Source organism: Phalangium opilio, unplaced genomic scaffold (genome assembly GCF_054372755.1).
Source record: "Phalangium opilio isolate 3A_F unplaced genomic scaffold, DU_Popi_V2 ptg001170l_1, whole genome shotgun sequence".
NCBI classification, from domain to species: Eukaryota; Metazoa; Arthropoda; class Arachnida; order Opiliones; family Phalangiidae; genus Phalangium; species Phalangium opilio.
The window spans coordinates 3,999,658-4,069,697 of record NW_028324255.1 but is presented as its reverse complement, the minus strand read 5'-3'; the positions used below and the strand labels follow the sequence as shown (position 1 = coordinate 4,069,697).

Genomic DNA, 70,040 nt, shown 5'->3' with positions numbered 1-70,040 from the left:
GGTATTAAAAATCGAGGTACATTTTTATTTATTGATCATTCGAGATGAAATAACTTTTAATGAGTATTTTATGGGTAATTAAGCCGAATTCGGTCAAAAATTTGTCCAGAAAAAAAATGCATTCAAAAGTGTACCGAAAAAATCGCATGTTTTTTTCCTCAAGATACAAAATCCGTGACAACGATTTCTTATTGAAAATAGAATTTGAACAGTTTTTTGAATGAATATCGTTACATTTGCTTGAATTAGAGCAAAAAATACAAAAATAATGGTTTCAGTGGTTATATTTGAAAATAGTGTAAAAATTCTCAAAATGTGCTTTTCTGGTCGAGAAACGTCGATTTTGAAAAAGGTACTAAAAATCGAGGTACATTTTTATTTATTGATCAATCGAGATGAAATCACTTTTAATGAGTATTTTATAGGAAATTAAGCTTAAGTCGGTCAAAAATTTGTCCAGAAAAAAATGCATTCAAAAGTGTACCGAAAAAATCGCATGTTTTTTTCTTCAAGATTCGAAATCCGTGACAACGATTTCTTATTGAAAATTGAATTTGAACAGTTTTTGGAATGAATATCGTTACATTTGCTTGAATTACAGCAAAAAATACAAAAATAATGGTTTCAGTGGTTATATTTGAAAATAGTGAAAAAATTTTCAAAATATGCTTTTCTGGTCGCGAAACGTCGATTTTGAAAATGGTATTAAAAATCGAGGTACATTTTTATTTATTGATCAATCGAGATGAAATCACTTTTAATGAGTATTTTATAGGTAATTAAGCTTAAGTCGGTCAAAAATTTTTCCAGAAAAAAATGCATTCAAAAGTGTACCGAAAAAAATCGCATGTTTTTTCTTCAAGATACAAAATCCGTGACAACGATTTCTTACTGAAAATTGAATTTGAACAGTTTTTTGAATGAATATCGTTACATTTGCTTGAATTACAACAAAAAATACAAAAATAATGGTTTCAGTGGTTATATTTGAAAATAGTGAAAAAATTTTCAAAATGTGCTTTTCTGGTCGCGAAACGTCGATTTTGAAAATGGTATTAAAAATCGAGGTACATTTTTATTTATTGATCAATCGAGATGAAATCACTTTTAATGAGTATTTTATAGGTAATTAAGCTTAAGTCGGTCAAAAATTTTTCCAGAAAAAAATGCATTCAATAGTGTACCGAAAAAAATCGCATGTTTTTTTCTTCAAGATACAAAATCCGTGACAACGATTTCTTACTGAAAATTGAATTTGAACAGTTTTTTGAATGAATATCGTTACATTTGCTTGAGTTACAGCAAAAAATATAAAAATAATGGTTTCAGTGGTTATATTTGAAAATAGTGAAAAAATTCTCAAAATGTGCTTTTCTGGTCGAGAAACGTCAATTTTGAAAAAGGTATTAAAAATCGAGGTTCATTTTTATTTATTGATCAATCGAGATGAAATCACTTTTAATGAGTATTTTATAGGTAATTAAGCTTAAGTCGGTCAAAAATTTGTCCAGAAAAAAATGCATTCAAAAGTGTACCGAAAAAATCGCATGTTTTTTTTCTTCAAGATACAAAATCCGTGACAACGATTTCTTCTTGAAAATTGAATTTAAACAGTTTTTTGAATGAATATCGTTACATTTGCTTGAATTAAAGCAAAAAGTACAAAAATAATGGATTCATTGGTTATATTTGAAAATATTGAAAAAATACTCAAAATGTGCTTCTCTGGTCGAGAAACGTCGTTTTCGAAAATGTTATTAAGAATCGAGGTACATTTTTATTTATTGATCAATCGAGATGAAATCACTTTTAATGAGTATTTTGTAGGTAAATAAGCTGAATTCGGTCAAAGATTTGTCCAGAAAAAATGCATTCAAAAGTGTACCGAAAAAATCGCATGTTTTTTTTTCTTCAACATACAAAATCCGTGACAACGATTTTTTACTGAAAGTTGAATTTGAACAATTTTTTGAATAAATATCGTTACATTTGCTTGAATTACAGCAAAAAATACAAAAATAATGGTTTCAGTGGTTATATTTGAAAATAGTGAAAAAATTCTCAAAATGTGCTTTTCTGGTCGAGAAACGTCGATTTTGAAAAAGGTATTAAAAATCGAGGTACATTTTTATTTATTGATCAATCGAGATGAAATCACTTTTAACGAGTATTTTATAGGTAATTAAGCTTAAGTCGGTCAAAAATTTGTCCAGAAAAAAATGCATTCAAAAGTGTACCGAAAAAATCGCATGTTTTTTTCTTCAAGATACGAAATCCGTGACAACGATTTCTTATTGAAAATTGAATTTGAACAGTTTTTTGAATGAATATCGTTACATTTGCTTGAATTACAGCAAAAAATACAAAAATAATGGTTTCAGTGCTTATATTTGAAAATGGTGAAAAAATTCTCAAAATGTGCTTTTCTGGTCGAGAAACGTCGATTTTGAAAATGGTATTAAAAATCGAGGTACATTTTTATTTATTGATCATTCGAGATGAAATAACTTTTAATGAGTATTTTATGGGTAATTAAGCCGAATTCGGTCAAAAATTTGTCCAGAAAAAAAATGCATTCAAAAGTGTACCGAAAAAATCGCATGTTTTTTTCCTCAAGATACAAAATCCGTGACAACGATTTCTTATTGAAAATAGAATTTGAACAGTTTTTTGAATGAATATCGTTACATTTGCTTGAATTAGAGCAAAAAATACAAAAATAATGGTTTCAGTGGTTATATTTGAAAATAGTGTAAAAATTCTCAAAATGTGCTTTTCTGGTCGAGAAACGTCGATTTTGAAAAAGGTACTAAAAATCGAGGTACATTTTTATTTATTGATCAATCGAGATGAAATCACTTTTAATGAGTATTTTATAGGAAATTAAGCTTAAGTCGGTCAAAAATTTGTCCAGAAAAAAATGCATTCAAAAGTGTACCGAAAAAATCGCATGTTTTTTTCTTCAAGATTCGAAATCCGTGACAACGATTTCTTATTGAAAATTGAATTTGAACAGTTTTTGGAATGAATATCGTTACATTTGCTTGAATTACAGCAAAAAATACAAAAATAATGGTTTCAGTGGTTATATTTGAAAATAGTGAAAAAATTTTCAAAATATGCTTTTCTGGTCGCGAAACGTCGATTTTGAAAATGGTATTAAAAATCGAGGTACATTTTTATTTATTGATCAATCGAGATGAAATCACTTTTAATGAGTATTTTATAGGTAATTAAGCTTAAGTCGGTCAAAAATTTTTCCAGAAAAAAATGCATTCAAAAGTGTACCGAAAAAAATCGCATGTTTTTTCTTCAAGATACAAAATCCGTGACAACGATTTCTTACTGAAAATTGAATTTGAACAGTTTTTTGAATGAATATCGTTACATTTGCTTGAATTACAACAAAAAATACAAAAATAATGGTTTCAGTGGTTATATTTGAAAATAGTGAAAAAATTTTCAAAATGTGCTTTTCTGGTCGCGAAACGTCGATTTTGAAAATGGTATTAAAAATCGAGGTACATTTTTATTTATTGATCAATCGAGATGAAATCACTTTTAATGAGTATTTTATAGGTAATTAAGCTTAAGTCGGTCAAAAATTTTTCCAGAAAAAAATGCATTCAATAGTGTACCGAAAAAAATCGCATGTTTTTTTCTTCAAGATACAAAATCCGTGACAACGATTTCTTACTGAAAATTGAATTTGAACAGTTTTTTGAATGAATATCGTTACATTTGCTTGAGTTACAGCAAAAAATATAAAAATAATGGTTTCAGTGGTTATATTTGAAAATAGTGAAAAAATTCTCAAAATGTGCTTTTCTGGTCGAGAAACGTCGATTTTGATAATGGTATCAAAAATCGAGGTACATTTTTATTTATTGATCAATCGAGATGAAATCACTTTTATTGAGTATTTTGTAGGTAATTAAGCTGAATACGGTCAAAAATTTGTCCAGAAAAAATGCATTCAAAAGTGTACCGAAAAAATCGCATGTTTTTTTCTTCAAGATACAAAATCCGTGACAACGATTTCTTACTGAAAGTTGAATTTGAACAGTTTTGTGAATGAATATCGTTACATTTGCTTTAATTAGAGCAAAAAATACAAAAATAATGGTTTCAGTGGTTATATTTGAAAATAGTGTAAAAATTCTCAAAATGTGCTTTTCTGGTCGAGAAACGTCAATTTTGAAAAAGGTATTAAAAATCGAGGTTCATTTTTATTTATTGATCAATCGAGATGAAATCACTTTTAATGAGTATTTTATAGGTAATTAAGCTTAAGTCGGTCAAAAATTTGTCCAGAAAAAAATGCATTCAAAAGTGTACCGAAAAAATCGCATGTTTTTTTCTTCAAGATACGAAATCCGTGACAACGATTTCTTATTGAAAATTGAATTTGAACAGTTTTTTGAATGAATATCGTTACATTTGCTTGAATTACAGCAAAACATACAAAAATAATGGTTTCAGTGGTTATATTTGAAAATAGTGAAAAAATTTTCAAAATGTGCTTTTCTGGTCGCGAAACGTCGATTTTGAAAATGGTATTAAAAATCGAGGTACATTTTTATTTATTGATCAATCGAGATGAAATCACTTTTAATGAGTATTTTATAGGTAATTAAGCTTAAGTCGGTCAAAAATTTTTCCAGAAAAAAATGCATTCAAAAGTGTACCGAAAAAAATCGCATGTTTTTTTCTTCAAGATACAAAATCCGTGACAACGATTTCTTACTGAAAATTGAATTTGAACAGTTTTTTGAATGAATATCGTTACATTTGCTTGAATTACAACAAAAAATACAAAAATAATGGTTTCAGTGGTTATATTTGAAAATAGCGAAAAAATTTTCAAAATGTGCTTTTCTGGTCGAGAAACGTCGATTTTGATAATGGTATCAAAAATCGAGGTACATTTTTATTTATTGATCAATCGAGATGAAATCACTTTTATTGAGTATTTTGTAGGTAATTAAGCTGAATACGGTCAAAAATTTGTCCAGAAAAAATGCATTCAAAAGTGTATTGAAAAAATCGCATGTTTTTTTCTTCAAGATACAAAATCCGTGACAACGATTTCTTACTGAAAGTTGAATTTGAACAGTTTTGTGAATGAATATCGTTACATTTGCTTGAATTAGAGCAAAAAATACAAAAATAATGGTTTCAGTGGTTATATTTGAAAATAGTGTAAAAATTCTCAAAATGTGCTTTTCTGGTCGAGAAACGTCAATTTTGAAAAAGGTATTAAAAATCGAGGTTCATTTTTATTTATTGATCAATCGAGATGAAATCACTTTTAATGAGTATTTTATAGGTAATTAAGCTTAAGTCGGTCAAAAATTTGTCCAGAAAAAAATGCATTCAAAAGTGTACCGAAAAAATCGCATGTTTTTTTTCTTCAAGATACAAAATCCGTGACAACGATTTCTTCTTGAAAATTGAATTTAAACAGTTTTTTGAATGAATATCGTTACATTTGCTTGAATTAAAGCAAAAAGTACAAAAATAATGGATTCATTGGTTATATTTGAAAATATTGAAAAAATACTCAAAATGTGCTTCTCTGGTCGAGAAACGTCGTTTTCGAAAATGTTATTAAGAATCGAGGTACATTTTTATTTATTGATCAATCGAGATGAAATCACTTTTAACGAGTATTTTATAGGTAATTAAGCTTAAGTCGGTCAAAAATTTGTCCAGAAAAAAATGCATTCAAAAGTGTACCGAAAAAATCGCATGTTTTTTTCTTCAAGATACGAAATCCGTGACAACGATTTCTTATTGAAAATTGAATTTGAACAGTTTTTTGAATGAATATCGTTACATTTGCTTGAATTACAGCAAAAAATACAAAAATAATGGTTTCAGTGCTTATATTTGAAAATGGTGAAAAAATTCTCAAAATGTGCTTTTCTGGTCGAGAAACGTCGATTTTGAAAATGGTATTAAAAATCGAGGTACATTTTTATTTATTGATCATTCGAGATGAAATAACTTTTAATGAGTATTTTATGGGTAATTAAGCCGAATTCGGTCAAAAATTTGTCCAGAAAAAAAATGCATTCAAAAGTGTACCGAAAAAATCGCATGTTTTTTTTCCTCAAGATACAAAATCCGTGACAACGATTTCTTATTGAAAATAGAATTTGAACAGTTTTTTGAATGAATATCGTTACATTTGCTTGAATTAGAGCAAAAAATACAAAAATAATGGTTTCAGTGGTTATATTTGAAAATAGTGTAAAAATTCTCAAAATGTGCTTTTCTGGTCGAGAAACGTCGATTTTGAAAAAGGTACTAAAAATCGAGGTACATTTTTATTTATTGATCAATCGAGATGAAATCACTTTTAATGAGTATTTTATAGGAAATTAAGCTTAAGTCGGTCAAAAATTTGTCCAGAAATAAATGCATTCAAAAGTGTACCGAAAAAATCGCATGTTTTTTTTCTTCAAGATACAAAATCCGTGACAACGATTTCTTATTGAAAATTGAATTTGAACAGTTTTTTGAATGAATATCGTTACATTTGCTTGAATTAAAGCAAAAAGTACAAAAATAGTGGTTTCAGTGGTTATATTTGAAAATATTGAAAAAAATACTCAAAATGTGCTTTTCTGGTCGAGAAACGTCGATTTTGAAAAAGGTATTAAAAATCGAGGTACATTTTTATTTATTGATCAATCGAGATGAAATCACTTTTAATGAGTATTTTATAGGTAATTAAGCTTAAGTCGGTCAAAAATTTGTCCAGAAAAAAATGCATTCAAAAGTGTACCGAAAAAATCGCATGTTTTTTCTTCAAGATACGAAATCCGTGACAACGATTTCTTATTGAAAATTGAATTTGAACAGTTTTTTGAATGAATATCGTTACATTTGCTTGAATTACAGCAAAAAATACAAAAATAATGGTTTCAGTGCTTATATTTGAAAATGGTGAAAAAATTCTCAAAATGTGCTTTTCTGGTCGAGAAACGTCGATTTTGAAAATGGTATTAAAAATCGAGGTACATTTTTATTTATTGATCAATCGAGATGAAATCACTTTTAATGAGTATTTTATAGGTAATTAAGCTTAAGTCGGTCAAAAATTTTTCCAGAAAAAAATGCATTCAATAGTGTACCGAAAAAAATCGCATGTTTTTTTCTTCAAGATACAAAATCCGTGACAACGATTTCTTACTGAAAATTGAATTTGAACAGTTTTTTGAATGAATATCGTTACATTTGCTTGAGTTACAGCAAAAAATATAAAAATAATGGTTTCAGTGGTTATATTTGAAAATAGTGAAAAAATTCTCAAAATGTGCTTTTCTGGTCGAGAAACGTCGATTTTGATAATGGTATCAAAAATCGAGGTACATTTTTATTTATTGATCAATCGAGATGAAATCACTTTTATTGAGTATTTTGTAGGTAATTAAGCTGAATACGGTCAAAAATTTGTCCAGAAAAAATGCATTCAAAAGTGTACCGAAAAAATCGCATGTTTTTTTCTTCAAGATACAAAATCCGTGACAACGATTTCTTACTGAAAGTTGAATTTGAACAGTTTTGTGAATGAATATCGTTACATTTGCTTTAATTAGAGCAAAAAATACAAAAATAATGGTTTCAGTGGTTATATTTGAAAATAGTGTAAAAATTCTCAAAATGTGCTTTTCTGGTCGAGAAACGTCAATTTTGAAAAAGGTATTAAAAATCGAGGTTCATTTTTATTTATTGATCAATCGAGATGAAATCACTTTTAATGAGTATTTTATAGGTAATTAAGCTTAAGTCGGTCAAAAATTTGTCCAGAAAAAAATGCATTCAAAAGTGTACCGAAAAAATCGCATGTTTTTTTCTTCAAGATACGAAATCCGTGACAACGATTTCTTATTGAAAATTGAATTTGAACAGTTTTTTGAATGAATATCGTTACATTTGCTTGAATTACAGCAAAACATACAAAAATAATGGTTTCAGTGGTTATATTTGAAAATAGTGAAAAAATTTTCAAAATGTGCTTTTCTGGTCGCGAAACGTCGATTTTGAAAATGGTATTAAAAATCGAGGTACATTTTTATTTATTGATCAATCGAGATGAAATCACTTTTAATGAGTATTTTATAGGTAATTAAGCTTAAGTCGGTCAAAAATTTTTCCAGAAAAAAATGCATTCAAAAGTGTACCGAAAAAAATCGCATGTTTTTTTCTTCAAGATACAAAATCCGTGACAACGATTTCTTACTGAAAATTGAATTTGAACAGTTTTTTGAATGAATATCGTTACATTTGCTTGAATTACAACAAAAAATACAAAAATAATGGTTTCAGTGGTTATATTTGAAAATAGCGAAAAAATTTTCAAAATGTGCTTTTCTGGTCGAGAAACGTCGATTTTGATAATGGTATCAAAAATCGAGGTACATTTTTATTTATTGATCAATCGAGATGAAATCACTTTTATTGAGTATTTTGTAGGTAATTAAGCTGAATACGGTCAAAAATTTGTCCAGAAAAAATGCATTCAAAAGTGTATTGAAAAAATCGCATGTTTTTTTCTTCAAGATACAAAATCCGTGACAACGATTTCTTACTGAAAGTTGAATTTGAACAGTTTTGTGAATGAATATCGTTACATTTGCTTGAATTAGAGCAAAAAATACAAAAATAATGGTTTCAGTGGTTATATTTGAAAATAGTGTAAAAATTCTCAAAATGTGCTTTTCTGGTCGAGAAACGTCAATTTTGAAAAAGGTATTAAAAATCGAGGTTCATTTTTATTTATTGATCAATCGAGATGAAATCACTTTTAATGAGTATTTTATAGGTAATTAAGCTTAAGTCGGTCAAAAATTTGTCCAGAAAAAAATGCATTCAAAAGTGTACCGAAAAAATCGCATGTTTTTTTTTCTTCAAGATACAAAATCCGTGACAACGATTTCTTCTTGAAAATTGAATTTAAACAGTTTTTTGAATGAATATCGTTACATTTGCTTGAATTAAAGCAAAAAGTACAAAAATAATGGATTCATTGGTTATATTTGAAAATATTGAAAAAATACTCAAAATGTGCTTCTCTGGTCGAGAAACGTCGTTTTCGAAAATGTTATTAAGAATCGAGGTACATTTTTATTTATTGATCAATCGAGATGAAATCACTTTTAATGAGTATTTTGTAGGTAAATAAGCTGAATTCGGTCAAAGATTTGTCCAGAAAAAATGCATTCAAAAGTGTACCGAAAAAATCGCATGTTTTTTTTTCTTCAACATACAAAATCCGTGACAACGATTTTTTACTGAAAGTTGAATTTGAACAATTTTTTGAATAAATATCGTTACATTTGCTTGAATTACAGCAAAAAATACAAAAATAATGGTTTCAGTGGTTATATTTGAAAATAGTGAAAAAATTCTCAAAATGTGCTTTTCTGGTCGAGAAACGTCGATTTTGAAAAAGGTATTAAAAATCGAGGTACATTTTTATTTATTGATCAATCGAGATGAAATCACTTTTAACGAGTATTTTATAGGTAATTAAGCTTAAGTCGGTCAAAAATTTGTCCAGAAAAAAATGCATTCAAAAGTGTACCGAAAAAATCGCATGTTTTTTTTTCTTCAAGATACAAAATCCGTGACAACGATTTCTTATTGAAAATTTAATTTAAACAGTTTTTTGAATGAATATCATTACATTTGCTTGAATTTTAGCAAAAAGTACAAAAATAATGGTTTCAGTGGTTATATTTGAAAATATTGAAAAAATACTCAAAATGTGCTTCTGTGGTCGAGAAACGTCGTTTTCGAAAATGTTATTAAAAATCGAGGTACATTTTTATTTATTGATCAATCGAGATGAAATCACTTTTAATGAGTATTTTGTAGGTAATTAAGCTGAATTCGGTCAAAAATTTGTCCAGAAAAAAATGCATTGAAAAGTGTACCGAAAAAATCGCGTGTTTTTTTTCTTCAAGATACAAAATCCGTGACAACGATTTCTTATTGAAAATTGAATTTGAAAGTTTTTTGAATGAATATCGTTACAATTGCTTGAATTACAGCAAAAAATACAAAAATAATGGGTTCAGTGGTTATATGTGAAAATAGTGGAAAAATTCTCAAAATGTGCTTTTCTGGTCGAGAAACGTCGATTTTGAAAATGGTATTAAAAATCGAGGTACATTTTAATTTATTGATCAATCGAGATGAAATCACTTTTATTGAGCATTTTGTAGGTAATTAAGCTGAATACGGTCAAAAATTTGTCCTGAAAAAATGCATTCAAAAGTGTACCGAAAAAATCGCATGTTTTTTTTCTTCAAGATACAAAATCCGTGACAATGATTTCTTACTGAATATTGAATTTGAACAGTGTTTTGAATGAATATCGTTACATTTGCTTGAATTAAAGCAAAAAGTACAAAAATAATGGATTCATTGGTTATATTTGAAAATATTGAAAAAATACTCAAAATGTGCTTCTCTGGTCGAGAAACGTCGTTTTCGAAAATGTTATTAAAAATCAAGGTACATTTTTATTTATTGATCAATCGAGATGTAATCACTTTTAATGAGTATTTTGTAGGTACTTAAGCTGAATTAGGTCAAAAATTTGTCCAGAAGAAAATGCATTCAAAAGTGTACCGAAAAAATCGTATGTTTTTTTTCTTCAAGATACAAAATCCGTGACAACGATTTCTTACTGAAAATTCATTTTGAACAGTTTTTTGAATGAATATCGTTACATTTGCTTGAATTACAGCAAAAAATACAAAAATAATGGTTTCAATGGTTATAATTGAAAATATTGAAAAAATACTCAAAATGTGCTTCTGTGGTCGAGAAACGTCGTTTTCGAAAATGTTATTAAAAATCGAGGTACATTTTTATTTATTGATCAATCGAGATGAAATCACTTTTAATGAGTATTTTGTAGGTAATTAAGCTGAATTCGGTCAAAAATTTGTCCAGAAAAAAATGCATTGAAAAGTGTACCGAAAAAATCGCATGTTTTTTTTCTTCAAGATACAAAATCCGTGACAACGATTTCTTATTGAAAATTGAATTTGACAGTTTTTTGAATGAATATCGTTACATTTGCTTGAATTACAGCAAAAAATGCAAAAATAATGGATTCATTGGTTATATTTGAAAATATTGAAAAAATACTCAAAATGTGCTTCTCTGGTCGAGAAACGTCGTTTTCGAAAATGTTATTAAGAATCGAGGTACATTTTTATTTATTGATCAATCGAGATGAAATCACTTTTAATGAGTATTTTGTGGGTAAATAAGCTGAATTCGGTCAAAGATTTGTCCAGAAAAAATGCATTCAAAAGTGTACCGAAAAAATCGCATGTTTTTTTTCTTCAACATACAAAATCCGTGACAACGATTTTTTACTGAAAATTGAATTTGAACAATTTTTTGAATAAATATCGTTACATTTGCTTGAATTACAGCAAAAAATACAAAAATAATGGTTTCAGTGGTTATATTTGAAAATAGTGAAAAAATTCTCAAAATGTGCTTTTCTGGTCGAGAAACGTCGATTTTGAAAAAGGTATTAAAAATCGAGGTACATTTTTATTTATTGATCAATCGAGATGAAATCACTTTTAACGAGTATTTTATAGGTAATTAAGCTTAAGTCGGTCAAAAATTTGTCCAGAAAAAAATGCATTCAAAAGTGTACCGAAAAAATCGCATGTTTTTTTTTCTTCAAGATACAAAATCCGTGACAACGATTTCTTATTGAAAATTTAATTTAAACAGTTTTTTGAATGAATATCGTTACATTTGCTTGAATTATAGCAAAATGTACAAAAATAATGGTTTCAGTGGTTATATTTGAAAATATTGAAAAAATACTCAAAATGTGCTTCCCTGGTCGAGAAACGTCGTTTTCGAAAAGGTTAAAAGCCGAACGCCAATTTCATTGAGCCACGGAAGCTCTGAAATTAAATGGTCGTCAGGTATTGTGGAAAATCTTTGGCTTTTAACGTTAAATTTGAGATGTCACAACAACGCTCCCTGGTGGGCTTGAATCACCAACCTTTCGGTTAACAGATGAACGCGATAACCATTGCGCAACGGAAGCTTAGAATTTAAAATGTTGTCAGGTATTGTGGAAAACCACTGGTTTTTACCTTACATTTGAGGTCTCACAACACCGCTCCCGGGTGGCCTCGAACCACCAACCTTTCGGTTAACAGATGAACGTGATAACCATTGCGCCACGGAAGCTCTGAAATTAACTGGTTGTCAGGTATTGTGGAAAAACTTTGACTTTTTACGCTACATCTGAGACCCCACAACACCTCTAACGGGTGGGCTGGAACCACCAACCTTACGGATAACAGCCGAACGCGCTAACCATTGCACCACGGAAGCCCAAAAATTAAATGGTCGTCAGGTATTGTGGAAAACTTTGATTTTTACGTCACATCTGAGACCTCACAACACCGCTCCCGGATAGGCTCGAACCACCAACCTTTCGGTTAACTGCCGAACGCGCTAACCATTGCGCCACGGAAGCCCAAAAATTAAATGGTCGTCAGTGTATTGTGGAAAAACTTTGGCTTTTTACGTTACATTTGAGATCTCACAACACCGCTCCCGGGTGGGCTCGAACCACCAACAATTCGGTTAACAGCCGAACGCGCTAACTATTGAGCCACAGAAGCCAAATATTAAATGTTCGTCAGGTATTGTGGAAAAACTCTGACTTTTTACATTACATCTGAGACCTCACAATACCGCTCCCGGATGGGCTCGAACCACCAAACTATCGGTTAAAAGCCGAACGCCAATTTCATAGAGCCGCGGAAGCTCTGAAATTAAATGGTCGTCAGGTATTGTGGAAAATCTTTGGCTTTTAACGTTAAATTTGAGATGTCACAACACCGCTCCCGGGTGGGCTTGAATCACCAACCTTTCGGTTAACAGATGAACGCGATAACCATTGCGCAACGGAAGCTTAGAATTTAAAATGTTGTCAGGTATTGTGGAAAACCACGGGTTTTTACCTTACATCTGAGACCTCACAACACCGCTCCTGGATGGGCTCGAACCACCAACCTTTCGGTTAACAGCCGAACGCGCTAACCATTGCGCCACGGAAGCCCAAAAATTAAATGGTCGTCAAGTATTGTTGAAAAACTTTGGCTTTTTACGTTACATTTGATATCTCACAACACCGCTCCCGGGTGGGCTCGAACCACCAACCTTTCGGTTAACAGCCGAACGCGCTAACCATTGCGCCACGGAAGCTCAGAAATTCAATGGTTGTCCGGTATTGTGGAAAACTTATGACTTTTTACGCTACATCTGAGACCCTACAACACCTCTCATGGGTGGGCTCGAACCACCAACCTTTCGGTTAACAGCCGAACGCGTTAACCATTGCGCCACGGAAGCCCAAATATTAAATGGACGTCAGGTATTGTGGAAAAACTTTGACTTTTAACGTCACATCTGAGACCTCACAACACCGCTTCCGGATGGGCTCGAACCACCAACCTTTCGGTTAACAGCCGAACGCGCTAACCATTGCGCCACGGAAGCCCAAATATTAAATGGACGTCAGGTATTGTGGAAAAACTTTGACTTTTTACGTCACATCTGAGACCTCACAACACCGCTCCCGGGTGGGCTCGACCCACCAACCTTTCGGTTAATAGCCGAACGCGCTAACCATTGAGCCACGGAAGCTCAGCAATTTAATGGTTGTCAGGTATTGTGGAAAACTTATGACTTTTTACGCTACATCTGAGACCCCACAACATCTCTCCCGGGTGGGCTCGAACCACCAACCTTTCGGTTAACAGCTGAACGCGCTAACCTTTACGCCACGGAAGCCCAAAAATTAGATTTTCGTCAGGCATTGTGGAAAAACACCGACTTTTTACGTTACATCTGAGACCTCACAACACCGCTCCCGGGTAGGCTCGAACCACCAACCCTTCGGTTAACAGCTGAACGCGATAACCATTGCGCAACGGAAGCCCAAATATTAAATGGACGTCAGGTATTGTGGAAAAACTTTGACTTTTTACGTCACATCTGAGACCTCACAACACCGCTCCCGGATGGGCTCGAACCACCAACCTTTCGGTTAACAGCCGAACGCGCTAACCATTGCGCCACGGAAGCCCAAATATTAAATGGACGTCAGGTATTGTGGAAAAACTTTGACTTTTTACGTCACATCTGAGACCTCACAACACCGCTCCCGGGTGGGCTCGAACCACCAACCTTTCAGTTAACAGCCGAACGCGCTAACCATTGCGCCACGGAAGCCCAAAAATGAAATGGTCGTCAAGTATCTTGGAAAACTTTTGACTTTTTACGCTACATCTGAGACCCCACAACACCTCTCCCGGGTGGAATGGAACCACCAACCTTTCGGTTAACAGCTGAACGCGCAAACAATTGAGCCACGGAAGCTCAGAAATAAACTGGTTGTCAGGCATTGCGGAGAAACTATGACTTTTTACGTTACTTATAAAACTTAACACCAACGTTCCCGGGTGGGCTTGAGCCACCAACCTTTCGGATAACAGCCGAACGCGCTAACCATTGCGCCACGGAAGCCCAAAAATTAAATGTTCGTCTGGTATTGTGCAAAAACACTGACTTTTTACGTTACATCTGAGACCCTACAACACCTCTCATGGGTGGGCTCGAACCACCAACCTTTCGGTTAACTGCTAAACGCGCCAACCATTGCGCCACGGAAGCCCAAAAATAAAACGTTCGTCAGGTATTGTGGAAAAACCCTGACTTTTTACGTTACATCTGAGACCTCACAACAACGCTCTTGGATGGGCTCGAACCACCAACCTTTCGGTTAACAGCCGAACGCGCTAACCATTGAGCCACGGAAGCTCAGAAATTAAATGGTTGTCAGGTATTGTGGAAAACTTATGACTTTTTACGCTACATCTGAGACCCCACAACATCTCTCCCGGGTGGGCTCGAACCACCAACCTTTCAGTTAACAGCCGAACGCGCTAACCATTGCGCCACGGAAGCCCAAAAATGAAATGGTCGTCAAGTATCGTGGAAAACTTTTGACTTTTTACGCTACATCTGAGACCCCACAACACCTCTCCCGGGTGGAATGGAACCACCAACCTTTCGGTTAACAGCTGAACGCGCAAACAATTGAGCCACGGAAGCTCAGAAATAAACTGGTTGTCAGGTATTGCGGAGAAACTATGACTTTTTACGTTACTTATAAAACTTAACACCAACGTTCCCGGGTGGGCTTGAGCCACCAACCTTTCGGATAATAGCCGAACGCGCTAACCATTGAGCCACGGAATCTCAGAAATTAAATGGTTGTCAGGTATTGTGGAAAACTTATGACTTTTTACGCTACATCTGAGACCCCACAACATCTCTCCCGGGTGGGCTCGAAACACCAACCTTTCGGTTATAAGCTGAACGCGCTAACCTTTACGCCACGGATGCCCAAAAATTAGATGTTCGTCAGGCATTGTGGAAAAACACCGACTTTTTACGTTACATCTGATACCTCACAACACCGCTCCCGGATGGGCTCGAACCACCAACCTTTCGGTTAACAGCCGAACGCGCTAACCATTGCGCCACGGAAGCCCAAAAATTAAATGTTCGTCTGGTATTGTGCAAAAACACTGGCTTTTTACGTTACATCTGAGACCTCACAACACCGCTCCCGGGTGGGCTCGAACCATCAACCTTTCGGTTAACAGCTGAACGCGATAACCATTGCGCAACGGAAACCCAAATATTAAATGGACGTCAGGTATTGTGGAAAAACTTTGACTTTTTACGTCACATCTGAGACCTCACAACACCGCTCAAACCACCAACCTTTCGGTTAACAGCTGAACGCGCTAACCTTTACGCCACGGAAGCCAAAAAATTAGATTTTCGTCAGGCATTGTGGAAAAAAAACCGACTTTTTACGTTACATCTGAGACCTCACAACACCGCTCCCGGATGGGCTCGAACCACCAACCCTTCGGTTAACAGCCGAACGCGCTAACCATTGCGCCACGGAAGCCCAAAAATTAAATGTTCGTCTGGTATTGTGCAAAAACACTGACTTTTTACGTTACATCTGAGACCTCACAACACCGCTCCCGGGTGGTCTCGAACCACCAACCTTTCGGTTAACAGCTGAACGCGATAACCATTGAGCCACGGAAGCTCAGAAATTAAATGGTTGTCAGGTATTGTGGAAAACTTATGACTTTTTACGCTACATCTGAGACCCCACAACATCTCTCCCGGGTGGGCTCGAACCACCAACCTTTCGGTTAACAGCTGAACGCGATAACCATTGCGCAACGGAAGCCCAAATATTAAATGGTCGTCAGGTATTGCTGAAAAAAATTGGCTTTTTACGTTACATTTGAATTATCGCAACACCGCTCCCGGGTGGGCTCGACCCACCAACCTTTCGGTTAATAGCCGAACGCGCTAACCATTGAGCCACGGAAGCTCAGAAATAAAATGGTTGTCAGGTATTGTGGAAAACTTATGACTTTTTACGCTACATCTGAGACCCCACAACATCTCTCCCGGGTGGGCTCGACCCACCAACCTTTCGGTTAATAGCCGAACGCGCTAACCATTGAGCCACGGAAGCTCAGAAATTAAATGGTTGTCAGGTATTGTAGAAAACTTATGACTTTTTACGCTACATCTGAGACCCCACAACATCTCTCCCGGGTGGGCTCGAACCACCAACCTTTCGGTTAACAGCTGAACGCGCAAACCATTGAGCCACGGAAGCTCAGAAATAAACTGTCTGTCAGGTATTGCGGAGAAACTATGACTTTTTACGTTACTTATAAAACTTAACACCAACGTTCCCGGGAGGGCTTGAGCCACCAACCTTTCGGATAACAGCCGAACGCGCTAACCATTGAGCCATGGAAACTCAGAAATTAAATGGTTGTCAGGTATTGTGGAAAACTTATGACTTTTTACGCTACATCTGAGACCCCACAACATCTCTCCCGGGTGGGCTCGACCCACCAACCTTTCGGTTAATAGCCGAACGCGCTAACCATTGAGCCACGGAAGCTCAGAAATTAAATGGTTGTCAGGTATTGTGGAAAACTTATGACTTTTTACGCTACATCCGAGACCCCACAACATCTCTCCCGGGTGGGCTCGAACCACCAACCTTTCGGTTAACAGCTGAACGCGCTAACCTTTACGCCACGGAAGCCCAAAAATTAGATTTTCGTCAGGCATTGTGGAAAAAAACCGACTTTTTACGTTACATCTGAGACCTCACAACACCGCTCCCGGATGGGCTCGAACCACCAACATTTCGGCTAAAAGCCGAACGCGCTAACCATTGAGCCACGGAAACTCAGAAATTAAATGGTTGTCAGGTATTGTGGAAAACGTATGACTTTTTACGCTACATCTGAGACCCCACAACATCTCTCCCGGGTGGGCTCGACCCACCAACCTTTCGGTTAATAGCCGAACGCGCTAACCATTGAGCCACGGAAGCTCAGAAATTAAATGGTTGTCAGGTATTGTAGAAAACTTATGACTTTTTACGCTACATCTGAGACCCCACAACATCTCTCCCGGGTGGGCTCGAACCACCAACCTTTCGGTTAACAGCTGAACGCGCAAACCATTGAGCCACGGAAGCTCAGAAATAAACTGTCTGTCAGGTATTGCGGAGAAACTATGACTTTTTACGTTACTTATAAAACTTAACACCAACGTTCCCGGGTGGGCTCGACCCACCAACCTTTCGGTTAATAGCCGAACGCGCTAACCATTGAGCCACGGAAGCTCAGAAATTAAATGGTTGTCAGGTATTGCGGAGAAACTATGACTTTTTACGTTACTTATAAAACTTAACACCAACGTTCCCGGGAGGGCTTGAGCCACCAACCTTTCGGATAACAGCCGAACGCGCTAACCATTGAGCCATGGAAACTCAGAAATTAAATGGTTGTCAGGTATTGTGGAAAACTTATGACTTTTTACGCTACATCTGAGACCCCACAACATCTCTCCCGGGTGGGCTCGACCCACCAACCTTTCGGTTAATAGCCGAACGCGCTAACCATTGAGCCACGGAAGCTCAGAAATTAAATGGTTGTCAGGTATTGTGGAAAACTTATGACTTTTTACGCTACATCCGAGACCCCACAACATCTCTCCCGGGTGGGCTCGAACCACCAACCTTTCGGTTAACAGCTGAACGCGCTAACCTTTACGCCACGGAAGCCCAAAAATTAGATTTTCGTCAGGCATTGTGGAAAAAAACCGACTTTTTACGTTACATCTGAGACCTCACAACACCGCTCCCGGATGGGCTCGAACCACCAACATTTCGGCTAAAAGCCGAACGCGCTAACCATTGCGCCACGGAAGCCCAAAAATTAAATGTTCGTCTGGTATTGTGCAAAAACACTGACTTTTTACGTTACATCTGAGACCTCACAACACCGCTCCCGGGTGGGCTCGAACCACCAACCTTTCGGTTAACAGCTGAACGCGATAACCATTGCGCAACGGAAGCCCAAAAATTAAATGTTCGTCTGGTATTGTGCAAAAACACTGGCTTTTTACGTTACATCTGAGACCTCACACACCGCTCCCGGGTGGGCTCGAACCATCAACCTTTCGGTTAACAGCTGAACGCGATAACCATTGCGCAACGGAAGCCCAAATATTAAATGGACGTCAGGTATTGTGGAAAAACTTTGACTTTTTACGTCACATCTGAGACCTCACAACACCGCTCCCGGATGGGCTCGAACCATCAACCTTTCGGTTAACAGCTGAACGCGATAACCATTGCGCAACGGAAACCCAAATATTAAATGGACGTCAGGTATTGTGGAAAAACTTTGACTTTTTACGTCACATCTGAGACCTCACAACACCGCTCAAACCACCAACCTTTCGGTTAACAGCTGAACGCGCTAACCTTTACGCCACGGAAGCCCAAAAATTAGATTTTCGTCAGGCATTGTGGAAAAAAAACCGACTTTTTACGTTACATCTGAGACCTCACAACACCGCTCCCGGATGGGCTCGAACCATCAACCTTTCGGTGAACAGCCGAACGCGCTAACCATTGCGCCACGGAAGCCCAGAAATAAACTGTCTGTCAGGTATTGCGGAGAAACTATGACTTTTTACGTTACTTATAAAACTTAACACCAACGTTCCCGGGTGGGCTTGAGCCACCAACCTTTCGGATAACAGCCGAACGCGCTAACCATTGAGCCACGGAAGCTCAGAAATTAAATGGTTGTCAGGTATTGTGGAAAACGTATGACTTTTTACGCTACATATGAGACCCCACAACATCTCTCCCGTGTGGGCTCGAACCACCAACCTTTCGGTTATAAGCTGAACGCGCTAACCTTTACGCCACGGAAGCCCAAAAATTAGATGTTCGTCAGGCATTGTGGAAAAACACCGACTTTTTACGTTACATCTGAGACCTCACAACACCGCTCAAGGATGGGCTCGAACCACCAACCTTTCGGTTAACAGCCGAACGCGCTAACCATTGCGCCACGGAAGCCCAAAAATTAAATGTTCGTCTGGTATTGTGCAAAAACACTGGCTTTTTACGTTACATCTGAGACCTCACAACACCGCTCCCGGGTGGGCTCGAACGATCAACCTTTCGGTTAACAGCTGAACGCAATAACCATTGCGCAACGGAAGCCCAAATATTAAATGGACGTCAGGTATTGCTGAAAAACTTCGGCTTTTTACGTTACATTTGAGATCTCGCAACACCGCTCCCGGGTGGGCTTGAGCCACCAACCTTTCGGATAACAGCCGAACGCGCTAACCATTGAGCCACGGAAGCTCAGAAATTAAATGGTTGTCAGGTATTGTGGAAAACTTATGACTTTTTACGCTACATCTGAGACCCCACAACATCTCTCCCGGGTGGGCTCGAACCACCAACCTTTCGGTTAACAGCTGAACGCGCAAACCATTGAGCCACGGAAGCTCAGAAATAAACTGTCTGTCAGGTATTGCGGAGAAACTATGATTTTTACGTTACTTATAAAACTTAACACCAACGTTCCCGGGTGGGCTCGAACCACCAACCTTTCGGTTAACAGCTGAACACGCTAACCTTTACGCCACGGAAGCCCAAAAATTAGATTTTCGTCAGGCATTGTGGAAAAAAACCGACTTTTTACGTTACATCTGAGACCTCACAACACCGCTCCCGGATGGGCTCGAACCACCAACCTTTCGGTTAACAGCCGAACGCGCTAACCATTGCGCCACGGAGACTCAGAAATTAAATGGTTGTCAGGTATTGCGGAGAAACTATGACTTTTTACGCTACATCTGAGACCCCACAACATCTCTCCCGGGTGGGCTCGACCCACCAACCTTTCGGTTAATAGCCGAACGCGCTAACCATTGAGCCACGGAAGCTCAGAAATTAAATGGTTGTCAGGTATTGTAGAAAACTTATGACTTTTTACGCTACATCTGAGACCCCACAACATCTCTCCCGGGTGGGCTCGAACCACCAACCTTTCGGTTAACAGCTGAACGCGCAAACCATTGAGCCACGGAAGCTCAGAAATAAACTGTCTGTCAGGTATTGCGGAGAAACTATGACTTTTTACGTTACTTATAAAACTAAACACCAACGTTCCCGGGTGGGCTAGAGCCACCAACCTTTCGGATAACAGCCGAACGCGCTAACCCTTGAGCCACGGAAACTCAGAAATTAAATGGTTGTCAGGTATTGTGGAAAACTTATGACTTTTTACGCTACATCTGAGACCCCACAACATCTCTCCCGGGTGGGCTCGACCCACCAACCTTTCGGTTAATAGCCGAACGCGCTAACCATTGAGCCACGGAAGCTCAGAAATTAAATGGTTGTCAGGTATTGTGGAAAACTTATGACTTTTTACGCTACATCCGAGACCCCACAACATCTCTCCCGGGTGGGCTCGAACCACCAACCTTTCGGTTAACAGCTGAACGCGCTAACCTTTACGCCACGGAAGCCCAAAAATTAGATTTTCGTCAGGCATTGTGGAAAAAAACCGACTTTTTACGTTACATCTGAGACCTCACAACACCGCTCCCGGATGGGCTCGAACCACCAACCTTTCGGTTAACAGCCGAACGCGCTAACCATTGCGCCACGGAGACTCAGAAATTAAATGGTTGTCAGGTATTGCGGAGAAACTATGACTTTTTACGCTACATCTGAGACCCCACAACATCTCTCCCGGGTGGGCTCGACCCACCAACCTTTCGGTTAATAGCCGAACGCGCTAACCATTGAGCCACGGAAGATCAGAAATTAAATGGTTGTCAGGTATTGTAGAAAACTTATGACTTTTTACGCTACATCTGAGACCCCACAACATCTCTCCCGGGTGGGCTCGAACCACCAACCTTTCGGTTAACAGCTGAACGCGCAAACCATTGAGCCACGGAAGCTCAGAAATAAACTGTCTGTCAGGTATTGCGGAGAAACTATGACTTTTTACGTTACTTATAAAACTTAACACCAACGTTCCCGGGTGGGCTTGAGCCACTAACCTTTTTGGGCTTCCGTGGCGCAATGGTTAGCGCGTTCGGCTGTTAACCGAAAGTTTGGTGGTTCGAGCCCATCCGGGAGCGGTGTTGTGGGGTCTCAGATGTAGCGTAAAAAGTCATAAGTTTTCCACAATACCTGACAACCATTTAATTTCTGAGCTTCCGTGGCTCAATGGTTAGCGCGTTCGGCTGTTATCCGAAAGGTTGGTGGCTCAAGCCCACGCGGGAACGTTGGTGTTAAGTTTTATAAGTAACTTAAAAAGTCATAGTTTCTCCGCAATACCTGACAACCAGTTTATTTCTGAGCTTCCGTGGCTCAATGTTTTGCGCGTTCAGCTGTTAACCGAAAGGTTGGTGGTTCGAGCCCATTCGGGAGCGGTGTTGTGAGGTCTTAGATGTGACGTAAAGAGTCAGTGTTTTTGCACAATACCAGACGAACATTTAGTTTTTGGGCTTCCGTGGCGCAATGGTTAGCGCGTTCGGCTGTTAACCGAAAGGTTGGTGGTTCGAGCCCATCCGGGAGCGGTGTTGTGAGGTCTCAGATGTGACGTAAAAAGTCAAAGTTTTTCCACAATACCTGACGTCCATTTAATATTTGGGCTTCCGTGGCGCAATGGTTAGCGCGTTCGGCTGTTAACCGAAAGTTTGGTGGTTCGAGCCCACCCATGAGAGGTGTTGTAGGGTCTCAGATGTAACGTAAAAAGTCAGTGTTTTTGCACAATACCAGACGAACATTTAATTTTTGGGCTTCCGTGGCGCAATGGTTAGCGCGTTCGGCTGTTAACCGAAAGTTTGGTGGTTCGAGCCCATCCGGGAGCGGTGTTGTGATTTCTCAGATGTAACGTAAAAAGTGGGTGTTTTTCCACAATGCCTGACGAACATCTAATTTTTGGGCTTTCGTGGCGTAAAGGTTAGCGCGTTCAGTTTATAACCGAAAGGTTGGTGGTTCGAGCCCACCCGGGAGAGATGTTGTGGGGTCTCAGATGTAGCGTAAAAAGTCATAAGTTTTCCACAATACCTGACAACCATTTAATTTCTGAGCTTCCGTGGCTCAATGGTTAGCGCGTGCGTCTGTTATCCGAAAGGTTGGTGGCTCAAGCCCACGCGGGAACGTTGGTGTTAAGTTTTATAAGTAACTTAAAAAGTCATAGTTTCTCCGCAATACCTGACAACCAGTTTATTTCTGAGCTTCCGTGGCTCAATGTTTTGCGCGTTCAGCTGTTAACCGAAAGGTTGGTGATTCGAGCCCATCCGGGAGCGGTGTTGTGAGGTCTTAGATGTGACGTAAAGAGTCAGTGTTTTTGCACAATACCAGACGAACATTTAGTTTTTGGGCTTCCGTGGCGCAATGGTTAGCGCGTTCGGCTGTTAACCGAAAGGTTGGTGGTTCGAGCCCATCCGGGAGCGGTGTTGTGAGGTCTCAGATGTGACGTAAAAAGTCAAAGTTTTTCCACAATACCTGACGTCCATTTAATATTTGGGCTTCCGTGGCGCAACGGTTAGCGCCTTCGGCTGTTAACCGAAAGGTTGGTGGTTCGAGCCCATCCGGGAGCGGTGTTGTGAGGTCTCAGATGTGACGTAAAAAGTCAAAGTTTTTCCACAATACCTGACGTCTATTTAATATTTGGGATTCCGTGGCGCAATGGTTAGCGCGTTCGGCTGTTAACCGAAAGTTTGGTGGTTCGAGCCCACCCATGAGAGGTGTTGTAGGGTCTCAGATGTAACGTAAAAAGTCAGTGTTTTTGCACAATACCAGACGAACATTTAATTTTTGGGCTTCCGTGGCGCAATGGTTAGCGCGTTCGGCTGTTAACCGAAAGTTTGGTGGTTCGAGCCCATCCGGGAGCGGTGTTGTGAGGTCTCAGATGTAACGTAAAAAGTGGGTGTTTTTCCACAATGCCTGACGAACATCTAATTTTTGGGCTTTCGTGGCGTAAAGGTTAGCGCGTTCAGTTTATAACCGAAAGGTTGGTGGTTCGAGCCCACCCGGGAGAGATGTTGTGGGGTCTCAGATGTAGCGTAAAAAGTCATAAGTTTTCCACAATACCTGACAACCATTTAATTTCTGAGCTTCCGTGGCTCAATGGTTAGCGCGTGCGGCTGTTATCCGAAAGGTTGGTGGCTCAAGCCCACGCGGGAACGTTGGTGTTAAGTTTTATAAGTAACTTAAAAAGTCATAGTTTCTCCGCAATACCTGACAACCAGTTTATTTCTGAGCTTCCGTGGCTCAATGGTTTGCGCGTTCAGCTGTTAACCGAAAGGTTGGTGGTTCGAGCCCATCCGGGAGCGGTGTTGTGAGGTCTTAGATGTGACGTAAAGAGTCAGTGTTTTTGCACAATACCAGACGAACATTTAGTTTTTGGGCTTCCGTGGCGCAATGGTTAGCGCGTTCGGCTGTTAACCGAAAGGTTGGTGGTTCGAGCCCATCCGGGAGCGGTGTTGTGAGGTCTCAGATGTGACGTAAAAAGTCAAAGTTTTTCCACAATACCTGACGTCCATTTAATATTTGGGCTTCCGTGGCGCAATGGTTAGCGCGTTCGGCTGTTAACCGAAAGGTTGGTGGTTCGAGCCCATCCGGGAGCGGTGTTGTGAGGTCTCAGATGTGACGTAAAAAGTCAAAGTTTTTCCACAATACCTGACGTCCTTTTAATATTTGGGCTTCCGTGGCGCAACGGTTAGCGCCTTCGGCTGTTAACCGAAAGGTTGGTGGTTCGAGCCCATCCGGGAGCGGTGTTGTGAGGTCTCAGATGTGACGTAAAAAGTCAAAGTTTTTCCACAATACCTGACGTCTATTTAATATTTGGGCTTCCGTGGCGCAATGGTTAGCGCGTTCGGCTGTTAACCGAAAGTTTGGTGGTTCGAGCCCACCCATGAGAGGTGTTGTAGGGTCTCAGATGTAACGTAAAAAGTCAGTGTTTTTGCACAATACCAGACGAACATTTAATTTTTGGGCTTCCGTGGCGCAATGGTTAGCGCGTTCGGCTGTTAACCGAAAGTTTGGTGGTTCGAGCCCATCCGGGAGCGGTGTTGTGAGGTCTCAGATGTAACGTAAAAAGTGGGTGTTTTTCCACAATGCCTGACGAACATCTAATTTTTGGGCTTTCGTGGCGTAAAGGTTAGCGCGTTCAGTTTATAACCGAAAGGTTGGTGGTTCGAGCCCACCCGGGAGAGATGTTGTGGGGTCTCAGATGTAGCGTAAAAAGTCATAAGTTTTCCACAATACCTGACAACCATTTAATTTCTGAGCTTCCGTGGCTCAATGGTTAGCGCGTTCGGCTGTTATCCGAAAGGTTGGTGGCTCAAGCCCACGCGGGAACGTTGGTGTTAAGTTTTATAAGTAACTTAAAAAGTCATAGTTTCTCCGCAATACCTGACAACCAGTTTATTTCTGAGCTTCCGTGGCTCAATGTTTTGCGCGTTCAGCTGTTAACCGAAAGGTTGGTGATTCGAGCCCATCCGGGAGCGGTGTTGTGAGGTCTTAGATGTGACGTAAAGAGTCAGTGTTTTTGCACAATACCAGACGAACATTTAGTTTTTGGGCTTCCGTGGCGCAATGGTTAGCGCGTTCGGCTGTTAACCAAAAGGTTGGTGGTTCGAGCCCATCCGGGAGCGGTGTTGTGAGGTCTCAGATGTGACGTAAAAAGTCAAAGTTTTTCCACAATACCTGACGTCCATTTAATATTTGGGCTTCCGTGGCGCAACGGTTAGCGCCTTCGGCTGTTAACCGAAAGGTTGGTGGTTCGAGCCCATCCGGGAGCGGTGTTGTGAGGTCTCAGATGTGACGTAAAAAGTCAAAGTTTTTCCACAATACCTGACGTCTATTTAATATTTGGGCTTCCGTGGCGCAATGGTTAGCGCGTTCGGCTGTTAACCGAAAGTTTGGTGGTTCGAGCCCACCCATGAGAGGTGTTGTAGGGTCTCAGATGTAACGTAAAAAGTCAGTGTTTTTGCACAATACCAGACGAACATTTAATTTTTGGGCTTCCGTGGCGCAATGGTTAGCGCGTTCGGCTGTTAACCGAAAGTTTGGTGGTTCGAGCCCATCCGGGAGCGGTGTTGTGAGGTCTCAGATGTAACGTAAAAAGTGGGTGTTTTTCCACAATGCCTGACGAACATCTAATTTTTGGGCTTTCGTGGCGTAAAGGTTAGCGCGTTCAGTTTATAACCGAAAGGTTGGTGGTTCGAGCCCATCCGGGAGAGATGTTGTGGGGTCTCAGATGTAGCGTAAAAAGTCATAAGTTTTCCACAATACCTGACAACCATTTAATTTCTGAGCTTCCGTGGCTCAATGGTTAGCGCGTTCGGCTGTTATCCGAAAGGTTGGTGGCTCAAGCCCACGCGGGAACGTTGGTGTTAAGTTTTATAAGTAACTTAAAAAGTCATAGTTTCTCCGCAATACCTGACAACCAGTTTATTTCTGAGCTTCCGTGGCTCAATGTTTTGCGCGTTCAGCTGTTAACCGAAAGGTTGGTGGTTCGAGCCCATCCGGGAGCGGTGTTGTGAGGTCTTAGATGTGACGTAAAGAGTCAGTGTTTTTGCACAATACCAGACGAACATTTAGTTTTTGGGCTTCCGTGGCGCAATGGTTAGCGCGTTCGGCTGTTAACCAAAAGGTTGGTGGTTCGAGCCCATCCGGGAGCGGTGTTGTGAGGTCTCAGATGTGACGTAAGAAGTCAAAGTTTTTCCACAATACCTGACGTCCATTTAATATTTGGGCTTCCGTGGCGCAATGGTTAGCGCGTTCGGCTGTTAACCGAAAGTTTGGTGGTTCGAGCCCACCCATGAGAGGTGTTGTAGGGTCTCAGATGTAACGTAAAAAGACAGTGTTTTTGCACAATACCAGACGAACATTTAATTTTTGGGCTTCCGTGGCGCAATGGTTAGCGCGTTCGGCTGTTAACCGAAAGTTTGGTGGTTCGAGCCCATCCGGGAGCGGTGTTGTGAGGTCTCAGATGTAACGTAAAAAGTGGGTGTTTTTCCACAATGCCTGACGAACATCTAATTTTTGGGCTTTCGTGGCGTAAAGGTTAGCGCGTTCAGTTTATAACCGAAAGGTTGGTGGTTCGAGCCCACCCGGGAGAGATGTTGTGGGGTCTCAGATGTAGCGTAAAAAGTCATAAGTTTTCCACAATACCTGACAACCATTTAATTTCTGAGCTTCCGTGGCTCAATGGTTAGCGCGTTCGGCTGTTATCCGAAAGGTTGGTGGCTCAAGCCCACGCGGGAACGTTGGTGTTAAGTTTTATAAGTAACTTAAAAAGTCATAGTTTCTCCGCAATACCTGACAACCAGTTTATTTCTGAGCTTCCGTGGCTCAATGTTTTGCGCGTTCAGCTGTTAACCGAAAGGTTGGTGGTTCGAGCCCATCCGGGAGCGGTGTTGTGAGGTCTTAGATGTGACGTAAAGAGTCAGTGTTTTTGCACAATACCAGACGAACATTTAGTTTTTGGGCTTCCGTGGCGCAATGGTTAGCGCGTTCGGCTGTTAACCAAAAGGTTGGTGGTTCGAGCCCATCCGGGAGCGGTGTTGTGAGGTCTCAGATGTGACGTAAAAAGTCAAAGTTTTTCCACAATACCTGACGTCCATTTAATATTTGGGCTTCCGTGGCGCAATGGTTAGCGCGTTCGGCTGTTAACCGAAAGTTTGGTGGTTCGAGCCCACCCATGAGAGGTGTTGTAGGGTCTCAGATGTAACGTAAAAAGACAGTGTTTTTGCACAATACCAGACGAACATTTAATTTTTGGGCTTCCGTGGCGCAATGGTTAGCGCGTTCGGCTGTTAACCGAAAGTTTGGTGGTTCGAGCCCATCCGGGAGCGGTGTTGTGAGGTCTCAGATGTAACGTAAAAAGTGGGTGTTTTTCCACAATGCCTGACGAACATCTAATTTTTGGGCTTTCGTGGCGTAAAGGTTAGCGCGTTCAGTTTATAACCGAAAGGTTGGTGGTTCGAGCCCACCCGGGAGAGATGTTGTGGGGTCTCAGATGTAGCGTAAAAAGTCATAAGTTTTCCACAATACCTGACAACCATTTAATTTCTGAGCTTCCGTGGCTCAATGGTTAGCGCGTTCGGCTGTTATCCGAAAGGTTGGTGGCTCAAGCCCACGCGGGAACGTTGGTGTTAAGTTTTATAAGTAACTTAAAAAGTCATAGTTTCTCCGCAATACCTGACAACCAGTTTATTTCTGAGCTTCCGTGGCTCAATGTTTTGCGCGTTCAGCTGTTAACCGAAAGGTTGGTGGTTCGAGCCCATCCGGGAGCGGTGTTGTGAGGTCTTAGATGTGACGTAAAGAGTCAGTGTTTTTGCACAATACCAGACGAACATTTAGTTTTTGGGCTTCCGTGGCGCAATGGTTAGCGCGTTCGGCTGTTAACCGAAAGGTTGGTGGTTCGAGCCCATCCGGGAGCGGTGTTGTGAGGTCTCAGATGTGACGTAAAAAGTCAAAGTTTTTCCACAATACCTGACGTCTATTTAATATTTGGGCTTCCGTGGCGCAATGGTTAGCGCGTTCGGCTGTTAACCGAAAGTTTGGTGGTTCGAGCCCACCCATGAGAGGTGTTGTAGGGTCTCAGATGTAACGTAAAAAGTCAGTGTTTTTGCGCAATACCAGACGAACATTTAATTTTTGGGCTTCCGTGGCGCAATGGTTAGCGCGTTCGGCTGTTAACCGAAAGTTTGGTGGTTCGAGCCCATCCGGGAGCGGTGTTGTGAGGTCTCAGATGTAACGTAAAAAGTGGGTGTTTTTCCACAATGCCTGACGAACATCTAATTTTTGGGCTTTCGTGGCGCAACGGTTAGCGCCTTCGGCTGTTAACCGAAAGGTTGGTGGTTCGAGCCCATCCGGGAGCGGTGTTGTGAGGTCTCAGATGTGACGCAAAAAGTCAAAGTTTTTCCACAATACCTGACGTCCATTTAATATTTGGGCTTCCGTGGCGCAATGGTTAGCGCGTTCGGCTGTTAACCGAAAGGTTGGTGGTTCGAGCCCATCCGGGAGCGGTGTTGTGAGGTCTCAGATGTGACGTAAAAAGTCAAAGTTTTTCCACAATACCTGACGTCCATTTAATATTTGGGCTTCCGTGGCGCAACGGTTAGCGCCTTCGGCTGTTAACCGAAAGGTTGGTGGTTCGAGCCCATCCGGGAGCGGTGTTGTGAGGTCTCAGATGTGACGTAAAAAGTCAAAGTTTTTCCACAATACCTGACGTCCATTTAATATTTGGGCTTCCGTGGCGCAACGGTTAGCGCCTTCGGCTGTTAACCGAAAGGTTGGTGGTTCGAGCCCATCCGGGAGCGGTGTTGTGAGGTCTCAGATGTGACGTAAAAAGTCAAAGTTTTTCCACAATACCTGACGTCCATTTAATATTTGGGCTTCCGTGGCGCAATGGTTAGCGCGTTCGGCTGTTAACCGAAAGTTTGGTGGTTCGAGCCCACCCATGAGAGGTGTTGTAGGGTCTCAGATGTAACGTAAAAAGTCAGTGTTTTTGCACAATACCAGACGAACATTTAATTTTTGGGCTTCCGTGGCGCAATGGTTAGCGCGTTCGGCTGTTAACCGAAAGTTTGGTGGTTCGAGCCCATCCGGGAGCGGTGTTGTGAGGTCTCAGATGTAACGTAAAAAGTGGGTGTTTTTCCACAATGCCTGACGAACATCTAATTTTTGGGCTTCCGTGGCGTAAAGGTTAGCGCGTTCAGTTTATAACCGAAAGGTTGGTGGTTCGAGCCCACCCGGGAGAGATGTTGTGGGGTCTCAGATGTAGCGTAAAAAGTCATAAGTTTTCCACAATACCTGACAACCATTTAATTTCTGAGCTTCCGTGGCTCAATGATTAGCGCGTTCGGCTGTTATCCGAAAGGTTGGTGGCTCAAGCCCACGCGGGAACGTTGGTGTTAAGTTTTATAAGTAACTTAAAAAGTCATAGTTTCTCCGCAATACCTGACAACCAGTTTATTTCTGAGCTTCCGTGGCTCAATGGTTTGCGCGTTCAGCTGTTAACCGAAAGGTTGGTGGTTCGAGCCCATCCGGGAGCGGTGTTGTGATTTCTTAGATGTGACGTAAAGAGTCAGTGTTTTTGCACAATACCAGACGAACATTTAATTTTTGGGCTTCCGTGGCGCTATGGTTAGCGCGTTCGGCTGTTAACCGAAAGGTTGGTGGTTCGAGCCCATCCGGGAGCGGTGTTGTGAGGTCTCAGATGTGACGTAAAAAGTCAAAGTTTTTCCACAATACCTGACGTCCATTTAATATTTGGGCTTCCGTGGCGCAACGGTTAGCGCATTCGGCTATTAACCGAAAGGTTGGTAGGTCGAGCCCACCCGGGAGCGGTGTTGCGAGATCTCAAATGTAACGTAAAAAGCCAAAGTTTTTCAGCAATACCTGACGACCATTTAATTTTTGGGCTTCCGTGGCGCAATGGTTAGCGCGTTCGGCTGTTAACCGATAGGTTGGTGGTTTGAGCCCATCCGGGAGCGGTGTTGTGAGGTCTCAGATGTGACGTAAAAAGTCAAAGTTTTTCCACAATACCTGACGTCCATTTAATATTTGGGCTTCCGTTGCGCAATGGTTATCGCGTTCAGCTGTTAACCGAAAGGTTGATGGTTCGAGCTCACCCGGGAGCGGTGTTGTGAGGTCTCAGATGTAACGTAAAAAGCCAGTGTTTTTGCACAATACCAGACGAACATTTAATTTTTGGGCTTCCGTGGCGCAATGGTTAGCGCTTTCGGCTGTTAACCGAAAGGTTGGTGGTTCGAGCCCATCCGGGAGCGGTGTTGTGAGGTCTCAGATGTAACGTAAAAAGTCGGTGTTTTTCCACAATGCCTGACGAACATCTAATTTTTTGGCTTCCGTGGCGTAAAGGTTAGCGCGTTCAGCTTATAACCGAAAGGTTGGTGGTTCGAGCCCACCCGGGAGAGATGTTGTGGGGTCTCAGATGTAGCGTAAAAAGTCATAAGTTTTCCACAATACCTGACAACCATTTAATTTCTGAGCTTCCGTGGCTCAATGGTTAGCGCGTTCGGCTATTAACCGAAAGGTTGGTAGGTCGAGCGCACCCGGGAGCGGTGTTGCGAGATCTCAAATGTAACGTAAAAAGCCAAAGTTTTTCAGCAATACCTGACGACCATTTAATTTTTGGGCTTCCGTGGCGCAATGGTTAGCGCGTTCGGCTGTTAACCGAAAGGTTGGTGGTTCGAGCCCATCCGGGAGCGGTGTTGTGAGGTCTCAGATGTGACGTAAAAAGTCAAAGTTTTTCCACAATACCTGACGTCCATTTAATATTTGGGCTTCCGTTGCGCAATGGTTATCGCGTTCAGCTGTTAACCGAAAGGTTGATGGTTCGAGCTCACCCGGGAGCGGTGTTGTGAGGTCTCAGATGTAACGTAAAAAGCCAGTGTTTTTGCACAATACCAGACGAACATTTAATTTTTGGGCTTTCGTGGCGCAATGGTTAGCGCGTTCGGCTGTTAACCGAAAGGTTGGTGGTTCGAGCCCATCCGGGAGCGGTGTTGTGAGGTCTCAGATGTAATGTAAAAAGTCGGTGTTTTTCCACAATGCCTGACGAACATCTAATATTTGGGCTTCCGTGGCGTAAAGGTTAGCGCGTTCAGCTTATAACCGAAAGGTTGGTGGTTCGAGCCCACCCGGGAGAGATGTTGTGGGGTCTCAGATGTAGCGTAAAAAGTCATAAGTTTTCCACAATACCTGACGTCCATTTAATATTTGGGCTTCCGTGGCGCAACGGTTAGCGCCTTCGGCTGTTAACCGAAAGGTTGGTGGTTCGAGCCCATCCGGGAGCGGTGTTGTGAGGTCTCAGATGTGACGTAAAAAGTCAAAGTTTTTCCACAATACCTGACGTCCATTTAATATTTGGGCTTCCGTTGCGCAATGGTTATGGCGTTCAGCTGTTAACCGAAAGGTTGGTGGTTCGAGCCCACCCGGGAGCGGTGTTGTGAGGTCTCAGAAGTAACGTAAAGAGTCAGTGTTTTTGCACAATACCAGACGAACATTTAGTTTTTGGGCTTCCGTGGCGCAATGGTTAGCGCGTTCGGCTGTTAACCGAAAGGTTGGTGGTTCGAGCCCATCCGGGAGCGGTGTTGTGAGGTCTCAGATGTAGCGTAAAAAGTCATAAGTTTTCCACAATACCTGACAACCATTTAATTTCTGAGCTTCCGTGGCTCAATGGTTAGCGCGTTCGGCTATTAACCGAAAGGTTGGTGGGTCGAGCCCACCCGGGAGCGGTGTTGTGAGGTCTCAGATGTAGCGTAAAAAGTCATAAGTTTTCCACAATACCTGACAACCATTTAATTTCTGAGCTTCCGTGGCTCAATGGTTTGCGCGTTCGGCTGTTATCCGAAAGGTTGGTGGTTCGAGCCCACCCGGGAGCGGTGTTGTGAGGTCTCAGATGTAACGTAAAAAGCCAGTGTTTTTGCACAATACCAGACGAACATTTAATTTTTGGGCTTCCGTGGCGCAATGGTTAGCGCGTTCGGCTGTTAACCGAAAGGTTGGTGGTTCGAGCCCATCCGGGAGCGGTGTTGTGAGGTCTCAGATGTAACGTAAAAAGTCGGTGTTTTTCCACAATGCCTGACGAACATTTAATTTTTGGGCTTCCGTGGCGCAATGGTTAGCGCGTTCGGCTGTTAACCGAAAGGTTGGTGGTTCGAGTCCTACCGGGAGAGATGTTGTGGGTCTCAGATGTAGCGTAAAAAGTCATAAGTTTTCCACAATACCTGACAACCATTTAATTTCTGAGCTTCCGTGGCTCAATGGTTAGCGCGTTCGGCTATTAACCGAAAGGTTGGTGGGTCGAGCCCACCCGGGAGCGGTGTTGCGAGATCTCAAATGTAACGTAAAAAGCCAAAGTTTTTCAGCAATATCTGACGACCATTTAATTTTTGGGCTTCCGTGGCGCAATGGTTAGCGCGTTCGGCTGTTAACCGAAAGGTTGGTGGTTCGAGCCCATCCGGGAGCGGTGTTGTGAGGTCTCAGATGTGACGTAAAAAGTCAAATTTTTCCACAATACCTGACGTCCATTTAATATTTGGGCTTCCGTTGCGCAATGGTTATCGCGTTCAGCTGTTAACCAAAAGGTTGATGGTTCGAGCCCACCCGGGAGCGGTGTTGTGAGGTCTCAGATGTAACGTAAAAGCCAGTGTTTTTGCACAATACCAGACGAACATTTAATTTTTGGGCTTCCGTGGCGCAATGGTTAGCGCGTTCGGCTGTTAACCGAAAGGTTGGTGGTTCGAGCCCATCCGGGAGCGGTGTTGTGAGGTCTCAGATGTAGCGTAAAAAGTCATAAGTTTTCCACAATACCTGACAACCATTCAATTTCTGAGCTTCCGTGGCTCAATGGTTTGCGCGTTCGGCTGTTATCCGAAAGGTTGGTGGTTCGAGCCCACCCGGGAGCGGTGTTGTGAGGTCTCAGATGTAACGTAAAAAGCCAGTGTTTTTGCACAATACCAGACGAACATTTAATTTTTGGGCTTCCGTGGCGCAATGGTTAGCGCGTTCGGCTGTTAACCGAAAGGTTGGTGGTTCGAGCCCATCCGGGAGCGGTGTTGTGAGGTCTCAGATGTAGCGTAAAAAGTCATAAGTTTTCCACAATACCTGACAACCATTTAATTTCTGAGCTTCCGTGGCTCAATGGTTAGCGCGTTCGGCTATTAACCGAAAGGTTGGTGGGTCGAGCCCACCCGGGAGCGGTGTTGCGAGATCTCAAATGTAACGTAAAAAGCCAAGGTTTTTCAGCAATACCTGACGACCATTTAATTTTTGGGCTTCCGTGGCGCAATGGTTAGCGCGTTCGGCTGTTAACCGAAAGGTTGGTGGTTCGCGTCCATCCGGGAGCGGTGTTGTGAGGTCTCAGATGTGACGTAAAAAGTCAAAGTTTTTCCACAATACCTGACGTCCATTTAATATTTGGGCTTCCGTTGCGCAATGGTTATCGCGTTCAGCTGTTAACCAAAAGGTTGATGGTTCGAGCCCACCCGGGAGCGGTGTTGTGAGGTCTCAGATGTAACGTAAAAAGCCAGTGTTTTTGCACAATACCAGACGAACATTTAATTTTTGGGCTTCCGTGGCGCAATGGTTAGCGCGTTCGGCTGTTAACCGAAAGGTTGGTGGTTCGAGCCCATCCGGGAGCGGTGTTGTGAGGTCTCAGATGTGACGTAAAAAGTCAAAGTTTTTCCACAATACCTGACGTCCATTTAATATTTGGGCTTCCGTTGCGCAATGGTTATCGCGTTCAGCTGTTAACCGAAAGGTTGATGGTTCGAGCCCACCCGGGAGCGGTGTTGTGAGGTCTCAGATGTAACGTAAAAAGCCAGTGTTTTTGCACAATACCAGACGAACATTTAATTTTTGGGCTTCCGTGGCGCAATGGTTAGCGCGTTCGGCTGTTAACCGAAAGGTTGGTGGTTCGAGCCCATCCGGGAGCAGTGTTGTGAGGTCTCAGATGTAACGTAAAAAGTCGGTGTTTTTCCACAATGCCTGACGAACATCTAATTTTTGGGCTTCCGTGGCGTAAAGGTTAGCGCGTTCAGCTTATAACCGAAAGGTTGGTGGTTCGAGCCCACCCGGGAGAGATGTTGTGGGGTCTCAGATGTAGCGTAAAAAGTCATAAGTTTTCCACAATACCTGACAACCATTTAATTTCTGAGCTTCCGTGGCTCAATGGTTAGCGCGTTCGGCTATTAACCGAAAAATTGGTGGGTCGAGCCCACCCGGGAGCGGAGTTGCGAGATCTCAAATGTAACGTAAAAAGCCAAAGTTTTTCAGCAATACCTGACGACCATTTAATTTTTGGGCTTCCGTGGCGCAATGGTTAGCGCGTTCGGCTGTTAACCGAAAGGTTGGTGGTTCGAGCCCACCCATGAGAGGTGTTGTAGGGTCTCAGATGTAGCGTAAAAAGTCATAAGATTTCCACAATACCTGACATCCGTTTAATTTTTGGGCTTCCGGTGCGCAATGGTTATCGCGTTCATCTGTTTATCGAAAGGTTGGTGGTTCCAGCCCACCCGGGAACGTTGGTGTTAAGTTTTATAAGTAACGTAATAAGTCAAAGTTTTTCCACAATACCTGAAGACCATTGAATTTTTGGGCTTCCGTGGCGCAATGGTTAGCGCGTTCAGCTGTTAACCGAAAAATTGGTGGTTCAAGCTCACCCAGGAGAGGTGTTGTGGGGTCTCAGATGTAGCGTAAAAAGTCATAAGTTTTCCACAATACCTGACAACATTTTAAATTCTAAGCTTCCATTGCGCAATGCTTAGTGCGTTCGGCTGTTAACCGAAAGGTCGGTGGTTCGAGCCCATCCGGGAGCGGTGTTGTGACGCCTCAGATGTGACGTAAAAGTCAAAGTTCTCCCACAATACCTGACGAACGTTTATTTTTTGGGCTTCCGTGGCGCAATGGTTAGCGCATTCGGCTGTTAACCGAAAGGTTGGTGGTTCGAGCCCATCCGGGAGCGGTGTTGTGAGGTCTCAGATGTGACGTAAAAAGTCAAAGTTTTTCCACAATACCTGACGTCCATTTAATATTTGGGCTTCCGTTGCGCAATGGTTATCGCGTTCAGCTGTTAACCGAAAGGTTGATGGTTCGAGCCCACCCGGGAGCGGTGTTGTGAGGTCTCAGATGTAACGTAAAAAGCCAGTGTTTTTGCACAATACCAGACGAACATTTAATTTTTGGGCTTCCGTGGCGCAATGGTTAGCGCGTTCGGCTGTTAACCGAAAGGTTGGTGGTTCGAGCCCATCCGGGAGCAGTGTTGTGAGGTCTCAGATGTAACGTAAAAAGTCGGTGTTTTTCCACAATGCCTGACGAACATCTAATTTTTGGGCTTCCGTGGCGTAAAGGTTAGCGCGTTCAGCTTATAACCGAAAGGTTGGTGGTTCGAGCCCACCCGGGAGAGATGTTGTGGGGTCTCAGATGTAGCGTAAAAAGTCATAAGTTTTCCACAATACCTGACAACCATTTAATTTCTGAGCTTCCGTGGCTCAATGGTTAGCGCGTTCGGCTATTAACCGAAAAATTGGTGGGTCGAGCCCACCCGGGAGCGGAGTTGCGAGATCTCAAATGTAACGTAAAAAGCCAAAGTTTTTCAGCAATACCTGACGACCATTTAATTTTTGGGCTTCCGTGGCGCAATGGTTAGCGCGTTCGGCTGTTAACCGAAAGGTTGGTGGTTCGAGCCCACCCATGAGAGGTGTTGTAGGGTCTCAGATGTAGCGTAAAAAGTCATAAGATTTCCACAATACCTGACATCCGTTTAATTTTTGGGCTTCCGGTGCGCAATGGTTATCGCGTTCATCTGTTTATCGAAAGGTTGGTGGTTCCAGCCCACCCGGGAACGTTGGTGATAAGTTTTATAAGTAACGTAATAAGTCAAAGTTTTTCCACAATACCTGAAGACCATTGAATTTTTGGGCTTCCGTGGCGCAATGGTTAGCGCGTTCAGCTGTTAACCGAAAAATTGGTGGTTCAAGCTCACCCAGGAGAGGTGTTGTGGGGTCTCAGATGTAGCGTAAAAAGTCATAAGTTTTCCACAATACCTGACAACATTTTAAATTCTAAGCTTCCATTGCGCAATGCTTAGTGCGTTCGGCTGTTAACCGAAAGGTCGGTGGTTCGAGCCCATCCGGGAGCGGTGTTGTGACGCCTCAGATGTGACGTAAAAGTCAAAGTTCTCCCACAATACCTGACGAACGTTTATTTTTTGGGCTTCCGTGGCGCAATGGTTAGCGCATTCGGCTGTTAACCGAAAGGTTGGTGGTTCGAGCCCATCCCGGAGCGGTGTTGTGAGATCTCAGATGTGACGTAAAAAGTCAAAGTTTTTCCAGAATACCTGACGACGATATAATTTTGGGCTTCCGTTGCGCAATGGTTATCGCGTTCATCTGTTAACCGAAAGGTTGGTGGTTCGAGCCCACCCGGGAGCGGTGTTGTGAGATCTCAAAAGTAACGTAAAAAGCCAAACTTTTTCCACAATACCTGACAACATTTTAAATTCTAAGCTTCCATTGCGCAATGCTTAGTGCGTTCGGCTGTTAACCGAAAGGTCGGTGGTTCGAGCCCATCCGGGAGCGGTGTTGTGAGGCCTCAGATGTGACGTAAAAAGTCAAAGTTTTCACACAATACCTGACGAACGTTTATTTTTTGGGCTTCCGTGGCGCAATGGTTAGCGCATTCGGCTGTTAACCGAAAGGTTGGTGGTTCGAGCCCATCCCGGAGCGGTGTTGTGAGATCTCAGATGTGACGTAAAAAGTCAAAGTTTTTCCACAATACCTGACGACGATATAATTTTTGGGCTTCCGTTGCGCAATGGTTATCGCGTTCATCTGTTAACCGAAAGGTTGGTGGTTCGAGCCCTCCCGGGAGCGGTGTTGTGAGATCTCAAATGTAACGTGAAAAGTTAAAGTTTTTCCACAATACCTGACAACATTTTAAATTCTAAGCTTCCGTGGCGCAATGCTTAGTGCGTTCGGCTGTTAACCGAAAGGTTGGTGGTTCGAGCCCATCCGGGAGCGGTGTTGTGAGGTCTCAGATGTGACGTAAAAAGTCGAAGTTTTTCCACAATACCTGACGACGATATAATTTTTGGGCTTCCGTTGCGCAACGGTTATCGCGTTCATCTGTTAACCGAAAGGTTGGTGGTTCGAGCCCACCCGGGAGCGGTGTTGTGAGATCTCAAAAGTAACGTAAAAAGCCAAAGTTTTTCCACAATACCTGACCACATTTTAAATTCTAAGCTTCCATGGCGCATTCTTAGTGCGTTCGGCTGTTAACCGAAATGTCGGTGGTTCGAGCCCACCCGGGAGCGGTGTTGTGAGGCCTCAAATGTAACGTAAAAAGCCAAAGTTTTTCAGCAATACCTGACGACCATGTAATTTTTGGGCTTTCGTGGCGCAATGGTTAGCGCATTCGGCTGTTAACCGAAAGGTTGGTGGTTCGAGCCCATCCTGGGCCGGTGTTGTGGAGTCTCAGATGTGACGTAAAAAGTCAAAGTTTTTCCACAATACCTGACGGCCATTTAATTTTTGGGCTTCCGTGGCGCAATGGTTAACGCGTTCGGCTGTTAATCGAAAGGTTGGTGGTTCCAGCCCACCCGGGAGAGGTGTTGTGGGGTCTCAGATGTAGCGTAAAAAGTCATAAGTTTTCCACAATACCTGAAAACATTTTAAATTTTAATCTTCCGTGGCGCTATGCTTAGTGCGTTCGGCTGTTAACCAAAAGGGTGGTGGTTCGAGCCCATCCGGGAGCGGTGTTGTGAGGCGTCAGCTGTAACCCAGAATATAAAAGTTTTTCCACAATACCTGAAGACCATTTAATTTTTGGGCTTCCTTTGCGCAATGGTTATCGCGTTCATCTGTTAACCGAAAGGTTGGTGGTTCGAGCCCACCCGGGAGCGGTGTTGTGAGATCTCAAAAGTAACGTAAAAAGCCAAAGTTTTTCCACAATACCTGACCACATTTTAAATTCTAAGCTTCCATGGCGCATTCTTAGTGCGTTCGGCTGTTAACCGAAATGTCGGTGGTTCGAGCCCACCCGGGAGCGGTGTTGTGAGGCCTCAGATGTGACGTAAAAAGTCAAAGTTTTCCCACAATACCTGACGAACATTTATTTTTTCGGCTTCCGTGGCGCAATGGTTAGCGCATTCGGCTGTTACCCGAAAGGTTGGTGGTTCGAGCCCATCCCGGGGCGGTGTTGTGGAGTCTCAGATGTGACGTAAAAAGTCAAAGTTTTTCCACAATACCTGACGGCCATTTAATTTTTGGGCTTCCGTGGCGCAATGGTTAGCGCGTTCGGCTGTTAATCGAAAGGTTGGTGGTTCCAGCCCACCCGGGAGAGGTGTTGTGGGGTCTCAGATGTAGCGTAAAAAGTCATAAGTTTTCCACAATACCTGACAACATTTTAAATTTTAAGCTTCCGTGGCGCAATGCTTAGTGCGTTCGGCTGTTAACCAAAAGGGTGGAGGTTCGAGCCCATCCGGGAGCGGTGTTGTGAGGCGTCAGCTGTAACCCAGAATATAAAAGTTTTTCCACAATACCTGAAGACCATTTAATTTTTGGGCTTCCTTTGCGCAATGGTTAGCGCGTTTGGCTGTTAACCGAAAGGTTGGTCGTTCGAGCCCACCCGGGAGCGGTGTTGTGAGATCTCAAATGTAACGTGAAAAGTCAAAGTTTTTCCACAATACCTGACAACATTTTAAATTCTAAGCTTCCGTGGCGCAATGCTTAGTGCGTTCGGCTGTTAACCGAAAGGTTGGTGGTTCGAGCCCATCCGGGAGCGGTGTTGTGAGGTCTCAGATGTGTCGTAAAAAGTCAAAGTTTTTCCACAATACCTGACAACCATTGAATTTCTGAGCTTCCGTGGCTCAATGGTTAGCGCGTTCGGCTGTTTACTGAAAGGTTGGTGGTTCGAGATCATCCGGGAGCGGTGTTGTGAGGTCTCAGATGTGACGTAAAAAGTCAAAGTTTTTCCACAATACCTGACGACGATATAATTTTGGGCTTCCGTTGCGCAATGTCTATCGCGTTCATCTGTTAACCGAAAGGTTGGTGGTTCGAGCCCACCCGGGAGCGGTGTTGTGAGGCCTCAGATGTGACGTAAAAAGTCAAAGTTTTCCCACAATACCTGACGAACATTTATTTTTTCGGCTTCCGTGGCGCAATGGTTAGCGCATTCGGCTGTTAACCGAAAGGTTGGTGGTTCGAGCCCATCCCGGGGCGGTGTTGTGGAGTCTCAGATGTGACGTAAAAAGTCAAAGTTTTTCCACAATACCTGACGGCCATTTAATTTTTGGGCTTCCGTGGCGCAACGGTTAGCGCGTTCGGCTGTTAATCGAAAGGTTGGTGGTTCCAGCCCACCCGGGAGAGGTGTTGTGGGGTCTCAGATGTAGCGTAAAAAGTCATAAGTTTTCCACAATACCTGACAACATTTTAAATTTTAAGCTTCCGTGGCGCAATGCTTAGTGCGTTCGGCTGTTAACCAAAAGGGTGGTGGTTCGAGCCCATCCGGGAGCGGTGTTGTGAGGCGTCAGCTGTAACCCAGAATATAAAAGTTTTTCCACAATACCTGAAGACCATTTAATTTTTGGGCTTCCTTTGCGCAATGGTTATCGCGTTCATCTGTTAACCGAATGGTTGGTGGTTCGAGCCCATCCGGGAGCGGTGTTGTGAGGTCTCAGATGTGACGTAAAAAGTCAAAGTTTTTCCACAATACCTGACAACCATTTAATTTCTGAGCTTCCGTGGCTCAATGGTTTGCGCGTTTGGCTGTTAACCGAAAGGTTGGTCGTTCTAGCCCACCCGGGAGCGGTGTTGTGAGATCTCAAATGTAACGTGAAAAGTCAAAGTTTTTCCATAATACCTGACAACATTTTAAATTCTAAGCTTCCGTGGCGCAATGCTTAGTGCGTTCGGCTGTTAACCGAAAGGTTGGTGGTTCGAGCCCATCCGGGAGCGGTGTTGTGAGGTCTCAGATGTGTCGTAAAAAGTCAAAGTTTTTCCACAATACCTGACAACCATTGAATTTCTGAGCTTCCGTGGCTCAATGGTTAGCGCGTTCGGCTGTTTACTGAAAGGTTGGTGGTTCGAGCCCATCCGGGAGCGGTGTTGTGAGGTCTCAGATGTGACGTAAAAAGTCAAAGTTTTTCCACAATACCTGACAACATTTTAAATTCTAAGCTTCCATTGCGCAATGGTTATCGCGTTCATCTGTTAACCGAAAGGTGTGTGGTTCAAGCTCACCCAGGAGAGGTGTTGTGAGGTCTCAGATGTAGCGTAAAAAGTCATAAGTTTTCCACAATACCGGACAACCATTGAATTTCTGAGCTTCCGTGGCGCAATGGTTAGCGCGTTCGGCTGTTAACCGAAAGGTTGGTGGTTCGAGCCCACCCGGGAGCGGTGTTGTGAGGTCTCAGATGTAACGTAAAAAGTCGGAGTTTTTCCACAATGCCTGACGAAAATCTAATTTTTGGGCTTCCGTGGCGTAAAGTTTAGGGCGTTCAGCTGTTAACCGAAAGGTTGGTGGTTCGAGCCCACCCGGGAGAGATGTTGTGGGGTCTCAGATGTAGCGTAAAAAGTCAAAAGTTTTCCACAATACCTGACAACCATTTAATTTCTGAGCTTCCGTGGCTCAATGGTTAGCGCGTTCGGCTATTAACCGAAAGGTTGGTGGGTCGAGCCCACCTGGGAGCGGTGTTGCGAGATCTCAAATGTAACGTAAAAAGCCAAAGTTTTTCAGCAATACCTGACGACCATGTAATTTTTGGGCTTCCGTGGCGCAATGGTTAGCGTGTTCGGCTGTTAACCGAAAGGTTGGTGGTTCGAGCCCATCCGGGAGCGGTGTTGTGAGGTCTCAGATGTGACGTAAAAAGTCAAAGTTTTTCCACAATACCTGACAACCATTGAATTTCTGAGCTTCCGTGGCTCAATGGTTAGCGCGTTCGGCTGTTAACTGAAAGGTTGGTGGTTCGAGCCCATCCGGGAGCGGTGTTGTGAAGTCTCAGATGTGACGTAAAAAGTCAAAGTTTTTCCAGAATACCTGACGACGATATAATTTTGGGCTTCCGTTGCGCAATGGTTATCGCGTTCATCTGTTAACCGAAAGGTTGGTGGTTCGAGCCCACCCGGGAGCGGTGTTGTGAGATCTCAAAAGTAACGTAAAAAGCCAAACTTTTTCCACAATACCTGACAACATTTTAAATTCTAAGCTTCCATTGCGCAATTCTTAGTGCGTTCGGCTGTTAACCGAAAGGTCGGTGGTTCGAGCCCATCCGGGAGCGGTGTTGTGAGGCCTCAGATGTGACGTAAAAGTCAAAGTTTTCCCACAATACCTGACGAACGTTTATTTTTTGGGCTTCCGTGGCGCAATGGTTAGCGCATTCGGCTGTTAACCGAAAGGTTGGTGGTTCGAGCCCATCCCGGAGCGGTGTTGTGAGATCTCAGATGTGACGTAAAAAGTCAAAGTTTTTCCAGAATACCTGACGACGATATAATTTTGGGCTTCCGTTGCGCAATGGTTATCGCGTTCATCTGTTAACCGAAAGGTTGGTGGTTCGAGCCCACCCGGGAGCGGTGTTGTGAGATCTCAAAAGTAACGTAAAAAGCCAAACTTTTTCCACAATACCTGACAACATTTTAAATTCTAAGCTTCCATTGCGCAATGCTTAGTGCGTTCGGCTGTTAACCGAAAGGTCGGTGGTTCGAGCCCATCCGTGAGCGGTGTTGTGAGGCCTCAGATGTGACGTAAAAAGTCAAAGTTTTCCCACAATACCTGACGAACGTTTATTTTTTGGGCTTCCGTGGCGCAATGGTTAGCGCATTCGGCTGTTAACCGAAAGGTTGGTGGTTCGAGCCCATCCCGGAGCGGTGTTGTGAGATCTCAGATGTGACGTAAAAAGTCAAAGTTTTTCCACAATACCTGACGACGATATAATTTTTGGGCTTCCGTTGCGCAATGGTTATCGCGTTCATCTGTTAACCGAAAGGTTGGTGGTTCGAGCCCTCCCGGGAGCGGTGTTGTGAGATCTCAAAAGTAACGTATAAAGCCAAAGTTTTTCCACAATACCTGACAACATTTTAAATTCTAAGCTTCCGTGGCGCAATGCTTAGTGCGTTCGGATGTTAACCGAAAGGTTGGTGGTTCGAGCCAATCCGGGAGCGGTGTTGTGAGGTCTCAGATGTGACGTAAAAAGTCAAAGTTTTTCCACAATACCTGACAACCATTTAATTTCTGAGCTTCCGTGGCTCAATGGTTAGCGCGTTCGGCTGTTAACTGAAAGGTTGGTGGTTCGAGCCCACCCGGGAGCGGTGTTGTGAGATCTCAAAAGTAACGTAAAAAGCCAAAGTTTTTCCACAATACCTGACCACATTTTAAATTCTAAGCTTCCATGGCGCATTCTTAGTGCGTTCGGCTGTTAACCGAAATGTCGGTGGTTCGAGCCCACCCGGGAGCGGTGTTGTGAGGAATCAGATGTGACGTAAAAAGTCAAAGTTTTCCCACAATACCTGACGAACATTTATTTTTTCGGCTTCCGTGGCGCAATGGTTAGCGCATTCGGCTGTTAACCGAAAGGTTGGTGGTTCGAGCCCATCCTGGGGCGGTGTTGTGGAGTCTCAGATGTGACGTAAAAAGTCATAAGTTTTCCACAATACCTGACAACATTTTAAATTTTAAGCTTCCGTGGCGCAATGCTTAGTGCGTTCGGCTGTTAACCAAAAGGGTGGTGGTTCGAGCCCATCCGGGAGCGGTGTTGTGAGGCGTCAGCTGTAACCCAGAATATAAAAGTTTTTCCACAATACCTGAAGACCATTTAATTTTTGGGCTTCCTTTGCGCAATGGTTATCGCGTTCATCTGTTAACCGAAAGGTTGGTGGTTCGAGCCCACCCGGGAGCGGTGTTGTGAGATCTCAAAAGTAACGTAAAAAGCCAAAGTTTTTCCACAATACCTGACCACATTTTAAATTCTAAGCTTCCATGGCGCATTCTTAGTGCGTTCGGCTGTTAACCGAAAGGTCGGTGGTTCGAGCCCATCCGTGAGCGGTGTTGTGAGGCCTCAGATGTGACGTAAAAAGTCAAAGTTTTCCCACAATACCTGACGAACGTTTATTTTTTGGGCTTCCGTGGCGCAATGGTTAGCGCATTCGGCTGTTAACCGAAAGGTTAGTGGTTCGAGCCCATCCCGGAGCGGTGTTGTGAGATCTCAGATGTGACGTAAAAAGTGAAAGTTTTTCCACAATACCTGACGACTATATAATTTTTGGGCTTCCGTTGCGCAATGGTTATCGCGTTCATCTGTTAACCGAAAGGTTGGTGGTTCGAGCCCTCCTGGGAGCGGTGTTGTGAGATCTCAAAAGTAACGTATAAAGCCAAAGTTTTTCTACAATACCTGACAACATTTTAAATTCTAAGCTTCCGTGGCGCAATGCTTAGTGCGTTCGGATGTTAACCGAAAGGTTGGTGGTTCGAGCCAATCCGGGAGCGGTGTTGTGAGGTCTCAGATGTGAAGTAAAAAGTCAAAGTTTTTCCACAATACCTGACAACCATTTAATTTCTGAGCTTCCGTGGCTCAATGGTTAGCGCGTTCGGCTGTTAACTGAAAGGTTGGTCGTTCGAGCCCACCCGGGAGCGGTGTTTTGAGATCTCAAATGTAACGTGAAAAGTTAAAGTTTTTCCACAATACCTGACAACATTTTAAATTCTAAGCTTCCGTGGCGCAATGCTTAGTGCGTTCGGCTGTTAACCGAAAGGTTGGTGGTTCGAGCCCATCCCGGAGCGGTGTTGTGAGATCTCAGATGTGACGTAAAAAGTGAAAGTTTTTCCAGAATACCTGACGACGATATAATTTTGGGCTTCCGTTGCGCAATGGTTATCGCGTTCATCTGTTAACCGAAAGGTTGGTGGTTCGAGCCCACCCGGGAGCGGTGTTGTGAGATCTCAAAAGTAACGTAAAAAGCCAAACTTTTTAAACAATACCTGACAACATTTTAAATTCTAAGCTTCCATTGCGCAATGCTTAGTGCGTTCGGCTGTTAACCGAAAGGTCGGTGGTTCGAGCCCATCCTGGGGCGGTGTTGTGGAGTCTCAGATGTGACGTAAAAAGTCAAAGTTTTTCCACAATACCTGACGGCCATTTAATTTTTGGGCTTCCGTGGCGCAATGGTTAGCGCGTTCGGCTGTTAATCGAAAGGTTGGTGGTTCCAGCCCACCCGGGAGAGGTGTTGTGGGGTCTCAGATGTAGCGTAAAAAGTCATAAGTTTTCCACAATACCTGACAACATTTTAAATTTTAAGCTTCCGTGGCGCAATGCTTAGTGCGTTCGGCTGTTAACCAAAAGGGTGGTGGTTCGAGCCCATCCGGGAGCGGTGTTGTGAGGCGTCAGCTGTAACCCAGAATATAAAAGTTTTTCCACAATACCTGAAGACCATTTAATTTTTGGGCTTCCTTTGCGCAATGGTTATCGCGTTCATCTGTTAACCGAAAGGTTGGTGGTTCGAGCCCACCCGGGAGCGGTGTTGTGAGATCTCAAAAGTAACGTAAAAAGCCAAAGTTTTTCCACAATACCTGACCACATTTTAAATTCTAAGCTTCCATGGCGCATTCTTAGTGCGTTCGGCTGTTAACCGAAATGTCGGTGGTTCGAGCCCACCCGGGAGCGGTGTTGTGAGGCCTCAGATGTGACGTAAAAAGTCAAAGTTTTCCCACAATACCTGACGAACATTTATTTTTTCGGCTTCCGTGGCGCAATGGTTAGCGCATTCGGCTGTTAACCGAAAGGTTGGTGGTTCGAGCCCATCCCGGGGCGGTGTTGTGAGGTCTCAGATGTGACGTAAAAAGTCAAAGTTTTTCCACAATACCTGACGGCCATTTAATTTTTGGGCTTCCGTGGCACAATGGTTAGCGCGTTCGGCTGTTAATCGAAAGGTTGGTGGTTCCAGCCCACCCGGGAGAGGTGTTGTGGGGTCTCAGATGTAGCGTAAAAAGTCATAAGTTTTCCACAATACCTGACAACATTTTAAATTTTAAGCTTCCGTGGCGCAATGCTTAGTGCGTTCGGCTGTTAACCAAAAGGGTGGAGGTTCGAGCCCATCCGGGAGCGGTGTTGTGAGGCGTCAGCTGTAACCCAGAATATAAAAGTTTTTCCACAATACCTGAAGACCATTTAATTTTTGGGCTTCCTTTGCGCAATGGTTAGCGCGTTTGGCTGTTAACCGAAAGGTTGGTCGTTCGAGCCCACCCGGGAGCGGTGTTGTGAGATCTCAAATGTAACGTGAAAAGTCAAAGTTTTTCCACAATACCTGACAACATTTTAAATTCTAAGCTTCCGTGGCGCAATGCTTAGTGCGTTCGGCTGTTAACCGAAAGGTTGGTGGTTCGAGCCCATCCGGGAGCGGTGTTGTGAGGTCTCAGATGTGTCGTAAAAAGTCAAAGTTTTTCCACAATACCTGACAACCATTGAATTTCTGAGCTTCCGTGGCTCAATGGTTAGCGCGTTCGGCTGTTTACTGAAAGGTTGGTGGTTCGAGCCCATCCGGGAGCGGTGTTGTGAGGTCTCAGATGTGACGTAAAAAGTCAAAGTTTTTCCACAATACCTGACGACGATATAATTTTGGGCTTCCGTTGCGCAATGGTTATCGCGTTCATCTGTTAACCGAAAGGTTGGTGGTTCGAGCCCACCCGGGAGCGGTGTTGTGAGGCCTCAGATGTGACGTAAAAAGTCAAAGTTTTCCCACAATACCTGACGAACATTTATTTTTTCGGCTTCCGTGGCGCAATGGTTAGCGCATTCGGCTGTTAACCGAAAGGTTGGTGGTTCGAGCCCATCCCGGGGCGGTGTTGTGGAGTCTCAGATGTGACGTAAAAAGTCAAAGTTTTTCCACAATACCTGACGGCCATTTAATTTTTGGGCTTCCGTGGCGCAACGGTTAGCGCGTTCGGCTGTTAATCGAAAGGTTGGTGGTTCCAGCCCACCCGGGAGAGGTGTTGTGGGGTCTCAGATGTAGCGTAAAAAGTCATAAGTTTTCCACAATACCTGACAACATTTTAAATTTTAAGCTTCCGTGGCGCAATGCTTAGTGCGTTCGGCTGTTAACCAAAAGCGTGGTGGTTCGAGCCCATCCGGGAGCGGTGTTGTGAGGCGTCAGCTGTAACCCAGAATATAAAAGTTTTTCCACAATACCTGAAGACCATTTAATTTTTGGGCTTCCTTTGCGCAATGGTTATCGCGTTCATCTGTTAACCGAATGGTTGGTGGTTCGAGCCCATCCGGGAGCGGTGTTGTGAGGTCTCAGATGTGACGTAAAAAGTCAAAGTTTTTCCACAATACCTGACAACCATTTAATTTCTGAGCTTCCGTGGCTCAATGGTTAGCGCGTTTGGCTGTTAACCGAAAGGTTGGTCGTTCTAGCCCACCCGGGAGCGGTGTTGTGAGATCTCAAATGTAACGTGAAAAGTCAAAGTTTTTCCACAATACCTGACAACATTTTAAATTCTAAGCTTCCGTGGCGCAATGCTTAGTGCGTTCGGCTGTTAACCGAAAGGTTGGTGGTTCGAGCCCATCCGGGAGTGGTGTTGTGAGGTCTCAGATGTGTCGTAAAAAGTCAAAGTTTTTCCACAATACCTGACAACCATTGAATTTCTGAGCTTCCGTGGCTCAATGGTTAGCGCGTTCGGCTGTTTACTGAAAGGTTGGTGGTTCGAGCCCATCCGGGAGCGGTGTTGTGAGGTCTCAGATGTGACGTAAAAAGTCAAAGTTTTTCCACAATACCTGACGACAATATAATTTTGGGCTTCCGTTGCGCAATGGTTATCGCGTTCATCTGTTAACCGAAAGGTTGGTGGTTCGAGCCTACCCGGCAGCGGTGTTGTGAGATCTCAAAAGTAACGTAAAAAGCCAAACTTTTTCCACAATACCTGACAACATTTTAAATTCTAAGCTTCCATTGCGCAATGCTTAGTGCGTTCGGCTGTTAACCGAAAGGTCGGTGGTTCGAGCCCATCCCGGAGCGGTGTTGTGAGATCTCAGATGTGACGTAAAGTTTTTCCACAATACCTGACGACGATATAATTTTTGGGCTTCCGTTGCGCAATGGTTATCGCGTTCATCTGTTAACCGAAAGGTTGGTGGTTCAAGCTCACCCAGGAGAGGTGTTGTGGGGTCTCAGATGTAGCGTAAAAAGTCATAAGTTTTCCACAATACCGGACAACCATTGAATTTCTGAGCTTCCGTGGCGCAATGGTTAGCGCGTTCGGCTGTTAACCGAAAGGTTGGTGGTTCGAGCCCACCCGGGAGCGGTGTTGTGAGATATCAAATGTAACGTAAAAAGCCAAAGTTTTTCAACAATACTTGACGACCATTTAATTTTTGGGCTTCCGTGGTGCAATGGTTAGCGCGTTCGGCTCTTAACCGAAAGGTTGGTGGTTCGAGCCCACCCGGGAGCGGTGTTGTGAGGTCTCAGATGTAACATAAAAAGTCAGTGTTTTTGCACAATACCAGACGAACATTTAATTTTTGGGCTTCCGTGGCGCAATGGTTAGCGCGTTCGGCTGTTAACCGAAAGGTTGGTGGTTCGAGCCCATCCGGGAGCGGTGTTGTGAGGTCTCAGATGTAACGTAAAAAGTCGGAGCTTTTCCACAATGCCTGACGAAAATCTAATTTTTGGGCTTCCGTGGCGTAAAGTTTAGCGCGTTCAGCTGTTAACCGAAAGGTTGGTGGTTCGAGCCCACCCGGGAGAGATGTTGTGGGGTCTCAGATGTAGCGTAAAAAGTCATAAGTTTTCCACAATACCTGACAACCATTTAATTTCTGAGCTTCCGTGGCTCAATGGTTAGCGCGTTCGGCTATTAACCGAAAGGTTGGTGGGTCGAGCCCACCCGGGAGCGGTGTTGCGAGATCTCAAGTGTAACGTAAAAAGCCAAAGTTTTTCAGCAATACCTGACGACCATTTAATTTTTGGGCTTCCGTGGCGCAATGGTTAGCGCGTTCGGCTGTTAACCGAAAGGTTGGTGGTTCGAGCCCATCCGGAAGCGGTTTTGTGAGGTCTCAGATGTGACGTAAAAATTCAAAGTTTTTCCACAATACCTGACGTCCATTTATTATTTGGGCTTCCGTGGCGCAATGGTTAGCGCGTTCGGCTGTTAACCGAAAGGTTGGTGGTTCGAGCCCACCCGGGAACGTTGGTGTTAAGTTTTATAAGTAACGTAAAAAGTCAAAGTTTTTCCACAATTACGGAAGACCATTTAATTTTTGGGCTTCCGTTGCGCAATGGTTATCGCGTTCAGCTGATAACAGAAAGGTTGGTGGTTCGAGCCCACCCGGGAGTAGTGTTGTGAGGTCTCAGATGTAACGTAAAAAGTCAGTGTTTTTCCACCATACCTGACGAACGTTTAATTTTTGGGCTTCTGTGGCGCAATGGTTAGCGCGTTCGGCTGTTAACCGAAAGGTTGGTGGTTCGAGCCCATCCGGGAGCGGTGTTGTGAGGTCTCAGATTTGACGTAAAAAGTCAGTGTTTTTGCACAATACCTGACGTCCATTTAATTTTTGGGCTTCCGGGGCGCAATGGTTATCGCGTTCACCTGTTTACCGAAAGGTTGGTGGTTCCAGCCCACCCGGGAACGTTGGTGTTAAGTTTTATAAGTAACGTAAAAAGTCAAAGTTTTTCCACAATTACTGAAGACCATTTAATTTTTGGGCTTCCGTTGCGCAATGGTTATCGCGTTCAGCTGTTAACAGAAAGGTTGGTGGTTCGAGCCCACCCGGGAGTGGTGTTGTGAGGTCTCAGATGTAACGTAAAAAGTCAGTGTTTTTCCACCATACCTGACGAACGTTTAATTTTTGGGCTTCCGTGGCGCAATGGTTAGCGCGTTCAGCTGTTAACCGAAAGGTTGGTGGTTCGAGTCCATCCGGGAGCGGTGTTGTGAGGTCTCAGATGTGACGTAAAAAGTCAAAGTTTTTCCACAATACCTGACGTCCAGTTAATTTTTGGGCTTTCGGGGCGCAATGGTTATCGCGTTCACCTGTTTACCGAAAGGTTGGTGGTTCGAGCCCACCCGGGACGAACATCTAATTTTTGGGCTTCCGTGGCGTAAAGGTTAGCGCGTTCAGCTGTTAACCGAAAGGTTGGTGGTTCGAGCCCACCCGGGAGAGATGTTGTGGGGTCTCAGATGTAGCGTAAAAAGTCATAAATTTTCCACAATACCTGACAACCATTTAATTTCTGAGCTTCCGTGGCGCAATTGTTAGCGCGTTCGGCTGTTAACCGAAAGGTTGATGGTTCGAGCCCATCCGGGAGCGGTGTTGTGAGGTCTCAGATGTGACGTAAAAAGGCAAAGTTTTTCCACAATACATGACATCCATTTAATATTTGGGCTTCCGTTGTGCAATGGTTATCGCGTTCAGCTGTTAACCGAAAGGTTGGTGGTTCGAGCCCACCCGGGAGCGGTGTTGTGAGGTCTCAGATGTAACGTAAAAAGTCATAAGTTTTCAACAATACCTGACAACCATTTAATTTCTGAGCTTCCGTGGCTCAATGGTTAGCGCGTTCGGCTGTTAACCGAAAGGTTAGTGGTTTGAGCCCACCCGGGAGCGGTGTTGCGAGATCTCAAATGTAACGTAAAAAGCCAAAGTTTTTCAACAATACCTGACGACCATTTAAATTTTGGGCTTCCGTGGCGCAATGGTTAGCGCGTTCGGCTGTTAACCGAAAGGTTGGTGGTTCAAGCCCATCCGGGAGCGGTGTTGTGAGGTCTCAGACGTGACGTAAAATGTCAAAGCTTTTCCACAATAAGTGACGTCCATTTAATTTTTGGGCTTCCGTTGCGCAATGGCTATCGCGTTCAGCTGTTAACGGAAATGTTTGTGGTTCGAGCCCACCCGGGAGGGGTGTTGTGAGGTCTCAGATATAACGTAAAAAGTCAGTGTTTTTCCACAATACCTGACAACCATTTAATTTCTGAGCTTCCGTGGCTCAATGGTTAGCGCGTTCGGCTGTTAACCGAAAGGTTGGTGGTTCGAGCCCATCCGGGAGCGGTGTTGTGAGGTCTCAGATGTGACGTAAAAAGTCAGTGTTTTTGCACAATACCTGACGACCATTTAATTTTTGGGCTTCCGTGGCGCAATGGATAGCGCGTTCGGCTGTTAACCGAAAGGTTGGTGGTTCGAGCCCATCCGGGAGCGGTGTGGTGAGGTCTCAGTTGTGACGTAAAAAGTCAAAGTTTTTCCACAATACCTGAAAACCATTTATTTTCTGAGCTTCCGTGGCTCAATGGTTAGCGCGTTCGGCTGTTAACCGAAAGGTTGGTGGTTTGAGCCCACCCGGGAGCGGTGTTGCGAGATCTCAAATGTAACGTAAAAAGCCAAAGTTTTTCAACAATACCAGACGACCATTTAATTTTTGGGCTTCCGTGGCGCAATGGTTAGCGCGTTCGGCTGTTAACCGAATGGTTGGTGGTTCGAGCCCATCCGGGAGCGGTGTTGTGAGGTCTCAGATGTGACGTAAAAAGTCAGTGTTTTTGCAGAATACCTGACGACCATTTAAATTTTGGGCTTCAGTGGCCCAAGGTAGCGCGTTCGGCTGTTAACCGAATGGTTGGTTGTTCGAGCCCATCCGGGAGCGGTGTTGTGAGGTCTCAGACGTGACGTAAAATGTCAAAGTCTTTCCACAATACCTGACGTCCATTTCATTTTTGGGCTTCCGTTGCGCAATGGTTATCGCGTTCAGCTGTTAACCGAGGGGTTGGTGGTTCGAGCCCACCCGGGAGCGGTGTTGTGAGGTCTCAGATGTGACGTAAAAATTCAAAGTTTTTCCACAATACCTGACGTCCATTTAATTTTTGGGCTTCCGGGGCGCAATGGTTATCGCGTTCAGCTGTTAACCGAAATGTTTGTGGTTCGAGCCCACCCGGGAGGGGTGTTGTGAGGTCTCAGATATAACGTAAAAAGTCAGTGTTTTTCCACAATACCTGACAACCATTTAATTTCTGAGCTTCCGTGGCTCAATGGTTAGCGCGTTCGGCTGTTAACCGAAAGGTTGGTGGTTCGAGCCCATCCGGGAGCGGTGTTGTGAGGTCTCAGATGTGACGTAAAAAGTCAGTGTTTTTGCACAATACCTGACGACCATTTAATTTTTGGGCTTCCGTGGCGCAATGGATAGCGCGTTCGGCTGTTAACCGAAAGGTTGGTGGTTCGAGCCCATCCGGGAGCGGTGTGGTGAGGTCTCAGTTGTGACGTAAAAAGTCAAAGTTTTTCCACAATACCTGACAACCATTTATTTTCTGAGCTTCCGTGGCTCAATGGTTAGCGCGTTCGGCTGTTAACCGAAAGGTTGGTGGTTTGAGCCCACCCGGGAGCGGTGTTGCGAGATCTCAAATGTAACGTAAAAAGCCAAAGTTTTTCAACAATACCTGACGACCATTTAATTTTTGGGCTTCCGTGGCGCAATGGTTAGAGCGTTCGGCTGTTAACCGAATGGTTGGTGGTTCGAGCCCATCCGGGAGCGGTGTTGTGAGGTCTCAGATGTGACGTAAAAAGTCAGTGTTTTTGCACAATACCTGACGACCATTTAAATTTTGGGCTTCAGTGGCCCAAGGTAGCGCGTTCGGCTGTTAACCGAATGGTTGGTTGTTCGAGCCCATCCGGGAGCGGTGTTGTGAGGTCTCAGACGTGACGTAAAATGTCAAAGTTTTTCCACAATACCTGACGTCCATTTCATTTTTGGGCTTCCGTTGCGCAATGGTTATCGCGTTCAGCTGTTAACCGAGGGGTTGGTGGTTCGAGCCCACCCGGGAGCGGTGTTGTGAGGTCTCAGATGTGACGTAAAAAGTCAAAGTTTTTCCACAATACCTGACGTCCATTTAATTTTTGGGCTTCCGGGGCGCAATGGTTATCGCGTTCACCTGTTTACCGAAAGGTTAGTGGTTTGAGCCCACCCGGGAGCAGTGTTGCGAGATCTCAAATGTAACGTAAAAAGCCAAAGTTTTTCCACAATACCTGACAACATTTTAAATTCTAAGTTTCCTTGGCGCAATGCTTAGTGCGTTCGGCTGTTAACCGAAAGGTTGGTGGTTCGAGCCCATCCGGGAGCTGTGTTGTGAGGTCTCAGATGTGACGTAAAAAGTCAGTGTTTTTGCACAATACCTGACGACCATTTAATTTTTGGGCTTCCGTGGTGCAATGGTTAGCGCGTTCGGCTGTTAACCGAAAGGTTGGTGGTTCGAGCCCATCCGGGAGCGGTGTTGTGAGATCTCAAATGTAACGTAAAAAGCCAAAGTTTTTCCACAATACCTGACAACATTTTAAATTCTAAGCTTCCGTGGTGCAATGCTTAGTGCGTTCGGCTGTTAACCGAAAGGTTGGTGGTTCGAACCCATCCGGGAGCGGTGTTGTGAGGTCTCAGATGTGACGTAAAAAGTCAGTGTTTTTGCACAATACCTGACGACCATTTAATTTTTGGGCTTCCGTGGCGCAATGGTTAGCGCGTACGGCTGTTTACCGAAAGGTTGGTGGTTCGAGCCCCTCCGGGAGCGGTGTTGTGAGGTCTCAGATGTGACGTAAAAAGTCAAAGTTTCTCCACAATACCTGACGTCCATTTAATTTTTGGGCTTTCGGGGCGCAATGGTTATCGCGTTCACCTGTTTACCGAAAGGTTGGTGGTTCGGGCCCACCCGGGAGCGGTGTTGTGAGGTCTCAGATGTAACGTAAAAAGTCAGTGTTTTTGCACAATACCTGACGACCATTTAATTTTTGGGCTTCCGTGGCGCAATGGTTAGCGCGTTCGGCTGTTTACCGAAAGGTTGGTGGTTCGAGCCCCTCCGGGAGCGGTGTTGTGAGGTCTCAGATGTGACGTAAAAAGTCAAAGTTTTTCCACAATACCTGACGTCCATTTAATTTTTGGGCTTCCGTGGCGCAATGGTTAGCGCGTTCGGCTGTAAACCGAAAAGTTGGTGGTTCAAGCCCACCCGGGAACGTTGGTGTTAAGTTTTATAAGTAACGTAAAAAGTCATAGTTTCTCCACAATACCTGACGATCATTTAATTTCTGAGCTTCCGTGGCTCAATGGTTAGCGCGTTCAGCTGTTAACCGAAAGGTTGGTTACTCCATTCCACCCGGGAGAGGTGTTGTGGGGTCTCAGATGTAGCGTAGAAAGTCAAAAGTTTTCCACGATACTTGACGACCATTTAATTTTGGGCTTCCGTAGTGCAATGGTTAGAACGTTCTGCTGTTAACTGAAAGGTTGTTAGTTCGAGCCCATCCGGGAGCGGTGTTAAGAGGTCTCAGATGTAACGTAAAAAGTCATTGTTTTTCCACAATACCTGACGAACATCTAATTTTTGGGCTTCCGTGGCGCAATGGTTAGTGCGTTCGGCTGTTAACCGAAAGGTTGGTGGTTCGAGCCCACCCAAGAGCGTTGTTGTGAGGTCTCAGATGTAACGTAAAAAGTCAGGGTTTTTCCACAATACCTGACGAACGTTTTATTTTTGGGCTTCCGTGGCGCAATGGTTGGCGCGTTTAGCAGTTAACCGAAAGGTTGGTGGTTCGAGCCCACCCATGAAAGGTGATGTGGGGTCTCAGATGTAGCGTAAAAAGTCATAAGTTTTCCACAATACCTGACATCCGTTTAATTTTTGGGCTTCCGTGGCGCAATGGTTATCGCGTTCATCTGTTTACCGAAAGGTTGGTGGTTCCAGCCCACCCGGGAACGTTGGTGTTAAGTTTTATAAGTAACGTAAAAATTCAAAGTTTTCCCACAATACATGACGAACATTTATTTTTTGGGCTTCCGTGGCGCAATGGTCAGCGCCTAAAAATTAAATGTCGTCAGGTATTGTTGAAAAACTTTGTCTTTTGACGTTACATTTGAGACCTCACAACACCGCTCCCAGGTGGGCTCGAACCACCAACCTTTCGATTAACAGCCGAACGCGCTAACCATTGAGCCACAGAAGCTCAGAAATTAAATGGTTGTCAGGTATTGTGGAAAACTTACGACTTTTTTGCTACTTCTGAGACCCCACAACACCTCTAACGGGTAGGCTGGAACCACCAACCTTTCGGTTAACAGCTGAACGCGCTAACCATTGCGCCACGGAAGCCCAAAAATTAAATGTTCGTCAGGTATTGTGGAAAACTTATGACTTTTTACGTCACATCTGAGACCTCACAACACCGCTCCCGGGTGGGCTCGAACCACCAACCTTTCGGTTAACAGCCGACCGCGCTAACCATTGCGCCACGGAAGCCCAAAAATTAAATGTTCGTCAGGTATTGTTGAAAAACTCTGACTTTTTACGTTACATCTGAGACCTCACAATAACGCTCCCGGATGGGCTCGAACCACCAAACTATCGGTTAACAGATGAACGCGATAACCATTGCGAAAAGGAAGCCCAAAAATTAAATGGTCTTCAGGTATTGTGGAAAAACTTTGACTTTTTACGTCACATCTGAGGCCTCACAACACCGCTCCCGGGTGGGCTCGAACCACCGACCTTTCGGTTAACAGCCGAACGCACTAAGCATTGCGCCATGGAAGCTTAGAATTTAAAATGTTGTCAGGTATTGTGGAAAAACTTTGGCTTTTTACGTTACTTTTTAGATCTCACAACACCGCTCCCGGGTGGGCTCGAACCACCAACCTTTCGGTTAACAGATGAACGCGATAACCATTGCGCCATGGAAGCTTAGAATTTAAAATGTTGTCAGGTATTGTGGAAAAACTTTGGCTTTTTACGTTACTTTTTAGATCTCACAACACCGCTCCCGGGTGGGCTCGAACCACCAACCTTTCGGTTAACAGATGAACGCGATAACCATTGCGCAACGGAAGCCCAAAAAATATCGTCGTCAGGTATTGTGGAAAAACTTTGACTTTTTACGTCACATCTGAGACCTCACAACACCGCTCCCGGATGGGCTCGAACCACCAACCTTTCGGTTAACAGCCGATCGCACTAAGCATTGCGCCACGGAAGCTTAGAATTTAAAATGTTGTCAGGTATTTAGGAAAAACTTTGACTTTTAACGTTACTTATAACACTTCACACCAACGTTTTCGGCTGGGCTTGAGTCACCAACCTTTCGGATAACAGCCGAACGCGCTAACCATTGCGCCATGGAAGCCCAAAAATTGAAAGGCCGTCAGGTATTGTGGAAAAACTTTGACTTTTTACGTCACATCTGAGACTCCACAACACCGCTCCCGGATGGGCAAAACCACCAACCTTACGGTTAACAGCCGAATGCGCTAACCATTGCGCTACGGAAGCCCAAAAAATAAATGTTCGTCAGGTATTGTGGGAAAAGTTTGACTTTTTACGTCACATCTGAGACCTCACAACACCGCTCCCGGGTGGGCTCGAACCACCGACCTTTCGGTTAACAGCCGAACGCACTAAGCATTGCGCCACGGAAGCTTAGAATTTAAAAGGTTGTCAGGTATTGTGGAAAAACTTTGGCTTTTTACGTTACTTTTGAGATCTCACAACGCCGCTCCTGGGTGGGCTCGAACCACCAACCTTTCGGTTAACAGATGAACGCGCTAACCATTGAACCACGGAAGCTCAGAAATTCAATGGTTGTCAGGTATTGTGGAAAAACTTTGACTTTTTACGTCACATCTCAGACCTCACAACACCGCTCCCGGATGGGCTCGAACCACCAACCTTTCGGTTAACAGCCGATCGCACTAAGCATTGCGCCACGGAAGCTTAGAATTTAAAATGTTGTCAGGTATTTAGGAAAAACTTTGACTTTTAACGTTACTTATAACACTTCACACCAACGTTTTCGGCTGGGCTTGAGTCACCAACCTTTCGGATAACAGCCGAACGCGCTAACCATTGCGCCATGGAAGCCCAAAAATTGAAAGGCCGTCAGGTATTGTGGAAAAACTTTGACTTTTTACGTCACATCTGAGACTCCACAACACCGCTCCCGGATGGGCAAAACCACCAACCTTACGGTTAACAGCCGAATGCGCTAACCATTGCGCTACGGAAGCCCAAAAAATAAATGTTCGTCAGGTATTGTGGGAAAAGTTTGACTTTTTACGTCACATCTGAGACCTCACAACACCGCTCCCGGGTGGGCTCGAACCACCGACCTTTCGGTTAACAGCCGAACGCACTAAGCATTGCGCCACGGAAGCTTAGAATTTAAAAGGTTGTCAGGTATTGTGGAAAAACTTTGGCTTTTTACGTTACTTTTGAGATCTCACAACGCCGCTCCTGGGTGGGCTCGAACCACCAACCTTTCGGTTAACAGATGAACGCGCTAACCATTGAACCACGGAAGCTCAGAAATTCAATGGTTGTCAGGTATTGTGGAAAAACTTTGACTTTTTACGTCACATCTCAGACCTCACAACACCGCTCCAGGATGGGCTCGAACCACCAACCATTCGGTTAACAGCCAAACGCACTAAGCATTGCGCCACGGAAGCTTAGAATTTAAAATGTTGTCAGGTATTGTGGAAAAACTTTGGCTTTTTACGTTACTTTTGAGATCTCACAACACCGCTCCCGGGTGGGCTCGAACCACCAACCTTTCGGTTAACAGATGAACGCGATAACCATTGCGCAACGGAAGCCCAAAAATTTTATATCGTCGTCAGGTATACTGGAAAAACTTTGACTTTTTACGTCACATCTGAGACCTCACAACACCGCTCCCGGATGGGCTCGAACCACCAACCTTTCGGTTAACAGCCGAACGCGCTAACCATTGAGCCAAGGAAGCTCAGAAATTCAATGGTTGTCAGGTATTGTGGAAAAACTTTGACTTTTTACGTCACATCTGAGACCTCACAACACCGCTCCCGGGTGGTTTCGAACCACCGACCTTTCGGTTAACAGACGAACGCACTAAGCATTGCGCCACGGAAGCTTAGAATTTAAAATGTTGTCAGGTATTGTGGAAAAACTTTGGCTTTTTACGTTACTTTTGAGATCTCACAACACCGCTCCCGGGTGGGCTCGAACCACCAACCTTTTGGTTAACAGATGAACGCGATAACCATTGCGCAACGGAAGCCCAAAAATTATATCGTCGTCAGGTATACTGGAAAAACTTTGACTTTTTACGTCACATCTGAGACATCACAACACCGCTCCAGGATGGGCTCGAACCACCAACCATTCGGTTAACAGCCAAACGCACTAAGCATTGCGCCACGGAAGCTTAGAATTTAAAATGTTGTCAGGTATTGTGGAAAAACTTTGACTTTTTACGTCACATCTGAGACCTCACAACACCGCTCCCGGGTGGTTTCGAACCACCGACCTTTCGGTTAACAGACGAACGCACTAAGCATTGCGCCACGGAAGCTTAGAATTTAAAATGTTGTCAGGTATTGTGGAAAAACTTTGGCTTTTTACGTTACTTTTGAGATCTCACAACACCGCTCCCGGGTGGGCTCGAACCACCAACCTTTCGGTTAACAGATGAACGCGATAACCATTGCGCAACTGAAGCCCAAAAATTATATAGTCGTCAGGTATTGTGGAAAAACTTTCACTTTTTACGTCACATCTGAGATCTCACAACACCGCTTCAGGATGGGCTCGAACCACCAACCATTCGGTTAACAGCCAAACGCACTAAGCATTGCGCCACGGAAGCTTAGAATTTAAAATGTTGTCAGGTATTGTGGAAAAACTTTGGCTTTTTACGTTACATTTGAGATCTCACAACACCGCTCCCGGGTGGGTTCGAACGACCAACCTTTCGGTTAACAGATGAACGTGATAACCATTGCGAAAAGGAAGCCCAAAAATTAAATGGTCTTCAGGTATTGTGGAAAAACTTTTATATTCTGGGTTACAGCTGACACCTCACAACACCGCTCCCGGATGGGCTCGAACCACCACCCTTTCGGTTAACTGACAAAAGCACAAAACATTGCGCCATGGAAGCTTAGAATTTAAAATGTTGTCAGGTATTGTGGAAAAACTTTGGCTTTTTACGTTACTTTTGAGATCTCACAACACCGCTCCCGGGTGGGCTCGAACGACCAACCTTTCGGTTAACAGATGAACGTGATAACCATTGCGAAAAGGAAGCCCAAAAATTAAATGGTCTTCAGGTATTGTGGAAAAACTTTTATATTCTGGGTTACAGCTGACACCTCAACACACCGCTCCCTGATGGGCTCGAACCACCACCCTTTCGGTTAACAGACGAAAGCACAAAACATTGCGCCACGGAAGCTTAGAATTTAAAATGTTGTCAAGTATTTTGGAAAAACTTTGGCTTTTTACGTTACTTTTGAGATCTCACAACACCGCTCCCGGGTGGGCTCGAACCACCGACCTTTCGGTTAACAGCCGAAGGCACTAAGCATTGCGCCATGGAAGCTTAGAATTTAAAATGTTGTCAGGTATTGTGGAAAAACTTTGGCTTTTTACGTTACTTTTGAGATCTCACAACGCCGCTCCCGGGTGGGCTCGAACCACCAACCTTTCGGTTAACAGATGAACGCGATAACCATTGCGCAACGGAAGCCCAAAAATTATATCGTCGTCAGGTATACTGGAAAAACTTTGACTTTTTACGTCACATCTGAGACCTCACAACACCGCTCCCGGATGGGCTCGAACCACCACCCTTTCGGTTAACAGACGAAAGCACAAAACATTGCGCCACGGAAGCTTAGAATTTAAAATGTTGTCAAGTATTTTGGAAAAACTTTGGCTTTTTACGTTACTTTTGAGACCTCACAACACCGCTCCCGGGTGGGCTCGAACCACCGACCTTTCGGTTAACAGCCGAACGCACTAAGCATTGCGCCATGTAAGCTTAGAATTTAAAATGTTGTCAGGTATTGTGGAAAAAGTTTGGCTTTTTACGTTACTTTTGAGATCTCACAACACCGCTCCCGGGTGGGCTCGAACCACCAACCTTTCGGTTAACAGCCGAACGCGCTAACCATTGAGCCAAGGAAGCTCAGAAATTCAATGGTTGTCAGGTATTGTGGAAAAACTTTGACTTTTTACGTCACATCTGAGACCTCACAACACCGCTCCCGGGTGGTTTCGAACCACCGACCTTTCGGTTAACAGCCGAACGCACTAAGCATTGCGCCACGGAAGCTTAGAATTTAAAATGTTGTCAGGTATTGTGGAAAAACTTTGGCTTTTTACGTTACTTTTGAGATCTCACAACACCGCTCCCGGGTGGGCTCGAACCACCAACCTTTCGGTTAACAGATGAACGCGATAACCATTGCGCAACGGAAGCCCAAAAATTATATAGTCGTCAGGTATTGTGGAAAAACTTTCACTTTTTACGTCACATCTGAGATCTCACAACACCGCTCCGGGATGGGCTCGAACCACCAACCTTTCGGTTAACAGCCGAATGCGCTAACCATTGCGCCACGGAAGCCCAAAAAATAAATCTTCGTCAGGTATTGTGGGAAAACTTTGACTTTTTACGTCACATCTGAGCCCTCACAACACCGCTCCCGGGTGGGCTCGAACCACCGACCTTTCGGTTAACAGCCGAACGAACAAAGCATTGCGCCATGGAAGCTTAGAATTTAAAATGTTGTCAGGTATTGTGGACAAACTTTGGCTTTTTACGTTACTTTTGAGATCTCACAACACCGCTCCCGGGTGGGCTCGAACCACCAACCTTTCGGTTAACAGATGAACGCTATAACCATTGCGCAACGGAAGCCCAAAAATTATATCGTCATCAGGTATTGTGGAAAAACTTTGACTTTTTACGTCTCATCTGAGACCAAACAAAACCGCTCCCGGATGGGCTCGAAACACCAACCTTTCAGTTAACAGCCGAACGCGCTAACTATTGAGCCACAAAAGCTCAGAAATTCAATGGTTGTCAGGTATTGTGGAAAAACGTTGACTTTTTACGTCACATCTGAGACCTCACAACACCGCTCTCGGATGGGCTCGAACCACCAACCTTTCGGTAAACAGCCGAACGCACTAAGCGTTGCGCCACGAAAGCTTAGAATTTAAAATGTTGTCAGGTATTGTGGAAAAACTTTGGCTTTTTTAGTTACATTTGAGATCTCACAACACCGCTCCCGGGTGGGCTCGAACCACCGACCTTTGAGTTAACAGCCGAACGCGCTAACCATTGAGCCACGGAAGCTCAGAAATTCAATGGTTGTCAGGTATTGTGGAAAAACGTTGACTTTTTACGTCACATCTGAGATCTCACAACACCGCTCCGGGATGGGCTCGAACCACCAACCTTTCGGTTAGCAGCCGAATGCGCTAACCATTGCGCCACGGAAGCCCAAAAAATAAATGTGCGTCAGGTATTGTGGGAAAACTTTGACTTTTTACGTCACATCTGTGGCCTCAAACACCGCTTCCGGGTGGGCTCGAACCACCGACCTTTCGGTTAACAGATGAACGTGATAACCATTGCGAAAAGGAAGCCCAAAAATTAAATGGTCTTCAGGTATTGTGGAAAAACTTTTATATTCTGGGTTACAGCTGACATCTCACAACACCGCTCCCGGATGGGCTCGAACCACCAACCTTTCGGTTAACAGACGAAAGCACAAAACATTGCGCCACGGAAGCTTAGAATTTAAAATTTTGTCAGGTATTCTGGAAAAACTTTGGCTTTTTTACGTTACTTTTGAGATCTCACAACAACGCTCCCGGGTGGGCTCGAACCACCGACCTTTCGGTTAAGAGCCGAACGCACTAAGCATTGCGCCATGGAAGCTTAGAATTTAAAATGTTGTGAGGTATTGTGGAAAAACTTTGGCTTTTTACGTTACTTTTGAGATCTCACAACACCGCTCCCGGGTGGGCTCGAACCACCAACCTTTCGGTTAACAGATGAACGCGATAACCATGGCGCAACGGAAGCCCAAAAATTATATCATCGTCAGGTATTGTGGAAAAACTTTGACTTTTTACGTCACATCAGAGATCTCACAACACCGCTCCGGGATGGGCTCGAACCACCAACCTTTCGGTTAACAGCCGAATGCGCTAACCATTGCACCACGGAAGCCCAAAAAATAAATGTTCGTCAGTTATTGTGGGAAAACTTTGACTTTTACGTCACATCTGAGGCCTCAAACACCGCTCCCGGGTGGGCTCGAACCACCACCCTTTCGGTTAACAGATGAAAGCACAAAACATTGCGCCACGGAAGCTTAGAATTTAAAATGTTGTCAGGTATTTTGGAAAAACTTTGACTTTTAACGTTACTTATAACACTTCACACCAACGTTCTCGGCTGGGCTTGAGCCACCAACCTTTCGGATAACAGCCGAACGCGCTAACCATTGCGCCACGGAAGCTCAGAAATTCAATGGTTGTCAGGTATTGTGGAAAAACTTTGACTTTTTACGTCACATCTGAGACCTCACAACACCGCTCCCGGATGGGCTCGAACCACCAACCTTTCGGTTAACAGCCGAACGCACTAAGCATTGCGCCAAGGAAGCTTAGAATTTAAAATGTTGTCAGGTATTGTGGAAAAACTTTGGCATTTTACGTTACATTTGACATCTCACAACACCGCTCCCGGGAGGGCTCGAACCACCAACCTTTCGGTTAACAGGTGAACGCGATAACCATTTTGCAACGGAAGCCCAAAAATTATATCGTCGTCAGGTATTGTGGAAAAACTTTGACTTTTTACGTCACATCTGAGATCTCACAACACCGCTCCGGGATGGGCTCGAACCACCAACCTTTCGGTTAACAGCCGAACGCACTAAGCATTGCGCCACGGAAGCTTAGAATTTAAAATGTTGTCAAGTATTGTGGAAAAACTTTGGCTTTTTACGTTACATTCGAGATCTCACAACACCGCTCCCGGGTGGGCTCGAACGACCAACCTTTCGGTTAACAGATGAACGTGATAACCATTGCGAAATGGAAGCCCAAAAATTAAATGGTCTTCAGGTATTGTGCAAAAACTTTTATATTCTGGGTTACAGCTGACACCTCACAACACCGCTCCCGGGTGGGCTCGAACCACCAACCTTTCGGTTAACAGATGAACGCGATAACCATTGCGCAACGGAAGCCCAAATATTATATCGTCGTCCGGTATTGTGGAAAAACTTTGGCTTTTTTACGTTACTTTTGAGATCTCACAACACCGCTCCCGGGTGGGCTCGAACCACCGACCTTTCGGTTAACAGCCGAACGCACTAAGCATTGCGCCATGGAAGCTTAGAATTTAAAATGTTGTCAGGTATTGTGGAAAAACTTTGACTTTTTACGTCACATCTGAGGCCTCAAACACCGCTCCCGGGTGGGCTCGAACCACCAACCTTTCGGTTAACAGATGAACGCGATAACCATGGCGCAACGGAAGCCCAAAAATTATATCATCGTCAGGTATTGTGGAAAAACTTTGACTTTTTACGTCACATCTGAGATCTCACAACACCGCTCCGGGATGGGCTCGAACCACCAACCTTTCGGTTAACAGCCGAATGCGCTAACCATTGCGCCATGGAAGCTTAGAGTTTAAAATGTTGTCAGGTATTGTGGAAAAACTTTGGCTTTTTACGTTACTTTTGAGTTCTCACAAAACCGCTCCCGGGTGGGCTCGAACCACCAACCTTTCGGTTAACAGATGAACGCGATAACCATTGCGCAACGGAAGCCCAAAATTATATCGTCGTCAGGTATTGTGGAAAAACTTTGACGTTTTACGTCACATCTGAGACCTCACAACACCGCTCCCGGAGGGCTCGAACCAACAACCTTTCGGTTAACAGCCGAACGCACTAAGCATTGCGCCACGGAAGCTTAGAATTTAAAATGTTGTCAGGTATTGTGGAAAAACTTTGGCTTTTTACGTTACATTTGAGATCTCACAACACCGCTCCCGGGTGGGCTCGAACGACCAACCTTTCGGTTAACAGATGAACGTGATAACCATTGCGAAAAGGAAGCCCAAAAATTAAATGGTCTTCAGGTATTGTGGAAAAACTTTTATATTCTGGGTTACAGATGACACCTCACAACACCGCTCCCGGATGGGCTCGAACCACCAACCTTTCGGTTAACAGACGAAAGCACAAAACATTGCGCCACGGAAGCTTAGAATTTAAAATGCTGTCAGGTATTTTTGAAAAACTTTGGCTTTTTACGTTACTTTTGAGATCTCACAACACCGCTCCCGGGTGGGCTCGAACCACCAACCTTTCGGATAACAGATGAACGCGATAACCATTGCGCAACGGAAGCCCAAATATTATATCGTCGTCCGGTATTGTGGAAAAACTTTGGCTTTTTTACGTTACTTTTGAGATCTCACAACACCGCTCCCGGGTGGGCTCGAACCACCGACCTTTCGGATAACAGCCGAACGCACTAAGCATTGCGCCATGGAAGCTTAGAATTTAAAATGTTGTCAGGTATTGTGGAAAAACTTTAACTTTTTACGTCACATCTGAGACCTCACAACACCGCTCCCGGGTGGTTTCGAACCACCGACCTTTCGGTTAACAGCCGAATGCACTAAGCATTGCGCCACGGAAGCTTAGAATATAAAATGTAGTCAGGTATTGTGGAAAAACTTTGGCTTTTTACGTTACTTTTGAGATCTCACAACACCGCTCCCGGGAGGGCTCGAACCACCAACTTTTCGGTTAACAGATGAACGCGATAACCATTGCGCAACGGAAGCCCAAAAATTATATCGTCGTCAGGTATTGTGGAAAAACTTTGACTTTTTACGTCACATCTGAGATCTCACAACACCGCTCCGGGATGGGCTCGAACCACCAACCTTTCGGTTACAGCCGAACGCACTAAGCATTGCGCCACGGAAGCTTAGAATTTAAAATGTTGTCAAGTATTGTGGAACAACTTTGGCTTTTTACGTTACATTCGAGATCTCACAACACCGCTCCCGGGTGGGCTCGAACGACCAACCTTTCGGTTAACAGATGAACGTGATAACCATTGCGAAAAGGAAGCCCAAAAATTAAATGGTCTTCAGGTATTGTGCAAAAACTTTTATATTCTGGGTTACAGCTGACACCTCACAACACCGCTCCCGGATGGGCTCGAACCACCACCCTTTCGGTTAACAGACGAAAGCACAAAACATTGCGCCACGGAAGCTTAGAATTTAAAATGTTGTCAGGTGTTGTGGAAAAACTTTGGCTTTTTACGTTACTTTTGAGATCTCACAACACCGCTCCCGGGTGGGCTCGAACCACCAACCTTTCGGTTAACAGATGAACGCGATAACCATTGCGCAACGGAAGCCCAAAAATTATATCGTCGTCTGGTATTGTGGAAAAACTTTGACTTTTTACGTCACATCTGAGACCTCACAACACCGCTCCCGGATGGGCTCGAACCACCAACCTTTGAGTTAACAGCCGAACGCGCTAACCATTGAGCCACGGAAGCCCAAAAAATAAATGTTCGTCAGGTATTGTGGGAAAACTTTGACTTACGTCACATCTGAGATCTCACAACACCGCTCCGGGATGGGCTCGAACCACCAACCTTTCGGTTAACAGCCGAATGCGCTAACCATTGCACCACGGAAGCCCAAAAAATAAATGTTCGTCAGGTATTGTGGGAAAACTTTGACTTTTTACGTCACATCTGAGGCCTCAAACACCGCTCCAGGGTGGGCTCGAACCACCGACCTTTCGGTTAACAGCCGAACGCACTAAGCATTGCGCCATGGAAGCTTAGAATTTAAAATGTTGTCAGCGGCCGTATTCTGCAGAAAAGTTAAGCTCCTCCTTCTGCCCTTGGCTCGCTGGTTGGACCGTCAACCACTGCCCTTGGCCTTTTAATTGGCTACGTCTATTGATGACGTTCCATGCCTTGGCTCAGTGATTGGTGCAAATTCCGCGCAGACTCAGATGTAAACTATTAAATTTATACACCAAATTCAAAATGTTTTTTCATAAACTGACAAATGAGTTACCGGTTAAACACCGGTTTTAATGGTTGCTTCGGTAACGCTCTGTGCTGAACGCACTTACAGCAGACGACATTTCAACACTTTTTATCAACCTCCCGACGTTGATCAACGTGTCGAGTAAAGTGGTGAGTGTAATATATGAAGGATTAATTAATTTGTGAAGTATTCAACTAAACTCTTTAATTTCCCCCCTTAAAAATCCGATTTAAATAAAAACACACCATTTAATTTATTTCTTTCATGATTTATTACTTGTTCAGATTGTGTGGCAACTGTCGATCGCAGGAAAGAAGTCACTGCAGTAAAAAAAGTGAGAGGGCTGATCGGCCGTGGTAACTGAATGGTTAAAGCCTTATTTGCGCACTTAGCAAGAGCAACTCCATGATTCGTTCATGCTCTTGTGAATCTAACAATTTCGCACTTATCATATTCTCATGGAATGGTGTGTTGATGAGCGAGACACACCCATACCCTTTAATCAATATTTATCCTACCCTCTCTCAGACGAGGTATATCTTCCAACTGCTGATGAACAAGCTTATCCAGACACTGAGTGTCAAGCCATTTGCGCCTCTCAACTAACACTGGAAGTCGCGGATCACCCGCTTAGCGCTTTACAACTGCAAGACGACATAACTTAAAAAACATAACCATTAACCATATTTACAACTTTCCAATGAACAGTTACTTGAAAAGTAAGCATTTCAGTATGCAGCAATTGGTATAATCACCCCTTTGTTGCTCTTAATATGAATATGGTAAATCTGAAATAGGTCTAATGAATGACAATAGAATAGAGAAAGACTAATTTTGCGAAGAAAAACTCATGGTATTGATGTAATACTTTATTAGAAGTAAAATTTTTCTAATAAATATAACAAGCGGAAAGCTTTCGACCCGAGGGTCTTCATCAGTCTAAGCCACTATTGGCTCTGACAATAGAATAGTTCAAGTTATATTTAAAATAGGTATGTGGTCATGAAGACTTCGGAGGATGTAAATTGCAATCATGCAACAGAAAAGAGCAATGAACTCTTGACAGTCAGAAATATGTAAAGTTTAATACACGTGGAAAATAAATTGCCGAATTTTTGGGTTTGAGAGTGTATCGGGACTGATTGGGTGCTGGCATGCTGGTTATAAATAATGTCATCTTGAGTAAAGGCTAGACATCATCAACATAATTCTAATGTGAACAGATTAAAAACATGCCATTAACGGTTTTAAAGCATTAAAGGCGGTAACAGACTTTGTCTTCTTTTAAACCCCTCCCCGGCTCCACTTAGCTCTATGAGGATGACAAGCACTATCCACACAGGCTCACAAACCCTTTTAATAACAGTCAATGATAACAAAAATCCAAATAATTTAAAATATGTTATGAAGTCTATCTAATAAATTATTCAATGCATGCATATAACCTATGCAATAAATTTAATTGGCTTATTAAATGCAGCGTCTACTAAATTACAATATAAGTTAACAGTAAACTAACACGTATGCGAGAAATAAATCATAAAATACACGCAAATAAATTAAATGGATAAACGCGAAAAAATAACTATTTATAATGAGAGAATGAAAAAAAGTAAGTGTCAAATTGGAAATTAAAGGGTATGGGAATTTACAATTTCATATCATATTTTAGCACGAACGTGGTATTATATTACACTTTCAAGTCTCTACTTTCAAAATATCAAGTTTTTAATATAATTGAACCAAAGTTTCTATTTTTAAAATCCATTGGAAAATCACGAAAACTCAGTTTCGATATACAGTATAAATCATTTTGTCTTGTCAGCTTGTTCGGTTGGTTTATGACATCACACGGGGAAACCTATATGCGCGAGCACGAGCGCGAGCTATACGCGTCTCGAGCTCTGTCCATGCTTTGATAGCGGAGAGAGTGACACCATCTCGCGTGTGTGACGTCAAAAACAAGAAAACGTTGTAGCCTTTCTTAAAAACTTTTAAAAGGTGGATTTTAAATAATTTCATATGAAGCATTTTCAAATGCATATTGCCAAAAATCGGAGAATTAAAAGCTTGATATTTTTGAATTTACAGTAATTCCTATATAAATCAGAGGTTTTTCAAACGAAGCTTCTCATACCCTTTAAAGAATCTTTGGTGAAAATGAATTAATAGAATATCAACGATGAGTACTATAAAATCACAAAGGAGAATACAATAATCAGAGAGAGTTCATGCCGTCATGAAGAAAGTGCATGCCAAATTGAGCATTGAAAATAATCGAAATACAGGGAGACGTTATTCAAACAACCTATCATGGCATTTAGAAAATTATCTACAGTAAAGTAGAACATGCTTCGCTTGAGCATGTCTTCAAAACACAAAAACTAGTCATTAGTTTCAGGCTGCAATATTTCACTTCGGTCATGATGTTGGCTTGAATACTCTCGGTTTCCAGTCTAAACCTTTTATTTTCAAACCTTAGCTTTTCGAATTCATTCCTAGCCCTTTCATTTTCAGTCATTATTTGCCAAACAGACGCAAACATGAGTAGGGCATCCAAACATGCATTAGCGGAAGCTATGAGCGTTTCTTGCTTTTCTTACTAGGCAGCGACTAAGCTATAAGAAAGTTTAGCCCATTTATAAATGAAACAATAAAGGAAGGCCATGCATGCAGAAAAAATAGCAAGGAATGATGGAAAAAAGAACAATGAAATGTTGAAGTGAAGAATAAAATTAAAAGCACACTGCAGTAACTCTTAATGGTTAACTGACTTTGCAGCCACCCTCTATCTCAAAAAAATGTCCAAATGAAATTTTCAGAAGGTGGACTATTATACCCTACGTCGAATAGAAACCATTCTTATGATTATTTCTGTGTTCTTCAGTGGCAAGTGGATGAGCACCATGTTCATGGAAAGCAGAAGGCTCTTTGAGGAATCTTCAGCAAAAACTGGAGGAAGGCTATTCAAGAAGCTTGCACCCACCTGCAACAAAAAATAATGTTAATAACATGGTTAATACATTACGAGAACTTACAAAATTTGCAATACGCAGAGCTTCACGTTCTTCTATAACAAGTGGAATATTGTTGAGGAATGCTTTTCATTGTCACCTCGGGAAAGGGTTCTCTGTTGGCGGTGGACATCATTTACCTGCGTTGTGATATGTTTTCACATCTTTGTCCTCTCTTCGGGCGTGTTACCTAAGTCACTGATGACCAACAAGGGTACAACCTTCAACTCATAGAGGGAATGCGGCGCCTTTTTCAGTTTTTTAAACATGTTTCATTACTATGTGTAATTCAATACAATAACTACAAATAAATCTTACCAATGTTAGAAAATATAAATATACATGTAATTACAACTTCAAAAGTTGAAGATAAATTACACAGGAATGAAAAAATTACTGTTTCACCATTACCAATAAAACTACTGACACAAAAATCTGTGTGCCCTTCACGTTATGCCTTCATTACGCTTAGGTAGTTGTGGTTCGATGTTATCAAAGTAACAACATGGAAACAGGGAAAGATTTGACATTTAATACTTAATTCGGCAATTACTATTGGTTTTTAATTTTTTATACAAATATGTCAAGCACATTATTTATGTGAAAATATATAACTTACTCAACATTAAACGATGTTACCTTAACAAGCAGCTGTCTCAAATACGTTGACGTCATTTAAAATTAAAAAAGAGCAGACGGCACGAAATTACTATTCAGTTCATATGATAGGTGGCGTTAATAGCTTAAACGTTTCCGGTGAAAGGTTGCAGCACTGACCTTTGGCGACAAATTTACACTGTACACTGACCTTACACCGAAATTTGGTTCAACTTGAAACTCAAACTGAACTGAATTCAAAGGCTTATTTTTGCCGGTTGAACCCCCAATCACTGAGCCAAGGCAAGTAACGTCATCGGTAGACGTAGCCAATCAAAAGGCCAAGGGCAATGGTTGACGGTCCAACCAGAGAGCCAAGGGCAGAAGGAGGAGCTTAACTTTTCTGCAGAATACGGCCGCAGGTATTGTGGAAAAACTTTGGCTTTTTACGTTACTTTTGAGTTCTCACAAAACCGCTCCCGGGTGGGCTCGAACCACCAACCTTTCGGTTAACAGATGAACGCGATAACCATTGCGCAACGGAAGCCCAAAAATTATATCGTCGTCAGGTATTGTGGAAAAACTTTGACTTTTTACGTCACATCTGAGACCTCACAACACCGCTCCCGGAGGGCTCGAACCAACAACCTTTCGGTTAACAGCCGAACGCACTAAGCATTGCGCCACGGAAGCTTAGAATTTAAAATATTGTCAGGTATTGTGGAAAAACTTTGGCTTTTTACGTTACATTTGAGATCTCACAACACCGCTCCCGGGTGGGCTCGAACGACCAACCTTTCGGTTAACAGATGAACGTGATAACCATTGCGAAAAGGAAGCCCAAAAATTAAATGGTCTTCAGGTATTGTGGAAAAACTTTTATATTCTGGGTTACAGCTGACACCTCACAACACCGCTCCCGGATGGGCTCGAACCACCACCCTTTCGGTTAACAGACGAAAGCACAAAACATTGCGCCACGGAAGCTTAGAATTTAAAATGTTGTCAGGTATTTTGGAAAAATTTGGCTTTTTTACGTTACTTTTGAGATCTCACAACACCGCTCCCGGGTGGGCTCGAAGCATCGACCTTTCGGTTAACAGCCGAACGCACTAAGCATTGCGCCATGGAAGCTTAGAATTTAAAATGTTGTCAGGTATTGTGGAAAAACTTTGGCTTTTTACGTTACATTTGAGATCTCACAACACCGCTCCCGGGTGGGCTCGAACGACCAACCTTTCGGTTAACAGATGAACGTGATAACCATTGCGAAAAGGAAGCCCAAAAATTAAATGGTCTTCAGGTATTGTGGAAAAACTTTTATATTCTGGGTTACAGCTGACACCTCACAACACCGCTCCCGGATGGGCTCGAACCACCAACCTTTCGGTTAACAGACGAAAGCACAAAACATTGCGCCACGGAAGCTTAGAATTTAAAATGTTGTCAGGTATTTTGGAAAAACTTTGGCTTTTTACGT

At 43.3% G+C, this 70,040-nt stretch overlaps 21 non-coding genes across 21 annotated transcripts; 15 read left to right on the top strand and 6 right to left on the bottom strand.

Annotated features, from left to right (window-relative positions):
* Positions 1–13,643: 13,643 nt before the first annotated feature.
* TRNAN-AUU (transfer RNA asparagine (anticodon AUU)) lies at positions 13,644–13,716 on the bottom strand. Its single transcript has one exon. It is a non-coding gene; the product is annotated as a tRNA-Asn (tRNA).
* A 2,709-nt stretch (positions 13,717–16,425) lies between these two features.
* TRNAN-AUU (transfer RNA asparagine (anticodon AUU)) lies at positions 16,426–16,498 on the bottom strand. The gene has a single exon. It is a non-coding gene; the product is annotated as a tRNA-Asn (tRNA).
* A 1,250-nt stretch (positions 16,499–17,748) lies between these two features.
* On the bottom strand, positions 17,749–17,821 carry TRNAN-AUU (transfer RNA asparagine (anticodon AUU)). The gene has a single exon. It is a non-coding gene; the product is annotated as a tRNA-Asn (tRNA).
* Positions 17,822–21,263: 3,442 nt separating this feature from the next.
* On the bottom strand, positions 21,264–21,336 carry TRNAN-AUU (transfer RNA asparagine (anticodon AUU)). The gene has a single exon. It is a non-coding gene; the product is annotated as a tRNA-Asn (tRNA).
* Positions 21,337–29,237: 7,901 nt separating this feature from the next.
* Positions 29,238–29,310, top strand: TRNAI-UAU (transfer RNA isoleucine (anticodon UAU)). Its single transcript has one exon. It is a non-coding gene; the product is annotated as a tRNA-Ile (tRNA).
* Positions 29,311–29,825: 515 nt separating this feature from the next.
* TRNAN-AUU (transfer RNA asparagine (anticodon AUU)) lies at positions 29,826–29,898 on the top strand. The gene has a single exon. It is a non-coding gene; the product is annotated as a tRNA-Asn (tRNA).
* Positions 29,899–30,413: 515 nt separating this feature from the next.
* TRNAI-UAU (transfer RNA isoleucine (anticodon UAU)) lies at positions 30,414–30,486 on the top strand. The gene has a single exon. It is a non-coding gene; the product is annotated as a tRNA-Ile (tRNA).
* Positions 30,487–31,148: 662 nt separating this feature from the next.
* TRNAI-UAU (transfer RNA isoleucine (anticodon UAU)) lies at positions 31,149–31,221 on the top strand. The gene has a single exon. It is a non-coding gene; the product is annotated as a tRNA-Ile (tRNA).
* Positions 31,222–31,736: 515 nt separating this feature from the next.
* TRNAN-AUU (transfer RNA asparagine (anticodon AUU)) lies at positions 31,737–31,809 on the top strand. The gene has a single exon. It is a non-coding gene; the product is annotated as a tRNA-Asn (tRNA).
* Positions 31,810–32,323: 514 nt separating this feature from the next.
* On the top strand, positions 32,324–32,396 carry TRNAN-AUU (transfer RNA asparagine (anticodon AUU)). Its single transcript has one exon. It is a non-coding gene; the product is annotated as a tRNA-Asn (tRNA).
* An 807-nt stretch (positions 32,397–33,203) lies between these two features.
* On the top strand, positions 33,204–33,276 carry TRNAN-AUU (transfer RNA asparagine (anticodon AUU)). Its single transcript has one exon. It is a non-coding gene; the product is annotated as a tRNA-Asn (tRNA).
* Positions 33,277–34,085: 809 nt separating this feature from the next.
* TRNAI-UAU (transfer RNA isoleucine (anticodon UAU)) lies at positions 34,086–34,158 on the top strand. Its single transcript has one exon. It is a non-coding gene; the product is annotated as a tRNA-Ile (tRNA).
* A 74-nt stretch (positions 34,159–34,232) lies between these two features.
* TRNAN-AUU (transfer RNA asparagine (anticodon AUU)) lies at positions 34,233–34,305 on the top strand. The gene has a single exon. It is a non-coding gene; the product is annotated as a tRNA-Asn (tRNA).
* Positions 34,306–35,407: 1,102 nt separating this feature from the next.
* On the top strand, positions 35,408–35,480 carry TRNAI-UAU (transfer RNA isoleucine (anticodon UAU)). The gene has a single exon. It is a non-coding gene; the product is annotated as a tRNA-Ile (tRNA).
* Positions 35,481–35,554: 74 nt separating this feature from the next.
* TRNAN-AUU (transfer RNA asparagine (anticodon AUU)) lies at positions 35,555–35,627 on the top strand. The gene has a single exon. It is a non-coding gene; the product is annotated as a tRNA-Asn (tRNA).
* A 5,067-nt stretch (positions 35,628–40,694) lies between these two features.
* TRNAN-AUU (transfer RNA asparagine (anticodon AUU)) lies at positions 40,695–40,767 on the top strand. The gene has a single exon. It is a non-coding gene; the product is annotated as a tRNA-Asn (tRNA).
* Positions 40,768–47,439: 6,672 nt separating this feature from the next.
* Positions 47,440–47,512, top strand: TRNAK-CUU (transfer RNA lysine (anticodon CUU)). The gene has a single exon. It is a non-coding gene; the product is annotated as a tRNA-Lys (tRNA).
* A 368-nt stretch (positions 47,513–47,880) lies between these two features.
* On the top strand, positions 47,881–47,953 carry TRNAN-AUU (transfer RNA asparagine (anticodon AUU)). The gene has a single exon. It is a non-coding gene; the product is annotated as a tRNA-Asn (tRNA).
* Positions 47,954–52,962: 5,009 nt separating this feature from the next.
* On the top strand, positions 52,963–53,035 carry TRNAY-GUA (transfer RNA tyrosine (anticodon GUA)). Its single transcript has one exon. It is a non-coding gene; the product is annotated as a tRNA-Tyr (tRNA).
* Positions 53,036–60,259: 7,224 nt separating this feature from the next.
* TRNAS-GCU (transfer RNA serine (anticodon GCU)) lies at positions 60,260–60,332 on the bottom strand. Its single transcript has one exon. It is a non-coding gene; the product is annotated as a tRNA-Ser (tRNA).
* A 368-nt stretch (positions 60,333–60,700) lies between these two features.
* On the bottom strand, positions 60,701–60,773 carry TRNAK-CUU (transfer RNA lysine (anticodon CUU)). Its single transcript has one exon. It is a non-coding gene; the product is annotated as a tRNA-Lys (tRNA).
* Between the last annotated feature and the right edge of the window lie 9,267 nt (positions 60,774–70,040).